Raw genomic sequence first — 71,124 nt, 5'->3', positions numbered from 1 at the left:
GGATGTGCTGCTGTCAGCGAGGCAGGGATGTGCTGCTGTCAGCGAGGCAGGGATGTGCTGCTGTCAGCGAGGCAGGGATGTGCTGCTGTCATTGAAGCAGGAATGTGCTGCTGCAGTGAGGCAGAGATATGCTGCCCACTATCTCCCTGTCACCCCTGCCTGAGTCACACACTTTCCCTGTCACCCCTGCCTCAGTTACCCACTATCTCCCACTCATACATGCTTCAGTCACCCACTATCTCCCAGTCATCCCTGCCTCAGTCACCTACTGACACCAGTGCAGACATTTCTGCTGCGGCCTCTCCACTCTCCAGCGTGAACGTCCTGACGACTGAGGAAATCCGCTTCCCAGTTGAGGACTCCGGGAATGAACACTGCCGATATTGCTGTCAGATGACATTCTACCCAACGGAGGATTTTTGATACTTCCAGCTTTGCCATGCAGTTTCGAGTGCCGCCTAGTTTCGAGTGCCGCCTTGATGATTTGTGTACACTACCGTGGTGGCGTTGTCAGATTGTACTTGAACAGGCCTGTTCTGTACTAGAGGCAGGGCCAGTGTCAATTAATTGAACACTGCCTGCAATTCCAGAATGTATATCAGGAGGAGAGATTCCTCCCTGGTTCACCGACCCTGGAGAAAGTGTTGCTCCAACACCGTGGCCCAGCCCAAAAGACTGGCATCCATTGTCAGGAGGACACAGTTGTAGATCCAGAAGGGATGGCTCCTGCTCAACTGTTGGTCCTGTAGCCACCAGCTCAGTGTCAGACGAACCTCCGGAGTCAAGGAGATCATTTGAGACATTATCCGATGAGGCAGGCCGTCCCACTTGGAGAGGATTAACCTCTGCAGAGGGCGGTAATGAAATTGAGCGTACTCTACCATATCGAAAGCCGACACCATGAGGTCTAGTACTTGCATCGCCGTGTGTATCAACACTCTTGGGCGAGAGAGAAAGATACTGTCCTGAATTTTCAGGACTTTCTCTGGAGACAGAAACAATTGTTGGCTGTGTGTGTCCAGCAGTGCCCCTAGGTGCACCATGTTCCGAGCAGGGACCAGCGAGGACTTTTTTCAGTTGATGAGCCACCCGTGGACTTGTAGGAATTGGACCGCCAGTTCCAGATAACTGTGGAGAACCTCTTGGGAGTTCACCGGGATCAGCAAGTCGTCCAGATTTGGCAGGATCCTGATTCTCTGATGGTGAAGGGTCGTCATCACGGCCATGACCTTGGTAAATATCCGAGGTGCCGTGGCCAAACCAGAAGGCAGGACTTGAAATCCAAAAACAAACCAGGCACAACACTGCTTAGCTTCCATCATCAGATGAGATTGGACATATCCAGTGTGATGCGGCTGTAGATGATTTTTGCTGTTTCTAACTTCAACATCAATGAATAAGTTTCAAAATAGAATGCATCAAGAGAACGGTGTTGGTAGTATAAAACTACCTACAGCACCTGGTATTCCCAGGTGGTCTCACATCCAAGAACAAACCAGGCCTAAAATCAGGTGATATTGGGCATATACAGTGTGGTGTGGCTGTAGATGAGCTTAGTGGTTTCTGTTAGAGTTCTTCTACTTCTAACTACTCGTACATAAATGAATAAGCGGACGATTTATTAAACCTGGTGAAATGATAATTTGCATGGTGATAAAGTACCAGCCAATCAGCTCCTAATTGCCATGTCACAGGCTGGGTTTGAAAAATGACAGTTAGGAGCAGACTGGCTTGTACTTTATCACCTTGCACTTTATCAGTTCACTGAACTAATCTCCTCTTGCGCTATAAATAGTATGATATGGCTCAAAGTTCAATAAAAACAAATAAATAATTTCATATATTCTATATTTTTTATTATATATATATATATATATATATATATATATATATATATATATATATATATATATATATATATATACTTTACAATAAACTATTAGACCGGTCAAATAAAATCACTAACAATATATTTGCATAGCTATAGGAGGTGGATCTTAGATAAACTCTGTGCACAGAGAAATTTTCAAAAATAAAAATCAGTCCATATATTGGATTAAAAAATCAATTTACCAGCTGTAATTCGCACCCATGTAGTAGATAACATATTTATAAGTGGTTATATATTGGAATTCCTCAATATGCTGCCACTTGGCAAAGGAGATGATATTGTGCAAAATAACCGCTCCACACTGGAGCCTTACGTGTAGCTTGCACCAGTTGTTATAACACGGGAGAGTCATTGGACCCTTATACCAGCCTTATTTGCAGCCCCAAAATATACCATCATCTAGCGGTAATATCCGTGGACTAAACGGAGATCGGGAGAACACAACCGTGACTGTGGTGTCTGCATACGGCACTTGGAGGCGTGGACTCATAAAGCTTGGAAGTCGGGTAATTATTCAGCACAGCAGGCGCCAGTGAAGCGCCGTTCCCGCAGCCCGAGACCGTCTCTTCTGTCATTGGACTCTCCCGTGTTATAACAACTGGTGCAAGCTACACTGGTACCCCAGCGCTATATAACCCAGGAATAACACCCTACCCATTGAGCTACTTGATCCTGCATAAAAATTGTGAACATTATATGAAGCTATTGGTACTTTGCAAAAAAATATTATTAGCATTGCAACTCAGCAGATCAATGCAGTGTGCAGCCACACACTCCATATATCTGCTCAGCCACAATGCTGATTATTTCTTCACAAAGTACAAGGTGAGCTCCAAATAGAATTCTCTAGCTTAGATTATACCTTTCTATGCAAGGGTAAATAGCTCAATTGTTTGACTGCAATGCCACAGGAAATGGTTTGGATCCAAGACAGTGTGACTGAATAATAAAGAAACCTTAAGATGAGTTCATGAATGTTGTATAAGTATTAGTGAGAGAAGGGGTCAGGAGCATGCTAGGCTGCAAAAAATAAGGCAGGCTGCAAGTGAAAGTAATGATCTCCTATATATTTTCTCAGATCTGTCACTCTGTGTGGCTAACTCTGGGGGAAGTCACAGCAATGGGCGGAGACGGCATCTGCAGGACGATACACCAGTGCCAGCAGCAGACCGTAACAAAGTGACAGATTAGGGAGAATATATAGGAGGTAGGGAGGTGGCCATGGTACATGGCTGACCAAGGGACACTAGCTCATGTACCCCTTTACCACTGAGGCTAGCCACCAAGGATGGACCTGTCACCAGTGCACATGCAATAACCTCTTCTGCTGCCCTCTTTGCAACTCAGATTGCCCAGTGCTCCCCTTCGCTAACAGTCCACAAAGTTTCCCCATCTCACGATCTGCCTCCTCACCGCCACTTTCATCTCTACAGCACACGCGCATATCATACAAGATCCCATCATGCGTACGTAGGTCTGAAATGCCAGAGGGAGGTTGGGGGGAGATTGGCATGCGCCAGCAACACCACACAGCTCACTGTGACCACAGTGGAGAGGCGCTGCAACAGGACAATACACCAACCTCGGAGCAAGGAACTGCGTCGGTCAGGAGGAGAACTATTTCAATAGCATAAAAAGGTTAGTGCGTCCCACCCTATGGACACCAGACTCATCAAGTCACTGTTGCCAGAGTCTCATACAATGACTCTGAACCTCTAAGCACACTATTTGACTGTCCACACCCTGCTGTGCCTATTACCCATCTCCTCCACCACCCTCAACACTGACCCACACATCATTCACCCACAAAGATACAATAAAGGTAGTTTGGATAAATTAGCTAAATGAAATGGATTTAACCAATTTATCTAAATGACCATTTTTGGATGTTTTCCAGTGTTTGTGAGCAAATGGTCAATTGTCATTTGCTGCCACATATTAGCATAATTTTGTTTCAACTAGAAAAAAAAAAAAATTGGACAGATAATCTAAGTGTGGATCCAGTTTAAAGGTCCGTATTCACGGCCCGATTTTGGGGAGAGATGTGTGCTGAGCGAACTGCTCAGCACACATCTCTCCCCCCGCTCAGCACAGCGTGATGTGTACTGAGCGTACGAGGGGTGGGGGGGGGGCGCTCATTTCACCCCCTGTGTAGGGCATTCTGTGTGTATCCAGCTTAACAGGTGTGAGCAGTGCCAGATTAAGGTCCACATGGGCCTGGAGCTGAAATTTACAAAGGGCCTAATTGTGCACCGCCACATGGGGTGTGGCTAGTGGTGTGGGGGGCATGATCAGTGGTGTGGGGGTGTGGCCTTCCTTCAGTCACCTTAATTGCCATCTCCACTTCACTTATATCAACAGTGTAATGTGAAAGTTAACAAACAAAAGGAAACCCCCTGTAAATAGCAGTGCCGCTTATACACATAATGATGCCCACGGTAGGAATGCCCCTTATACACATAATTCCCCGTGGCAGCAGTGCCTCTTATACACATAATAAATGTCCGTGGTAGCAGTGCCACTTACATACATGTTAACGTCCACAGTATCAATGCCGCTTATGCACATAATAAATGCCCATGGTAGCAGTGCCGCTTATTCCACATACAACTGACGGAAACGCAGTTCTGCCCCGTTCTGATACACTTTAACCCCTAACAAAAAAAAGGTATCAGGAATACCTAGGGAGCACAATAACAAATTTATAAAAAATTTATTTTACATACACATTATGCACACATAATAACAATATATCATAAAAAATATATTAACTGAACAATTGAACAAGACTCCTTTTATCTTCAAATAATTAAGGTTACCTAATAAGGGTTTATGGACAGAAATCCTTAATCGATGGTATCCAATCCTAAAAAGTGTCATATAGAATTTTAGTTTCAATAGTTGTATTCCATTAAAGTTAGTTGTGCTTATTTATTCCAGCAATGTCAGTCTCTGGAGAGAGGGCGTCTGACTGTACGGTTCAAAAAGAGCGCGGTGCTATGCTCCACCTCCTAGATGTTACTCTTATCCCCACAGCATCGTGGGTAAAGTACTTTAACAGCTGCTGGCCTTCTCCATTCCTAATGTTTGTTAATAGCATCTTGGATATACAGTAACTTTGTACAATAACTACAAACATCAAAGGTGGAGCATAGCGCTGGTACGTTACATACAGAGCCCCGGCGACCTCCTTTTGTCAGCGTAAAAGTTATTCCGTTACATCATTGCTGTGGGGATAAGTGTAACATCTAGGAGGTGGAGCATAGCGCCGTGCTCTTTTTTGGGTAAATGTATGATCTGGCAATATGGGGGAGAAGCGGTATCAGCGCACATGATGTGCGTTATACCTCTTCTCCCCCATGTATGATGGCTGCGGTGCGGCTATCTAAAACATAGCAGGCGGATATGCGCGGGCAATATATGAACGGTCAGCATCGCTGACCATTCCGACACCTGCAGCTGTCGATTTGGACAGCTGCAGGTGTCATACACCTGCACCATACACTACAGCAGGTACAGAGCTGTCGCTGCCTGTGGCGGGTGCCGGCACCGGACTGCGCTGAAGTTCTCACCTGAGTAACGAGTTCCTGCGCATGCACAGAGGAGCCGGCCGGGTAGGAGACGCAGCGCGTCAGCACTGAGCTGACGCGCTGTGTGCTCAGGGGTACATCACCGGAGGGGGGAGCGCTTCGGCAGACAAGATGTTAATACATCTTGTTGATGTCCCTTCCTGCTTCGCCTCAGTAATGAGGCGACGCAGGAAGTGTTATAGCGGCATGATGCGTGCGGCTATAATACATTTACCTATTTGTGCCGTACAGTCAGGCTCCCCCCCTCCAGAGACTGACATTGCTGGAATAAACAAGCACTAACTTTATCAGAATACAACTGTTGAAACTAAACTTCTATTTGGCACTTTTTAGGATTGGATACCATCGATTATTGGGTAACCTTAATGATTAGAAATAAGACAAGTCTTGTTCATTTAATATATTTTTAATGACTTACAGTATTGTTATTATGTATGCATAATGTGTATGTACAGTAATATTCATTTTTAATAAATATGTTATGGCACGCCCTAAGTATTCCTATTACCTTTTTTTGTTGTTACTTAACCCTGGCATCACAGTACTGCAGCATTACATGAGAATTCTACATACAATAATATAGCGATTGGCCAAACAGTTTTGATGCCTTGATAAGCGCTAGGTATTCATTTGTTGTTTCACTTTTATCCCTGCCTACCACCACATACACACACATAGTACACACAACAAACACGCACCACCACATATACACACACAGTACACACACTGCATATACACACGCACAGTATACACTACATACACATACAGTACACAAACACATCACTACACACACCAATATATATATATATATATATATATATATATATATATATATATATATACACACACGCCACTGCATATACACATGCATATACACATGCACAGTACACGCACACACACCACCACATATACACACAGACAGTACACACACATCACCACATAGTGCACACTACACACATACACTACACAGACATACAGTACACACAAACACACATACAATACACAACATCACATGTACATACATACACACCACTACATGCACACAAACACTACACACACAAAGCAGTCGATGCTACTTATCCAGAAGCCACTGTACAACTTACAATTACCAGGCTTCATGCAGCAGCAGCAGCTCCTCGTGTAGTCTGAGGGGGCGGAGCTTGTGAGTGACAGGATCAGTCAGGACCCCGGAGAAGGAGAGACTGGGGGAGAGATGCTGCCACCACACTGCCTGCACCGTCCTGTGGCTCTTGGTGAGAGTGCTGGCGTCGGGGCATGGGAGAGAGGACAGTCGCTGACAGTCTGTGACAGGAAAAAGTTATTTTCCTGTCATGGCTGTCAGTCTCCTGTGGGCCTGTTTGCAATGGGGGGCCTGGAGCTGCAGCTCCATCCGCCCCATTGTTAATCCGGCCCTGGGTGTGAGCATCATACAACTACTGACTTGCCAGTAACTATACAGCAGCTCCATACCTTGTGACTTGAAGAAACACCAGTTAACCCCGGGAATGCTGCAGTCAAAGCAACAATTCCTCTTCTTACATTCCGCTGCACTTATTGTGGGGTAGCCGCAATCCCTTCTGCTGTACGGTTCCACATTACATTGTTTCTTGTCACTTCCTGTTGATGCAGTAAGGAAACATCCAGGAATTACAGCAGCTTAGTTTTTTTTTTTTTTTTTTAACTGGTGCAATTTAGCTAAAACAGCTAACAGGAAATTTCCACATAAATGGTATTTTCTAATCTTATCTGACCATGACTAAGAATAAAGGATACACAAGATAAACTCTTATAGCTATGGACCTTATCCATGTTTAAGCTCCATCAAATCTGTAATCAATAGCACTACATGCTCCCACTCTACCACTGTACTGTATACTCTACCTGTGTTTTTAAGGTTAAAAACACCATTTAACCCCAGTGACACTTGAATTAAAGCAGCAGCCTCTATAATAGCATTCTTTAGCATTAATCCCAGGAAATCTGCAATCTTCACGCTCTTTGATAGCCACGCTACATTGCTGTTTACTTGGATGGAGCAGAGAGCACAACATCAGGACACAGGAAATATTACAATGCATGATAAGAAAGGTGTGAGCTCTACAGCAAGGCCTCTAACCCTTTGCCAGTGCCAAATACATAGGGCTTAACTCAGATCTGATCACAGCAGCACATTTATTAGCTAAAACCATGTACACTGCAGGGGGGGGGGGAGTGTATAATATGTGCAGAGAGAGTTAGATTTTGGTGCGGTGTGTTCAAACTGAAATCTAAATTGCAGTGTAAAAACAAAACAGCCAGTATTTACCCTGCACACAAACAATATAACCCACCTAAATCTCTCTGCAAATGTTATATCTGCCCCCCCCCCATCCATGCAGTGCACATGGTTTTGCCCACTAGCTAACAAATTTGCTGCATCTGGGAATTACAGCATCTTAATATTTCTTTTTACAGAAGGTTCAGCAAATTAAATTATTTAGTGAAATACTGTAATCATAACAGTTACAGGGATATTGTAGGTAGATTTATTGTCAGTGGATAAATGTAAAAATTAAACCCTTAGGCATAGTTCCCAAATGCTGTCATTGCAATCCAGATTTTAAGGATATCATGCTTGAGCACAGGTGACTTAATTAGAACTTCGGTCAATGTGAATTAACCATTGGACTCAACCATGGTTATCCTTAAAACCCAGGGGTCTATTTAAGATCGATCTTAATCGATGTTGGGCTTCCAGGTTGAAAAAAAAACACACATTTACTAACATTTTAAAATTTATATAAAAAATCATCTGTTCGTAAATGCAGTGCACATGGTTTTGCCCAACTGCTAACAAAAATCCTGCTGCGATCAACTCAGAATTACCCCCCATGGCCCTCATTCCGAGTTGTTCGCTCGCAAGCTGCTTTTAGCAGCATTGCACACGCTAAGCCGCCGCCTACTGGGAGTGAATCTTAGCATCTTAAAATTGCGAACGAAAGATTTGCAATATTGCGATAAGACATCTCTGTGCAGTTTCTGAGTAGCTCGAGACTTACTCTGCCAGTGCGATCAGTTCAGTGCTTGTCGTTCCTGGTTTGACGTCACAAACACACCCAGCGTTCGCCCAGACACTCCTCCGTTTCTCCAGCCATTACCGCGTTTTTCCCAGAAACGGTAGCATTTATTCCCACACGCCCCTAAAACGGTCTGTTTCCGCCCAGAAACACCCACTTCCTGTCAATCACATTACGATCACCAGAACGATGAAAAAAACGTGAGTAATATTCCTAACTGCATAGCAAATTTACTTGGCGCAGTCGCAGTGCGAACATTGCGCATGCGCATTAAGCTGAAAATCGCTGCGATGCGAAGAAAATTACCGAGCGAACAACTCGGAATGACCACCTATGTGCACTGCAGGGAAGGCAGATTTAACATGTGCAGAGAGAGTTAGATTTGGGTGTGGTGTGTTCAATCTGCAATCTAATTTGCAGTGTAAAAATAAAGCAGTCAGTATTTACCCTGCACAGAAACAAAATAACTCACCCAAATCTAACTCTTTCTGCACATGTTATATCTGCCTCCCCTGCAGTACACATGGTTTTGCCCAACTGCTAACAAAATTCCTGCTGCGATCAACTTGGAATTACCCCCATCGAATTACCCCCATTTTCACACTGCTCGTGTATATAAGACATAGGGCCTAATTCAGTTTGGATCGTAATACGCGTTCCAACCGCAAAAACTATGAAGAGGATGGGGGCATATACGCAGGGTCCATCCTGTGCGTGTGCCTACATTTTCTCCGGGTGCCCCGCAGAAAATGCGAATGCCTCTGCCTGTCAATCAGTAGAGGGCGTACCTTCGCAGGTATATCGCGATCATGAGCCATGTCTCCCATTTTTGTCATTATAGGTGCTCTGTGAGCTGCTGGCCATGCCCCAGCCCCTCTGTCTCCCGTGAATAGACATTGAGGCTTATTCAGACCAGATCGCTTCAATTTATTTTCACCCAGCGGGCAATCAGGTCTGCACTGCACATGCGTATGCGCCACAATGCGTAAGTGCGACGGTCCGGAGATCACAAGAAGATTGACAAGAAGAGGGTGTTTGTGTGGGTGGCAACTGAATGTTTCTAGGGAGTGTCCGGAAAAACCCTGGAGGGACCGGGCGTTTTGTGGGAGGATTTGTGACGTCACCTCAATGGCTGAGTAAGTGCTGAGCTGTGCAGCTCTTGTGCACATGTGATCACACACCTGCACAGCAAATTTTCCCTTCCGCTGTAGGCGGCAACTACCTGATTACAGGGATGCAAAAAACACACCCTAGCAATCAGGTCTGAATTACCCACAATGTGCATATTTGCAGAGCAACAAGCTACAGGGAGCCTTCCACCCCCCCCCCCCTTCCACATGACTATGGGACACTGCGGCCCCCACCGGGGGGGGGGGGGGGTTGTTTGGGTTAGCTGGACATTCCCCAAAAAAGTGACTGTCCTGCAAAAATTGGTATAGTTGGGAGGTATGTTCAAATACATTTATTGTTTTGCATGCAGGGTAAATACTGGCTTCTTTGACATTTAGCCACAAATGCTGCACAGCTGAATTACAGTATTACACTGCAATTAACAGTTATGCTAGGACATTCCCCCTCCCAAATCTACCTCTCTCTGCATGTTACATCTGTCCCACAGTGGCGTGCGGTGAGGTCAGTGGCTAGTGAGGCACTACAGCCATAATTTCCGCCGAATCCTGCCGATGACCCTTAGCCAATGCCCGCTACTGCCTCTGAGCCGATACCCGCTGCCACCGCCAATGGCTTACAAACTCTCCCACAATCAACTGACCCAGCCCTCCACCACTAATTTCTATCTCAGTCCGATGCCGCCAATGCCCGCTGCCTGCCTGCTCATTGTTCTTGTTATATATTATACATTTTTAAAGAAAAAAAAAATGAGTGTTTGGGACTGGGAAGGGTGAGGGAGGAGGACATGAATGCAATTTTGTTGTCCAGGGCTTCCATTAACTTAAAGGAGAAGGGTCTGCATGGGTTAAAAAAAAATGCGTGAGGTCCCCCCTCCTTAGTATAACCAGCCTCGGGCTCTTTGAGCCGGTCCTGGTTATTTAAATACTGGGGGGAAAAATGGACAGGGGTTCCCCGTATTTAGACAACCAGCACCGGGCTCTTAGAACGGTCCAGGTTCCAAAAATACGTGGGACAAAAGATGTAGGGGTCCCCCATATTTTTAAAACCAGCACCGGGCTCCACTAGCCAGAGAGATAATGCCACAGGCGGGGGACACTTTTATGTAGGTCCCTGCGGCCCTGGCATTACCCCTCCAACTAGTCACCCCTGGCCGGGGTTCCCTGGAGGAGTGGGGACCCCTTAAATCAAGAGGTTCCTCCCCTCGAGGCACCCAAGGGCCAGAGGTGAAGCCCGAGGCTGTCCCCAGCACCCCTGGGTGGTGGGTGCCGGGCTGATAGCCATGTGTGTAAAAAAAGAATATTGTTTTTTTTGTTGTGGAACTACAAGGCCCAGCAAGCCTCCCCCGCTTGCTGGTACTTGGAGAACCTCAAGTACCAGCAGGCGGGGAAATAACGGGCTTGCTGGTACCTGTAGTTCTACAACAACAAAAAATACCCAAATAAAAACACAAACACACACAGCGTGACAGTAAAATTATTAAGACAGGCTGTAGCATGTGGGTGCATGTAACCCTATAAAAGTGATGGATTGGGTGACTATTACAATACCCACTGTTGCTGTCTGAAAAATTATGGATTTATAGATTGCTCTGCCGAGACATGTTTTTTTCTAAAATGCACCACAGGTATGGATGGATAGTATACTTGACGACACAGAGGTAGGTAGAGCAGTAGCCTACTGTACCGTACTGCTATATATTATATTATTTATTATTATCCTTTATTTATATGGCGCCACAAGGGTTCCGCAGTGCCCAATTACAGAGTACATAAATAAATAATCAAACAGGAAAACAGCAACTTACAGTTGACGACAATATAGGACAAGTACAGGGTAAATAAACATAGCTACATCAGCAGATGACACTGGAATAAGTATCAGGTGGCAGAAGACTGCTGGATTTGGTGCAGCTGAAGATTATTAAAGTAAGAAAAGAGTAAGCACATGAGGGAAGAGGGCCCTGCTCGTGAGAGCTTACATTCTAAAAGGGAGGGGTAGACAGACAGGGGTGAGACAGATGGGGTACATAGAGAGCGTGGAACAGAGGTTTAGGATGAGATTTGGCTGGGTTTGGTGAAGTGGGTCTTGAGAACCCGTTTGAAGTTTTGTAGAGAGGTGGAGAGTCTGAGGGGGAGAGGTAGGGAATTCCAGAGAAGTGGTGCAGCACGTGAAAAATCTTGGAGGTAGGAGTGGGAGGAAGTAATCCGTAGGCAGGAGTCGGTGTGCATTAGCAGAGCGAAGAGGACGGGTGGGAGTGTAAAGCGAGATAAGATCAGAGATGTAGATGGGAGAGGAGTGGGTGAGGGCTTTGTAAGCAAGTGTGAAAAGCTTGAAATGGATTCTGAAAGGGAAGGGGAGCCAGTGAAGGACTAGTAAGAGAGGAGAGGTGGACGTAGTGCGTTTGGTGAGGAAAATGAGCCGGGAAGCAGCATTGAGGATAGATTGGAGTGGAGAGAGGTATTTGTCAGGAATGCCAGTCAGGAAGAGATTACAGCAGTCCAGTCTGGAGATGACCAGTGAGTGGATAAGAGTCTTACTTAGTAGCATCCTGGGTCAGAAAGGGTCTGATCCTGGAAATATTTTTTAGATGAAAACGGCAGGTTTGTGAGAGGTGCTGAATGTGTGGTTTGAAGGAGAGGGAGGAGTCAAGGATTACTCCAAGACAGCGCACTTGGGGGGTAGAGGAGATAGTAGTGCCATCAATAGATAATGAGATTGTAGGAGGTGAGGTTATGCGGGAGGGAGGGAAGATGATCAGCTCGGTCTTAGACATGTTAAGTTTAAGAAAGAGCTGGGACATCCAGGAAGAGATAGCAGAGAGACAGTTGGAGATACGAGTGAGGAGAGTAGGGGAGAGGTCTGGAGAGGAAAGATAGATTTGAGTGTCATCAGCATAGAGATGATATTGGAAACCAAAAGAACTAATGAGCTTACTTAGTGAGGACGTATAGAGAGAGAAGAGAAGAGGACCAAGGACAGAACCTTGGGGTACCCCTACAGTTAGTGGAAGTGAGGGGGAGGTGGAGTCATGAGAGGAGACAGAGAATGAACGGTCAGAAAGGTAGGACGACAACCAAGAGAGGGCTGTGTTACGCAGACCAATGGAGTGAAGGATTTGCAGTAGGAGAGGATGGTCCACAGTGTCAAAAGCAGCAGAGAGATCAAGTAGAATAAGTAGAGAGTAGTGTCCCTTAGATTTAGCAGAATGGAGGTCATTGCATACTTTTGTAAGGGCAGTTTCAGTGGAGTGGAGAGGACGGAAGCCAGACTGGAATGGGTCAAGCAGTGAGTGTGAGGAAAGAAAGGAAGTAAGGCGGTTGTAGACAATACGCTCAAGGAGTTTGGAGGCAAAAGGGAGGAGAGAGATGGGTCGGTAGTTGGAGAGAGTGTTTGGATCAAGGGTAGGTTTTTTAAGAATAGGAGAGATGAGAGCGTGCTTGAAGGCAGAGGGGACAGTGCCTGATGAGAGGGAGAGATTGAGAAGGTGGGAAAGATGGGAAAAAGCAGAAGAAGAGAGGTGGCAAAGGAGGCAGGAGGGGATTGGGTCAAGTGGGGAGGTGGTGAGGGGACAGGAACAAATGAGGGCCATGACTTCCTCTCCAGATGCATGGGAGAAAGATGACAGAGTTGGTGCGAGGGATGGGGAGGGTTCGTAAGGGTTGGGAGAAGGCTGGTTACTGATAGTCTGGTGTGATGTGATGTCCTGACGTATGGAGTCAATTTTGGATGTGAAGTAAGTGGCAAAGTCAAGAGCAGAGAGTGAGGAAGGGAGACGAGGTGGAGGTGGGCAGAGGAGTGAGTTGAGAGTGGCAAAGAGGCGCCGGGGGTTGGAAGACTGGGAGGAGATGAGGTTCTTGAAGTATGACTGTTTAGCAAGAGAAAGGGCAGCACTGAAGGATGAGAGCATAAGTTTGAAATGGAGGAAGTCTGCCTTAGAGCGTGATTTCCTCCAGTGTCGCTCAGCCGTACGTGAGCATTTTTGCAGATATCTGGTGCATTTGGTGTGCCAGGGTTGAGGTGTTAATTTGTGAGGGTGAATAGTGGTTGGTGGAGCAACAGAGTCAAGAGCAGAAGTAAGGGAAGCATTGTATGTGGAAGTGGCTTGTTCAGGGCATGAGAGAGAGAGAATAGGAGAGAGAAGTGAGTCAAACAGGGAGGAAAGGAATGTGGTGTCAATAGCTTCAATGTTACGCTTAGTGATGGTGGCCTTAGGAGGTAGAGATGGGGAAGTCGAGAGAGATAGGTTGAAGGAGAGCAGGTGGTGGTCAGAGAGGGGAAATGGGGAGTTGGAAAAATCAGAAATATCACAGCGGTGAGTGAAGACCAGATCCAGTGAGCTCCCATTCACATGGGAGGGTGAGGAGGTCCACTGGGAGAGACCAAGTGAAGAGGTGAGGTTAAGGAGTTTAGAGGCAGGGGATTGTGTGGGGATGTCAATAGGGATGTTGAAATCGCCTAGGATAATGGTGGGAATGTCAGAAGAGAGGAAGTGAGGAAGCCAGGAAGCAAAGTTGTCGATTAATTTGGAAGCAGTGCCAGGGGGGCGGTAAATGACAGCTACTCTAAGATGGACTGGTTGGAAGAGGCATATGGCGTGGACCTCAAATGTAGAGAATATAAGGGATGGTTCTGGTGGTATGAGTTGGTAGGAGTAACTAGAAGGTAAAAGGACCCCAACACCACCCCCATGGCGACCCCCAGGTCGGGGTGTGTGTGTGAATGTAAGGCCCCCAGCAGAGAGAGCAGCAGCAGAAGTAGTGTCAGAGGGCGTAATCCAAGTTTCAGTAATGGCTAGTAGGTGTAGGGAGTTGGAAATGAAAAGGTCATGAGTGGGGACCAGTTTGTTATAAACAGATCTGGCATTCCAGAGGGCACAGGATAGGGGGTATGAGTTTGTGGGAGAGATGTGAATTAGATTTTCAGGGTTGCTGTAGCGATGAGGTGGGATTAACTTTGAGGGCAGGGATGATGAGAGAGTAGTGATGGTACGGGTGCCTGAGCTAGGAGGGGAAACTGCAGGAGGTGGGCAGGGAGGGAGGTCAGTGTGATGTGGATGGGGGTGTGGGGAGGTGACAGGGAAGGGAGAGAGGGAGCAGGGCTGAGTTGTGGGGTAGCAGGACCATGGGGCAGAGGTGAATGAAAGTGGGGTAACAGGAAAGGTGGGGGAAGAAAACAGAGGGATGGAGGGGAGACAGAGGAGGGGAGAGAGGAGGAGGTGGAGGAGACTAGGGGGGAAGGCTAAAGATACATTATTAGGTAGACACTGAGTGATGTGGGGAGTATAAGAAAACCTTGACATAGTGTTAAGTAGGTAAATAGGTTGAGGGAAAGTGGAAGTAGGAGAGGAGACTGTAAGGCAATCTGAGCAGAAGAATTGCAGAAATGCAGGTGAGAAAAGCAGTGTAGGCTCAAGGGGTGTAGATTTAGTATGAAATGAGTCAAAAGCGTAGATAAAGTGGGTGCAGAAAAGAATTTGGAGTGTAAGAAATGAAAGGATTGTGAGAGGTTTAAGAAGCAATGGTAATTATGTTAGATGTTTTAAGTGTTTGCAGGTAAAATTGCATTGGTGCAGCTGTGCTTAAAAAACAAAATTACAATAATACAGATACAGGCATTTGTAGGTGAAATGGATGGTTTATGAAATGTCCAAGTAAGGTAGTTATGTGCTATGTAATCAGATGCAACAATCAGGAGGTGAGTGATCTGAGGAGTAAGTGACTCACATTTGTTATTAGTTCTTCAGTTTTCTTTGTTTTGTTAGATTGGTGTGCTTCTGTTTTCCTTCTTTTTCACTTCGATTGAACGCTGATTGAACACTGCTGTTATGTGTCAATTTTATCACGCTTTGATAAAAATGCACGCTTAGATCAATAAATGCACAGCCAAATGGCTTTGCACAGCCTACACCATTGGACTTAAGTAGAAGACTATTACAAGTGAAACCAATAATTGAAATCTGTAACCACACCCCACCCCCTCAAATGCCAGGCAATAAATTACCTTAAAAACAACAACCAGGCATTCCACAAAGATTAAACTGGGTCTATATCATTCAAAACTTTAAAAAAGTACTTCAAAATCACATACTATGCAATAATGTTTCAATTTGCATTACCCAGCAGAATTAGCTTTGCATATATAGATATAGTGCAGCAGAATATATTGGTGGTTGTAGTCAATTGTAATTACCTGTAGGTGACAAGAAGAGAAGAAACGTCAATTCACAATCGATATCAGCTGAAGATAAATTAATGCTGATTGAACACTGCTGTTATGTGTCAATTTTATCACGCTTTGATAAAAATGCACGCTTAGATCAATAAATGCACAGCCAAACGGCTTTGCACAGCCTACACCATTGGACTTAAGTAGAAGACTATTACAAGTGAAACCAATAATTGAAATCTGTAACCACACCCCACCCCCTCAAATGCCAGGCAATAAATTACCTTAAAAACAACAACCAGGCATTCCACAAAGATTAAACTGGGTCTATATCATTCAAAACTTTAAAAAAGTACTTCAAAATCACATACTATGCATTAATGTTTCAATTTGCATTACCCAGCAGAATTAGCTTTGCATATATAGATATAGTGCAGCAGAATATATTGGTGGTTGTAGTCAATTGTAATTACTCAGCAGAATTAGCTTTGCATATATAGATATAGTGCAGCAGAATATATTGGTGGATGTAGTCAATTGTAATTACCCAGCAGAATTAGCTTTGCAAATATAGATATAGTGCAGCAGAATATATTGGTGGTTGTAGTCAGTTGTAATTACCCAGCAGAATTAGCTTTGCATATATATAGTGCAGCAGAATATATTGGTGGTTGTAGTCAATTGTAATTACCCAGCAGCAGCTCTACTGCACTCAACATCACCAGTGCTCACAATATATATAATGATATATACTATGCCATAGTGGTGCTTACTATATAACACCTCCTACTGCGTTCCCCCTGGCAATGAGCATGACACCCAGAGAGTGAAACCCCTGGCAATGAGCATGACACCCAGCACGTGAAACTCTTGGCATTGAGCAGTTTTTGTAAAAGTAATTAGAAGCTTTACTGTAGGGCATAGTGTATCACAGATATTGTGGTGAGTGACATAATATGTTCCAAAGGGCATTAATGTGTGGGGCTTAACATGGTGGAAATTACTGTACTTTTTTCCCTGTGGTGGCCGAGGTCTGTTGGTGCAGGGTCAAGAACTGGGGTGTAAGGTAGTCTTTGCCTGCAAGGCTACGCCCATTTTATGGAGACCATACCCATTTTTGCGAGGTCACGCCCCCCCATCCCGTCCGGAGCGCTCACGCAAATATAGTTTTTTTTTATATATATATATATATATATGGGGGAGGGGCACAATTTTTAATGCCAATGGTGGCGGGGGGCACGCATTTGAAGCCAAATTGTTTAGAAACACCCCTGCAAGAAAATATCTGCAAATCCAATGTTACCATAAGTGTGGCATATACCTGCGCTTGCTCTTGGGGTGAGAACATCTCCCTAATTGAATTCAGCGATATGAATAGAGGTTGTGCAGCAGCCACAGAAAGGGTTAATCTCTGCAGCTTGTCACTAAATTACATTGTTGCAATTTTAGCTGGGAGCTGCAATAATTACTCTAATACATAACACAGCCAACACTTCTATATTCACACAATATACTGCATGGTGAATATAGAAGTGGTGCTTACTAAACAGCACCTCCTACTGCATTCCACATCACCGCTGGTCACACTCATATCAGGCCCATAATGCTGTATACTATGCCATAGTGGTGCTTACTATATAACACCAGGTGCTGTGCAGTGGTCAAAACACACTAACTGGTCCCATGCTGTTGTTGAACTAAAGGCCTATACACACGATGAGATTCGGTCTATGCTAATAGGTTTAAAAAGGTTACATAAAAGCTACTTTATGTATTTATTCATTAAAGTTTTTAAGTTGTATTTTACAACCATACAATGATATGATATATAATGTATCGTATAATCATTACATAATGTTGATGGCATTGAATTGTCTCTGCCTTGACTAGTGGCAGCAGCTTCAGCACTAGGTGGAAGTGGATCTTGATCTTTCCCTATTTTACCCTCCACCTTTTTGTTCTCCATTTTTTAATGTGTGGAATTATATGCCAGTAATATATCTGGAATTAGACGGTGGTAATGTCTGGAATTAGATACCACTAGATAGATACCAGATATCACTGCATACCCTCCAACATTTTACACACAAAAATCGGTACAAATTAGAAAAAGGGGCGTGGTCACATGTAAAGGGGGCGTTGTCACGCCCCTTTTCCTATACTTTCAATGGAAGTTTGGAGAGCCAAAAATAGGTACAGACCATGAAAAAATAAGATTTTACTTACCGATAAATCTATTTCTCGTAGTCCGTAGTGGATGCTGGGACTCCGTAAGGACCATGGGGAATAGCGGCTCCACAGGAGACAGGGCACAAGAATAAAAGCTTTAGGATCAGGTGGTGTGCACTGGCTCCTCCCCCTATGACCCTCCTCCAAGCCTCAGTTAGGATACTGTGCCCGGACGAGCGTACATAATAAGGAAGGATATTGAATCCCGGGTAAGACTCATACCAGCCACACCAATCACACTGTACAACCTGTGATCTGAACCCAGTTAACAGCATGATAACAGCGGAGCCTCTAAAAAGAAGGCTCACAACAATAATAACCCGATTTTTGTAACAATAACTATGTACAAGTATTGCAGACAATCCGCACTTGGGATGGGCGCCCAGCATCCACTACGGACTACGAGAAATAGATTTATCGGTAAGTAAAATCTTATTTTCTCTGACGTCCTAGTGGATGCTGGGACTCCGTAAGGACCATGGGGATTATACCAAAGCTCCCAAACGGGCGGGAGAGTGCGGATGACTCTGCAGCACCGAATGAGAGAACTCCAGGTCCTCCTCAGCCAGGGTATCAAATTTGTAGAATTTAGCAAACGTGTTTGCCCCTGACCAAGTAGCTGCTCGGCAAAGTTGTAAAGCCGAGACCCCTCGGGCAGCCGCCCAAGATGAGCCCACTTTCCTTGTGGAATGGGCTTTCACAGATTTTGGCTGTGGCAGGCCTGCCACAGAATGTGCAAGTTGAATTGTACTACAAATCCAACGAGCAATAGTCTGCTTAGAAGCAGGAGCACCCAGCTTGTTGGGTGCATACAGGATAAACAGCGAGTCAGACTTTCTGACTCCCGCCGTCCTGGAAACATATATTTTCAGGGCCCTGACAACGTCAAGTAACTTGGAGTCCTCCAAGTCCCTAGTAGCCGCAGGCACCACAATAGGTTGGTTCATGTGAAAAGCAGAAACCACCTTAGGGAGAAATTGAGGACGAGTCCTCAATTCTGCCCTGTCAGAATGAAAAATTAAGTAAGGTCTTTTATATGATAAAGCCGCCAATTCTGACACACGCCTGGCTGAAGCCAGGGCTAACAGCATCGTCACCTTCCATGTGAGATATTTTAAGTCCACAGTGGTGAGTGGTTCAAACCAATGTGACTTAAGGAACCTCAAAACAACATTGAGTTCCCAAGGTGCCACTGGAGGCACAAAAGGAGGTTGTATATGCAGTACCCCTTTTACAAATGTCTGAACTTCAGGTACTGAAGCCTGTTCTTTCTGGAAGAAAATCGACAGGGCCGAAATTTGAACCTTAATGGACCCTAATTTTAGGCCCATAGACAGTCCTGTTTGCAGGAAATGGAGGAAACGACCCAGTTGAAATTCCTCTGTAGGGGCCTTCTTGGCCTCACACCACGCAACATATTTTCGCCAAATGCGGTGATAATGTTTTGCGGTTACATCCTTCCTGGCTTTGACCAGGGTAGGGATGACTTCATCTGGAATGCCTTTTTCCTTCAGGATCCGGCGTTCAACCGCCATGCCGTCAAACGCAGCCGCGGTAAGTCTTGGAACAGACAAGGCCCCTGTTGGAGCAGGTCCTTTCTTAGAGGTAGAGGCCACGGGTCTTCCGTGAGCATCTCTTGAAGTTCCGGGTACCAAGTCCTTCTTGGCCAATCCGGAACCACGAGTATCGTTCTTACTCCTCTCCTTCTTATGATTCTCAGTACTTTTGGTATGAGAGGCAGAGGAGGGAACACATACACTGACTGGTACACCCACGGTGTCACCAGAGCGTCCACCGCTATTGCCTGAGGGTCCCTTGACCTGGCGCAATATCTGTCTAGTTTTTTGTTTAGACGTGACGCCATCATGTCCACCTTTGGTTTTTCCCAACGGTTTACAATCAGGTGGAAGACTTCTGGGTGAAGTCCCCACTCTCCCGGGTGAAGGTCGTGTCTGCTGAGGAAGTCTGCTTCCCAGTTGTCCACTCCCGGAATTAACACTGCTGACAGAGCTACCACATGATTTTCCGCCCAGCGAAGAATCCTTGCAGCTTCTGCCATTGCCCTCCTGCTTCTCGTGCCGCCCTGTCTGTTTACGTGGGCGACTGACGTGATGTTGTCCGATTGGATCAATACCGCCTGACCCTGAAGCAGGGGTTTCGCTTGACTTAGGGCATTGTAAATGGCCCTTAGTTCCAGAATGTTTATATGAAGAGATGTTTCCATGCTTGACCACAAGCCCTGGAAATTTTTTCCCTGTGTGACTGCCCCCCAGCCTCTCAGGCTGGCGTCCGTGGTCACCAGGACCCAATCCTGAATGCCAAATCTGCGGCCCTCTAGTAGATGAGCACTCTGCAGCCACCACAGAAGAGACACCCTTGTCCTTGTCGACAGGGTTATCCGCTGATGCATCTGAAGATGCGATCCGGACCATTTGTCCAGTAGATCCCACTGAAACGTTCTTGCATGGAATCTTCCGAATGGAATCGCTTCGTAAGAAGCCACCATTTTTCCCAGGACCCTCGTGCACTGATGCACTGACACCTGGTCTGGTTTTAGGAGGTTCCTGACTAGCTCGGATAACTCCCTGGCCTTCTCCTCCGGGAGAAACACCTTTTTCTGGACTGTGTCCAGAATCATTCCTAGGAACAGTAGACGTGTCGTTGGAATCAGCTGCGATTTTGGAATATTTAGGATCCACCCGTGCTGACGTAACACTACCTGAGATAGTGCTACTCCGATTTCTAACTGTTCCCTGGACCTTGCCCTTATCAGGAGATCGTCCAAGTAAGGGATAATTAAGATGCCTTTTCTTCGAAGAAGAATCATCATTTCGGCCATTACCTTGGTAAAGACCCGAGGTGCCGTGGACAACCCAAACGGCAGCGTCTGAAACTGATAATGACAGTTTTGTACTACAAACCTGAGGTACCCTTGGTGAGACGGGTAGATTGGGACGTGGAGATAAGCATCCTTGATGTCCAGAGACACCATATAGTCCCCTTCTTCCAGGTTTGCTATCACCGCTCTGAGTGATTCCATCTTGAATTTGAACCTCTTTATGTAAGTGTTCAGGGATTTTAGATTTAAAATTGGTCTCACCGAGCCGTCCGGCTTCGGTACCACAAACAGCGTGGAATAATACCCCTTTCCCTGTTGTAGGAGGGGTACCTTGATTATCACCTGCTGGGAATACAGCTTGTGAATGGCTTCCAAAACTGCCTCCCTGTCGGAGGGAGACTTTGGTAGAGCAGACTTCAGGAACCGGCGAGGGGGAAACGCCTCGAATTCCAGTTTGTACCCCTGCGATACCACCTGTAGAATCCAGGGGTCCACTTGCGAGTGAGCCCACTGCGCGTTGAAATTCTTGAGACGGGCCCCCACCATGTCTGAGTCTGCTTGTAAAGCCCCAGCGTCATGCTGAAGACTTGGCAGAAGCAGGGGATGGCTTCTGCTCCTGGGAAGCGGCTGCATGGTGCAGTCTTTTTCCCCTTCCTCTGCCCCGGGGCTGGAAGGAATGGCCTTTAGCTCGCTTGTACTTATGGGAACGAAAGGACTGAGTTTGAAAAGACGGTGTCTTTTTCTGCTGATGTGAAGTGACCTGGGGTAAAAAGGTGGATTTTCCAGCCGTTGCCGTGGCCACCAGGTCCGATAGACCAGCCCCAAATAACTCCTCCCCTTTATACGGCAATACTTCCATATGTCGTTTGGAATCCGCATCGCCTGACCACTGTCGCGTCCATAACGCTCTTCTGGCAGAAATGGACATAGCACTTACTCTTGATGCCAGGGTGCAAATATCCCTCTGTGCATCACGCATATATAGTAATGCATCCTTCAAATGCTCTATAGTTAACAGTATATTGTCCCTATCCAGGGTATCAATATTTTCAGTCAGGGAATCCGACCACGCGACGCCAGCACTGCACATCCAGGCTGAAGCGATTGCTGGTCGCAGTATAACACCAGTATGTGTGTATATACTTTTAAGAATATTTTCCAGCCTTCTATCTGCTGGTTCTTTGAGGGTGGCCGTATCAGGAGACGGTAACGCTACTTGTTTAGATAAACGTGTGAGCGCTTTATCTACCCTAGGGGGTGTTTCCCAACGTGTCCTAACCTCTAACGGGAAAGGATATAGTGCCAATAATTTTTTAGAAATTAGCAGTTTTTTGTCGGGGGAAACCCACGCTTTATCACACACCTCATTTAACTCATCTGACTCAGGGAAAACTATTGGTAGTTTTTTCACACCCCACATAATACCCTTCTTTGTGGTACTTGTAGTGTCAGAAATGTTCAATGCTTCCTTCATTGCCGTGATCATGTAACGTGTGGCCCTACTGGACATTACGTTTGTCTCCTCACCGTCGACACTAGACTCAGTATCTGTGTCTGGATCTGTGTCGACCCACTGAGGTAACGGGCGTTTTAGGGCCCCTGACGGTGTCTGAGACGCCTGGACAGGCACTAATTGATTTGCCGGCTGTCTCATGTCATCAACCGTTCTTTGCAAAGTGCTGACATTATCACTTAATTCTTTAAATACGATCATCCAGTCAGGTGTCGACTCCCTAGGGGGTGACATCACTAACCCAGGCAATTGCTCCGCCTCCACATCATTTTCCTCCTCATACATGTCGACACACACGTACCGACACACAGCACACACACCGGGAATGCTCTGATAGAGGACAGGACCCCACAAGCCCTTTGGAGAGACAGAGGGAGAGTCTGCCAGCACACACCAAGCGCTATATATATATACAGGGATAACCTTATATAAGTGTTAATCCCTTATAGCTGCTGTTTATATAGTTTTTAGCTGCCAATAGTGCCCCCCCTTCTCTTTTTTACCCTGATTCAGTAGCAAGTCTGCAGGGGAGAGTCAGGGAGCCGTCCTTCCAGCGGAGCTGTGAGGGAAAATGGCGCTTGTGTGCTGAGGAGATAGGCTCCGCCCCTTCACGACCACCTTATCTCCCGCTTTTTCTGTAAAAAATGGCAGGGGTTAAAATACATCCATATAGCCCCAGAGCTATATGTGATGTATTCTTTAGCCAATCTAAGGTATATCATGTTATATTGCGTCTCAGGGCGCTCCCCCCCAGCGCCCTGCACCCTCAGTGACCGGAGTGTGAAGTGTGCTGAGAGCAATGGCGCACAGCTGCGGTGCTGTGCGCTACCTTAGTCTGAAGACAGGATCGTCTTCTGCCGCCGATTTCACCGGACCTCTTCGCTCTTCTGGCTCTGTAAGGGGGCCGGCGGCGCGGCTCCGGGACCCATCCATGCTGAACCTGTGATCGTCCCTCTGGAGCTAATGTCCAGTAGCCTAAGAAACCCGATCCACTCTGCACGCAGGTGAGTCCGTTTCTTCTCCCCTTAGTCCCACGATGCAGTGAGCCTGTTGCCAGCAGGACTCACTGAAAATAAAAAACCTAAAATATACTTTTATTCTAAGCAGCTCAGGAGAGCCACCTAGCCTGCACCCTTCTCGTTCGGGCACAAAAATCTAACTGGGGCTTGGAGGAGGGTCATAGGGGGAGGAGCCAGTGCACACCACCTGATCCTACAGCTTTTATTCTTGTGCCCTGTCTCCTGCGGAGCCGCTATTCCCCATGGTCCTTACGGAGTCCCAGCATCCACTAGGACGTCAGAGAAAATACCTATTAAAAAGGTACAGTTGGAGGGTATGTCACTGTGACTGGAATGATGACATATGCACAGTGACAGGACACTACCACAGCACCCTACAGCAGCCATATGCGGCACAAGACACTGGAGTATTAGTAATGTACTGTAGTATACTGAGCACCACAAGACAATGAGCAGTGATACGGAGCACTGATGAGATTACTAGAACTGACACAGAGCAGCCAGATGCAGTACTGGACTATTAGTAATGTTCTGTAGTATACTGAGCACCACAATGCAGCACAAAACAATGAGCAGTGATACTGAGCACTGATGAGGATACTAGAACTGACACTGAGCAGCAAGATGCAGCACTGGACTATTAGTAATGTACTCTAGTATACTGAGCACCACAATGCAGCACAAGACAATGAGCAGTGATACTGAGCACTGATGAGGATACTACTGAGAACTGACACTGAGCAGGAGAGACACACTACAATTTCATCTTGCGCCTCTTTTTTTATTTATCTTTGCATCATGTGCTGTTTGGGGCTATTTTTTTAAGTGCCATCTTGTCTGACACTGCAGTGCCACTCCTAGATGGGCCAGGTGTTTGTGCTGCCCACTTGGGTCGCTTAGCTTAGTCATCCAGGGACCTTGGTGCAAATTTTAGGACTAAAAATAATATTGGGAGGTGTGAGGTGTTCAGAATAGACTGGAAAGAAGTAGAAATTGGTTATTGAGCTTAATACTATAGGATCAAAATTACCCCCAAATTCTATCTATGGGCTGGATTCAAATGTCCCTTTCCTCCCTCAATCGTGCCCGTCAGCAGCTATTCTAATGTTGCTGCCAACGGGTGCGACATGTTTATTTCAGCTCGCTACCCCCAGGGGAAACAAGCTGAAATGTGTGCAAAGAGACCCATTTGGGCAACCAAACGGTGTCTTTTCACGATCGCGCCCATTACTTTATTCAGGTTTAGGTGCTTTGTGCACCTAAACCAGAGTGTAATGGGCGCAATAATTGAATGCATTTGAATTTCCCTTATATGTGTGTGTGTGATATACAAACAGACACACATACTGTATTTCTTTATATAATGGACACCTCAGTTTCTATTCATTCATGTCCTGCCCCCTACTCTGTCAGACCCCTTCCCCTCTACTTTTCTGACCCCAAACGCCACTCATTCTTGTTGAGTGCTGGTGGGCCCATTCAGAATTTTGCTATGGGGCCCACAAAGGTCTAGTTACGCCACTGGGCAGGGTTATAGAGGAGGCGGTGCAAGGCATCCTGGGAACAGTCAAAGCTTTAGCCTGTTGGTGCCTTGGATCAACATCCAACTCTACACCCCGATGTTAGTGTAGTGCCTTTTGGGGTTAAGGTTTTACAGAAAGTTACAGTTTTTTTTAATTTAGTAAAATATGCCCCATTTTAAAGATAGGGCATTTAAATTTGTTGCACCTGTGCAGTACATAGCAGCCTGCAGGGCATGTACAGTGGCTTCATTTGGGTGCACATACATTGCCGACTCCTGGTCGCAAACTGAAATTATTGTGTGTAAGTGGAATTAGCGGTGTTTATGTCATACAGGGGGGTGGGGGAGGTTTGTGGTTGGCGGGGGGCACGCTGTGCGATTATTATCCTGCATCTATACATACATGCGCTAACACCTGGACATACACTGATGTACCCACACCTAATATCCATACATACACGCCCTGACACCTGGACATACACCAACATTCCCACACCTGCATCTATACATACACATGCTGACACCTGGACATACACCAACATACAAGCACCTGCATCTATATATACACGCGCTGACAAATGGACATACACCGACGTACCCACACTTGCATCTATACATACATGCACTGACATCTGGACATACAAGCACCTGCATCTATACATACACGCGCTGACACCTGAACCTACACTGACGTTCCCACACCTGCATCTATACATACACATTCTGACACCTGGACATACACAGACGTACCCACACCTGCATCTATACATACACGCGTTGACAAGCATTCCTGGGGGAAGGTCTGCAGCAGACGGATTTGCATTCAGTGATGTCATCCAAGCAGTGGGCCAAAGTTGGCTGGAACCCTCATCTGTATATGAAAAGAGAAAAGGGGCATGTGGGGCATGGCGGTCTTTTGCGGCGCTTGGATAACCCCAAGTTTGCATTAAACACCCCCACCCTCCTTCGGTGTGGGGCTCATGTTGGCCATGCCCAAGCCCCTGAAGCATTCAAGCTGATTTCTTGCAGCAGCTGGGCACTGTAACAGCTTCAGAGCTGATCTACAAGACAAGTAAAAGGGTGTGGGCCCTGCAGCACCACCGGTAGTTTGCATACACACATATATAGGACAGCATCTCTTATATGCCCCAGGGTCAATAAAATAGTATCCTTGTCTAGGCTATCCATCCCCTCAGATAAGGCATTTGTCCATGCCGCTACAGCACTACACACCCAGGTCGACGCAATTGCCGGTCTGAGTAAGGTACCTGAATGTGTATAAATGGACTTCAGGGTAATCTCCTGTTTGCGGTCAGCACACTCTTTGAGGGTAGCCGTATCCTGGGACGGGAGGGCTACCTTCTTGGATAAGCGTGTTAATGCTTTGTCCACCCTAGGGGAGGATTCCCATCGTAACCTATCCGTTGATGGGAAAGGATACGCCATAAGAATCCTTTTGGAAATCTGCAGTCTTTTATCTGGAGATTTCCAAGCTTTTTCACATAACTCGTTCAGCTCGTGTGAGGGGGGAAAGGTTACCTCAGGCTTCTTTCCCTTGTACATATGTACCCTCTTGTCAGCGACAGGGGGTTACTCTGTGATGTGCAAAACATTTTTTATTGCCATAATCATAAATCGAATGGATTTTGCCAATTTTGGCTGTAACTTTGCATCATCGTAATCGACACTGGAGTCAGAATCCGTGTCGGTATCTGTGTCAACAAACTGGGATAGTGGGCGCTTATGAGACCCTGACAGTCCCTGCAACATAGGATCAGGCATGGGTTGAGACCCTGACTGTCCCAAAGCTTCTGCCTTGTCTAATCTTTTGTGCAATGAGTTTACACTAGCATTTAAAACATTCCACATATCCATCCAATCAGCTGTCGGCGGAGACACCACATTCATTTGCTCCCGCTCCTCTCTAATATAGCCTTCTTCCTCAGACATGTCGACACACGTGTACCGACACACCACACACACAGGGAATGCTTTTTCTGAAGACAGTTTCCCCACAAGGCCCTTTGGAGAGACAGAGAGGGAGTATGCCAGCACACACCCCAGCGCTATATAACCCAGGAATAAAACAGTAACTTAATGTTTGCCCAGTAGTGCTGCTGTATGTAATTTGCGAATTATGTGCCCCCCCCCCTCTTTTCAACCCTCTTGTCTAACGTGGTATAAGCAGGGTAGAGTCCGGGGAGCTTCCTCTCAGCGGTGCTGTGGAGAAAAAATGGCGCTGGTGAGTGCTGAGGGAGAAGCCCCGCCCCCTCGGAGGCGGGCTTCTGTCCCGCTTAAACTGTAAAATTGGTGGGGGCTCATACATATATACAGTGCCCAGCTGTATATATGTTATATTTTTGCGAAAGAGGTTTATATTGCTGCCCAGGGCGCCCCCCCTGCGCCCTGCACCCTTACAGTGACCGGAGTATGTGAGGTGTATGGGAGCAAAGGCACACAGCTGCAGTGCTGTGCGTTACCTCAGTGAAGATCATGAAGTCTTCTGCCGCCTCTGAAGTCTTCTTTTCTTCTCATACTCACCCGGCTTCTATCTTCCGGCTCTGCGAGGGGGACGGAGGCGCGGCTCTGGGACGGACGGCGAGGGTGAGATCCTGCGTACCAATCCCTCTGGAGCTAATGGTGTCCAGTAGCCTAAGAAGCAGGACCTTGCAACTCAGAGAGTAGGGCTGCTTCTCTCCCCTCAGTCCCTCGATGAGGGAGTCTGTTGCCAGCAGTGCTCCCTGAAAATTAAAAACCTAACAAAATACTTTCTGTCAGAAAGCTCAGGAGAGCTCCTGAAAAGCACCCAGTCTCCACTGGGCACAGTATCAAACTGAGGTCTGGAGGAGGGGCATAGAGGGAGGAGCCAGTGCACACCCAGAACTAAAGTCTTTCTTAAAGTGCCCATGTCTCCTGCGGAGCCCGTCTATCCCCATGGTCCTTACGGAGTCCCCAGCATCCTCTAGGACTTTAGAGAAAATAGGATTTTAATACCTACTGGTAAATCCTTTTCTCTTAGTCCGTAGAGGATGCTGGGCACCCGTCCCAGTGCGTACTGTGTCTGCAGTTATTAAATGGCCCTTAACTCCAGAACATTTATGTGGAGACAACTTTCCTGACTTGACCATCTTCCTTGGATGTTTTCCCCCTGTGTGACCGCTCCCCAGCCTCGGAGGGTTGCATCCGTGGTCCCTAGGATCCCGTCCTGGATCCCAAACCATCGCCCCTCTAGGTGGTGAGAACTGTGCAGCCACCAATGGAGTGAGATTCTGGTCTTGGAAGACAGGATTATCCTCCGGTGCATGTGTAGGTGGGATCCGGACCACTTGTCCAACAGGTCCCACTGGAACACTCTGGCATGGAGCCTGCCAAACTGAATGGCCTCGTAGGCCGCAACCATCTTCCCCAGCAACCGAATGCATTGATGGATTAACACTCTTGCTGGTTTCAGAATTTGTTTGACCAGACTCTGGATCTCCAGAGCCATTCCACTAGAAGAAAACCTCTTCTGTGTCCAGTATCACTCCCAAAAACAACAACCGCGTCATTAGGACCAACTGCGATTTTGGCAAGTTTAGGAGCCAACCATGTTGTTAAAGAACTGTCAGGGAGAGTAGATGTTTTGCACCAACTGGTACCTGGATCTCGCCTTTATCAGGAGATCATCCAAGTACGGGATAATTGTGACTCCTTGCTTGCGAAGGAGAACCATCATTTCCGCCATCACCCTGGTGAAAATCCTCGGAGCCGTGGACAGACCAAACGGCAACGTCTGAAATTGATAATGACAATCCTGAATTGCAAACCTCAGGTAGCTTGATGCAGTGGCTAAATGGGAACATGTAAGTAGGCATCCTTTATGTCTACCAAAACCAGGAAATCTCCTTTATCCCCCGGACTGGAGATCACTACCCTGAGAGATTCCATCTTGAAATTGAATTTCTTTAGGTAGAAATTAAGGGATTTCAGATTTAAGATTGGTCTGACTGAGCCGTCCGGCTTCGGGACCACGAAGAGGCTTGAATAAAAACCTTCTCCCTGCTGACTAAGGCTGATTTGAACAATCGGTGAGGGGGAACTTCTTGAAACCCCAGTTTGTACCCTTGGGACACTATTTGTAAAACCCACGAGTCCAGGTCCGAATGAATCCAGAACTGACTGAAGAGTTTTAGACGTGCCCCCCAGTGGTGGAACTAGCGAGCAGTGGGCCCATGTGCGACAAAATGGCTTGGGCCCCCCCCCCATCCCTTCCCATCCAAGTCCACCCCCTCACCCCTGAAGAGGATCTGGTTAGGGGGGCCTGCTCAGGGAAGTGGATACTTAGCAACAGTGCCGTAACTAGACATTTTAGCAGTGTGTGCAAGAAACGGCATTGGAGCCCCACCCCTGCATGCAAAACAGGGGCAGTGCGCGCCGTAGGCGCGCGCAAAAAAACATAGTGGCGTGGCTTCGTGGTTAAGGGGTGTGGCCACAAAATAATACCAATTCATAAAACGGTGCACAGTAGTCTCCATTATTCAAATTACGCCGCACAGTAGCACCACTACACCAGGTAGAGACCCTTTTACACCTTACGGCGGACAGATTCCTCTTTTTACACATTACAGCAGACAGCGTCCTCTTTTTACACATTACAGCAGACAGCGTCCCCTTTTTACACATTACGGCAGACAGCATCCCCCTTTTTTACACAACGGCAGACAGCGTGCCCTTGTTACACATAGCGGCAGACAGCGTACATTTTTTTCACATAACGGCAGACAGCCTGCCCTTGTTAAACATAGCGGCAGACAGCGTACACTTTTTACACATAACGGCAGACAGCCTGCCCTTGTTAAACATAGCGGCAGACAGCGTACACTTTTTTCACATAACAGCAGTCAGCCTGCCCTTGTTACACATAATGGCAGACATCGTACACTTTTTACACATTACAGCAGACAGCTTGCCCTTGTTACACATTACAGCAGACAGCTTGCCCTTGTTACACATTATGGCAGACAGCGTGCCCTTGTTACACATTACGGCAGACAGCATCCCCCTTGTTACACATTACGGCAGGCAGATTCCCCCTTGTTACACATTGCGGCAAGCAGATTCCCCCTTTTTACACATTGCGGCAAGCAGCTTCCCCCTTTTTACACATTGCGGCAGGCAGATTCCCCCTTTTTACACATTGCGGCAGGCAGTCCCCCTTTTTACACATAGCTGCAGGCAGATTCCCCCTTTTTACACATAGCGGCAGGCAGATTCCCCCTTTTTACACATTGCGGAAGGTAGTCCCCCTTTTTACACATAGCTGCAGGCAGATTCCCCCTTTTAACACATAGCTGCAGGCAGATTCCCCCCTTTTACACATAGCTGCAGGCAGATTCCCCCTTTTTACACATAGCGGCAGGCAGTCCCAACAAAGAAAGAAAGAGACGAAAGAAAGAAAGAAAGAAAGAAAGAAAGAAAGAAAGAAAGAAAGAAAGAAAGAAAGAAAGAAAGAAAGAAAGAAGAATTATACTTACCCTCTCCGCTGGCTCAGGCTTCTCGTGCAGCTTGACGATTCCCGGGCAGTAGAGAAGGAGGAGGAGGGAGGTGGAGGAGGGAGCCGCAGCAGCGCTGTCTTATTGGTGGAGGCGCTGCTGCTGCTGCCCCTCTGCTTCACTATAGGCTGTTCTCGGAAGACAGCCTATAGTGAAGCAGAGGGGCAGCAGCAGCAGCGCCTCCACCAGTAACAAAGCGCTGCTGCGGCTCCTTCCTTCACCTCCCTCCTCCTCCTCCTCCCGCCCGTGCCGCTGCTCCTCTCATCTCCAAGCGACCCTCCTCCCTCTTCGTGTGTTACAGAGGCGGCAGCGTGTCTGGTGCTGCGGCTGCTGCCCGTAGTGCCCTGGCCTGATCTGTTCGTTACGACGGGCGGGCGGCGGGAGTCGCAGGACGCAGACCTGACGGGAGCGCTGGTGTGCGGCTGCGGCATAATACAATGAGTCATTGTGACTCATTGTAATGCCGGCGGCTGTGGGCCCTTGAGTGCGGTGGGGCACCAGTGCAATGCACTGCCTGCCCTGCCAGTAGTTCCGCCCCTGGTGCCCCCCACTGGTGTGGGCTCCTGCAAGAGAGCCCCAGCGTCATGCAGTGGATTTGGCAGAAGCAGAGGACTCTGCTCCTGCGATCTTGAAGAGGCTTCTTGGAGTCAGCATCAGCATTCCCTTGGTGAATCCACAATGCCCTTCTATCCGAGACTGCCATGAAATTGGCCCGTGAGCACTTGTGCCCGGTGTAGGATTTTTAAATATGTGTAGTTTACTGTATGCAAGGGTTTAAAACCTTTTAGGAACTGAGATCTAAGGTGTATTACATGTAGTTTAAAAAAAACAAAAAAGGTTTATTTTATGGCAGTAGTTTCCAAACTGGGGTTCTTGCACTGGTAGCATAGTTTGGTGGTCCAGGACCAATTAAAATTATTTATACTTTATTAAATTGGCAAAACCATTCCCTCACAACATAACTGAACCTGAGGATGACATGCTATAAACACAATTTACTTAATTTTATATTTTTTTCTGAATTTCTCAATAAAAAAAACTTTGGCCTAGGGGTGCCGTGAAACAAATTTTGATACTATTTATTTATATAGTGCTCTTTCTCCAACAGGACTTGAGATATGGCTTCTGGAACTGAACACAGGATTCTAAATGTGGCTGTACCAAGGACCTATACAGTGGCATTACAGGTTGAGTATCCCTTATCCAAAATGCTTGGGACCAGAGGAATTTTGGATATCGGATTTTTCTGTATTTTGGAATAATTGCATACCATAACGAGATATTATGGTGATGGGACCTAAATCTAAGCACAGAATGCATTTATGTTTCATATATACCATATATACACAGCCTGAAGGTAATTTTAGCCAATATTTTTTATAACTTTGTGCATTAAACAAAGTGTGTGTACATTCACAGAATTCATTTATGTGTCATATACACCTTATACACACAGTCTGAAGTTCATTTAATACAATATTTTTAATAACTTTGAGTATTAAACAAAGTTTGTGTACACTGAGCCATCAAAAAACAAAGGTTTCACTATCTCAGTCTCACTCAAAAAAGTCCGTATTTCGGAATATTCCGTATTTCGGAATATTTGGATATGGGATACTCAACCTGTATTACTTTTTTCTGCTACTGGTTCTTTACCTAAGCATCTGACTTGCCTTTCCTATTGCTTTGTTACATTGCTCACCTGAAATAGTAATACTTAGATAGCTTTCCTCTTGCCATTATAATGCCCTTAATATTATAGTTAGCCTTTGTATTTTTGAGACGTGTATGATTTTGCATTTTTTGGCATTAAATGTTGCCATGTTCTTGACCATTCCTCTAGTCCAGGGGCGGAACTGCCAGAGACAACGGAGTCAGTTGCCGCCGGGCTCCAGCCCTAAAGGGGCTTCCTCCATTGCCCTCCGGCTGTTACGTGCCCTTCCTACTAAATAGACAAAGGCGCTACCAGCAGGGTCTCGCAGTTTGTACATTCCATGCCGTAACACCCTTCTTTCCACCTTTTTCAAGACCCAGCCCAGCAGCCTCGCCGCTGCCACCACCGCTAGCTGCAGCACTGCCAGCGGTGGGGTGCCCCTGCTTCTTCTCACACCACAGATAGCTGGGCAGCACTGCAACTGCCTGCCTGATTGCTCCGCCCCCTTCCGGCTCCCAAGCACCTCTGCTGCCCAGTGATCCAGGAGCCTGCTGCTAGGAAGAAGTGGCCGAGCTTCAGCAAGCGAGTCTGGACACTGGCGGAGGAAGCCATGATAACCAGATAATGGGGAGTGGAGAGCCAGTTCCAAGGTAATACTTTATACAGCTGGTTGAGATCCTGGTCGGTGGATATGGATTCCAAGAAAACCCTGGAGGTGCTTCCTTTCAAGGGAGACACTCTCTTTGGAGAAGACCTCAATAAGATTGTAGCTGATCTGGCTACTGCTAAAACAGCTTGCCTACCTAGTATGACTCCTACCACGCAGAAGGCTAAAAGTACTTTCCCTTGGCCCTTTCATCCTCAAGGTAAAGCGTACCCAAGGTCAGGCATACCCAAAGCAAGCTCATGCTTCCAGACCTGCCAAGCCCAGACTGAAGCAAGCCTGGGCTGCCCATCAGCCTGCTTCCAAAACGGACAAGCCTGCCGCATGACGGTGCAGGCCTCCCTCTGGGGGATCCCAGGGTGGGGGGCCCGACTTCTAGGTTTGGCATAATTCTAAGCTAGAGAATTCTGTTTGGAGCTTACCTTGTACTTTGTGAAGAAATAATCAGCATTGTGGCTGAGCAGATACATGTAGTGTGTGGCTGCAAACTGCATGGATCTGCTGCGTTGTAATGCTGATACTTTTTTTTTCAAAGTACCAATAGCTTCATATAATGTTCACAATTTTTATGCAGGATCAAATAGCTCAATAGGTAGGGTGTTTGATTAGAATTCAACAGGTTATAGGTTTGAATCCTGGGTATGGTAGTTTGAGATGTGTTATTTAATAAAGTATGTTGTTCTGACTGCCGGCATCCTATCACCTGGGATATCATACTAAATAAATGGAGTTGATCAATTTTTTTTAATTTTTTTTATAAACTAGGGACAATTTCCAGATACTTTTCTTTATAACTGAGATTGCCCCCTGGAACTTCACATCAGTTGACAACTATGCATGAGTGGGCAGTGCTTGCTCTGGATCTGCCCACCCATTTATGTGCCGTCATAAAAGAAAGCACAACTGACAGTTATCCTGGGCGTACACTACACAATTATCTGTCAGGCTATCTATCCAGTCTGGATGGATGGAATGAAAATCTGGTAATGTATAGGAGCAAATGTCAATTAACCATTTGCTCCCAAACACTAGAAAAGTGGTCAAAAATGGTCATTACACAAATTGGTTAAACCCAAAATTTAACCAATTTGTTTAGGGGACCATTTTTGTCCATTTTCTAGTGTTTGAGAGTAAATCGTTGATGGTCATTTGCTCACATAGATAACCGGATTTCTATTCCAACCAGCCAGTGTTGGAGATATGGTCTGCCAGATTACATAATGCATACCAGAGCCATAACTAGACTTTTTGGTGCCCTGTGACAGATAATTATATGCCCCCCCCCTCCCCATTTTTGCAATATGGACAAAAGGCGCATGCCTTGTGGGGAAGGGGCATAACAAGATTGGTCTCAGAGAAAGCACATGAGATATGAAGATATATCTAGTATACTTGACACTCAATGGTTTGTGGTATTGCCGGGGTGCCCTCCTTAAATGCATATACAGTCACACATGGCGTGTTTGTGCAAATGGCATATCAGCAGTCAGCACTAACTGGTGACATGCCATTTGTACAAGTAAGCCATGTGTGACTAATATATAAACATACTTTATTAAATAACACCTCAAACTATCATACCCAGGATTCAAACCTATAACCTGTTGAATTCTAATCAAATACCTTACCCATTGAGCTACTTGATCCTGCATCTATTCAAACCTCCAAAAACAGATTCAGTTGCATTTTCCAGCGTGTTTTGTTTGCGCCTTTGCAAATGTCTTACATCGACAAACTTATTTAGTACTATTTTGCAAATAGGGTTACATTGTCGCAACATTGTGTTCCCTAATTGCTTGATTTTTTTAAATGCAACAATTGATAAAGACACCTGATAATTGCTCTGTGGAGTCTTATTTTGTGTCTACTTCTTATCTACATTTAATTCCCTACCTCTAATCAAGGCATTTTTAAATGCTGGGGGCTGCCAGGACGTGAGGCCTACCTAGACTTTAGATCTGAATTTGAATGTACTTGTGAACTAACTTAATTTTCTACTTCTAAATTCATTCCTAAATTCACTACTTACATTAATCCTGTAGTTGGGCATTTTGAGCCTTCAATTGTGGGCATTGTTTTGTGTCCAGACCAGCAGCTGGTGGTGTGCATTTGCTGGAAAGGCATCGAAGACCTCCGATATGCTGCATCTCCTGATGTGTGTCTCCCTCAAGTGGCTGTCAGCAAATGCATGATAGACACCCCATTCCAAGCTGATTGTGACATCACGGAACATGCATCATAGAACAGGCATGCTAGAATATGGGTCTTCAACCTGCGACCCTCCAGCTGCTGTGGAACTACATATACCAGCATGCCCTGCCTCAGTTTTAGCATACCTTAATAGCAAAACTGTGGCAGGGCATGCTGGGATGTGTAGTTTCACAGCAGCTGGAGAGCCACAGGATGAAGACCCATGTGCTAGAGCCAAGCCGCAGGTACATTGAATGCTAGCAAGCTGAATGTTTAAATCATTTTTGTTCCGCAGCATTCCAATGCGGAAGATTCCATGGAACCAGAGATTATTCCATTGAGAAGGACATGCTGCCTTGATGACTGCACTGTGCAAATTAAATCACGGAGCCAGTTGGCTTGTGGGTGGCTCTGGTGACTGGGTGGTTGGGTGGGCTGTGTGTCGGAGGTGGAGCACATGCAAATGAATGTGTATCATCCAGCTAGTGAGAGTGAAAACTCATGCAGGAGTGTGCCTGCTTGTCAGTGGGTTATGCACCTTGCCAGGCGTCAAATCTACATGGAGCAGCTGGAGGGGACAAGAGCAGGTTTGCAAAATATAGATAGAAGAGCATATATGCTGGCGCATTCTCCATGATTGTGTCAGCTTATGTTTTGGTGCACTGCACTTTCCTTCACTAAGTTTTAGCCATTTTGGTTAAACGCAAGTGTAGTTGCTTCTCGCCCTTTTGGCTGTGATCTTGTATCGTGGTTGAAGAGTCTGCTGGAGGGATTGTTTTCTTCATTGGCGAGAGACTGAAGATATTCCAGGATGGAAGGCTTGGGAACACTATCCGTTTTTCAGTTGTGGAAGAGTTGAAAGACCGGATTGGACTACATTCTATAGTAAAGGATATCTTTGTATTTATTAATCCTCCATTTATATGTGTCTGTCTTTCAATAAAGCTTCGGGCTTGTGATTCCTTCACCCTCTTACACTCCACACCCATAGCCTTATTAACTGTTGTATTATTGTATTGTTTAAATGTATAGTGCAGTTCATGATTTATAGTGTAGGCTGGCTTGTGCTGTAGTTCTTGAACTGTACTATACCGACAGCATTTGTATTGTGTTTTGGCTGTGCTGCAACACGGTACTTATGTGTGTAATGTTTATGTATGTTTTTTTGCTTCTTTATGTCAATAAAGACTGCTTTTTCAATCCAATATCTGAAAACAATCAATGTTTATCTTTGATGGCAATAGAAGTGGTATGATATTTGCTGCTTTTTAAAGGCAATATCTGATATGTCCCCTATCTGGGAACCATATATTAAATGGCTTTTCAGAAAAGGGAGATGGGAGAAGAGCTTTCAGTACTTGTAGGACCGATGCTCATTTCCTATTCTAGCCTCCAAAAACAGATTCAGTTGCATTTTCCAGCGTGTTTTGGATGCGCCTTTGCAAATGTCTTACATCGACAAACTTATTTAGTACTATTTTGCAAATAGGGTTACATTGTTGCAACATTGTGTTCCCTAATTGCTTGATTTTTTAAATGCAACAATTGATAAAGACAGCTGATAACTGCTCTGTGGAGTCTTATTTTGTGTCTACTTCTTATCTACATTTAATTCTCTACCTCTAATCAAGGCATTTTTAAATGCTGGGGGCTGCCAGGACGTGAGGCCTACCTAGACTTTAGATCTGAATTTGAATGTACTTGTGAACTAACTTAATTTCCTACTTCTAAATTCATTCCTAAATCCACTACTTACATGAATCCTGTAGTTGGGCATTTTGGGACTTCGATTGTGGGCATTGTTTTGTGTCCAGACCAGCAGCAGGTGGTGTGCATTTGCTGGAAAGGCATCGAAGACCTCCGATATGCTGCATCTCCTGATGTGTGTCTCCCTCAAGTGTCTGTCAGCAAATGCCTGCTAGACACCCCATTCCAAGCTGATTGTGACATCACGGTACATGCATCATAGAACAGGCATGCTAGAACATGGGTCTTCAACCTGCGACCCTCCAGCTGCTGTGGAACTACACATCCCAGCATGCCCTGCCTCAGTTTTAGCATACCTTAATAGCAAAACTGTGGCAGGGCATGCTGGGATGTGTAGTTTCACAGCAGCTGGAGGGCCACAGGATGAAGACCCATGTGCTAGAGCCAAGCCGCAGGTACATTGAATGCTAGCAAGCTGAATATTTAAATCCTTTTTGTTCCGCAGCATTCCAATGTGGAAGATTCCATGGAACCAGAGATCCTTCCATTGAGAAGGACATGCTGCCTGGATGACTACACTGTGCAAATTAAATCACGGAGCCAGTTGGTTTGTGGGTGGCTCTGGTGACTGGGTGGTTGGGTGGGTGGTGTGTCGGAGGTGGAGCACATGCAAATGATTGTGTATCATCCAGCTAGTGAGAGAGAAAACTCATGCAGGAGTGTGCCTGCTTGTCAGTGGGTTATGCACCTTGCCAGACGTCAAATCTACATAGAGCAGCTGGAGGGGACAAGAGCAGGTTTGCAAAATATAGATAGAAGAGCATATCTGCTGGCACATTCTCCATGATTGTGTCAGCTTATGTTTTGGTGCACTGCACTTTCCTCCACTAAGTTTTAGCCATTTTTGTTAAGCTCAAGTGTAGTTGCTTCTCGGCCTTTTGGCTGTGATCTTGTATCGTGGTTGAAGGGTCTGCTGGAGGGAGGGATTGTTTTCTTCATTGGCGAAAGACCAAAGATATTCCAGGATGGAAGGCTTGGGAACACTATCCGTTTTTCAGTTGTGGAAGAGCACAGAGGTCGGATTGGACTACATTCTATAGTAAAGGATACCTTTCTATTTATTGCCCCTCCCCTTATATGTGTCTGTGTTACAATAAAGCTTCGGTCTTGTGATTCCCTCACCCTCTTACACTCCACACACATAGCCTTATTAACTGTTGTATTATTGTATAGTTTAAATGTATAGTGCAGTTCATGATTTATAGTGTAGGCTGGCCTGTGCTGTAGTTCTTGAACTGTACTATACCGACAGCATTTGTATTGTGTTTTGGCTGTGCTGCAACACAGTACTTATGTGTGTAATGTTTATGTATGTTTTTTTGCTTCTTTATGTCAATAAAGACTGCTTTTTCAATCCAATATCTGAAAACAATCAATGTTTATCTTTGATGGCAATAGAAGTGGTATGATATTTGCTGCTTTTGAAAGGCAATATCTGATATGTCCCCTATCTGGGAACCATATATTAAATGGCTTTTCAGAAAAGGAAGATGGTAGAAGAGCTTTCAGTACTTGTTGGACCGATGCACATTTCCTATTCTAGCCTCCAAAAACAGATTCAGTTGCATTTTCCAGTGTGTTTTAAATGCGCCTTTGCAAATGTCTTACATCGACAAACTTATTTAGTACTATTTTGCAAATAGGGTTACATTGTTGCAACATTGTGTTCCCTAATTGCTTGATTTTTTAAATGCAACAATTGATAAAGACACCTGATAACTGCTCTGTGGAGTCTTATTTTGCGTCTACTTCTTATCTACATTTAATTCCCTACCTCTAATCAAGGCATTTTTAAATGCTGGGGGCTGCCAGGACGTGAGGCCTACCTAGACTTTAGATCTGAATTTGAATGTACTTGTGAACTAACTTAATTTCCTACTTCTAAATTCATTCCTAAATTCACTACTTACATGAATCCTGTAGTTGGGCATTTTGGGACTTCGATTGTGGGCATTGTTTTGTGTCCAGACCAGCAGCAGGTGGTGTGCATTTGCTGGAAAGGCATCGAAGACCTCCGATATGCTGCATCTCCTGATGTGTGTCTACCTCAAGTGGCTGTCAGCAAATGCCTGCTAGATACCCCATTCCAAGCTGATTGTGACATCACGGAACATGCATCATAGAACAGGCATGCTAGAACATGGGTCTTCAACCTGCGACCCTCCAGCTGCTGTGGAACTACACATCCCAGCATGCCCTGCCTCAGTTTTAGCATACCTTAATAGCAAAACTGTGGCAGGGCATGCTGGGATGTGTAGTTTCACAGCAGCTGGAGGGCCACAGGATGAAGACCCATGTGCTAGAGCCAAGCCGCAGGTACATTGAATGCTAGCAAGCTGAATGTTTAAATCCTTTTTGTTCCGCAGCATTCCAATGCGGAAGATTCCATGGAACCAGAGATTATTCCATTGAGAAGGACATGCTGCCTGGATGACTGCACTGTGCAAATTAAGTCACGGAGCCAGTTGGCTTGTGGGTGGCTCTGGTGACTGGGTGGTTGGGTGGGTGGTGTGTCGGAGGTGGAGCACATGCAAATGAATGTGTATCATCCAGCTAGTGAGAGTGAAAACTCATGCAGGAGTGTGCCTGCTTGTCAGTGGGTTATGCACCTTGCCAGACGTCAAATCTACATGGAGCAGCTGGAGGGGACAAGAGCAGGTTTGCAAAATATAGATAGAAGAGCATATATGCTGGCGCATTCTCCATGATTGTGTCAGCTTATGTTTTGGTGCACTGCACTTTCCTCCACTAAGTTTTAGCTATTTTGGTTAAACAAAAGTGTAGTTGCTTCTCGCCCTTTTGGCTGTGATCTTGTATCGTGGTTGAAGAGTCTGCTGGAGGGATTGTTTTCTTCATTGGCGAGAGACTGAAGATATTCCAGGATGGAAGGCTTGGGAACACTATCCGTTTTTAAGTTGTGGAAGAGTTGAAAGACCGGATTGGACTACATTCTATAGTAAAGGATATCTTTGTATTTATTAATCCTCCTTTTATATGTGTCTGTCTTTCAATAAAGCTTCGGGCTTGTGATTCCCTCACCCTCTTACACTCCACACCCATAGCCTTATTAACTGTTGTATTATTGTATTGTTTAAATGTATAGTGCAGTTCATGATTTATAGTGTAGGCTGGCCTGTGCTGTAGTTCTTGAACTGTACTATACCGACAGCATTTGTATTGTGTTTTATCTGTGCTGCAACACAGTACTTATGTGTGTAATGTTTATGTATGTTTTTTTGCTTCTTTATGTCAATAAAGACTGCTTTTTCAATCCAATATCTGAAAACAATCAATGTTTATCTTTGATGGCAATAGAAGTGGTATGATATTTGCTGCTTTTGAAAGGCAATATCTGATATGTCCCCTATCTGGGAACCATATATTAAATGGCTTTTCAGAAAAGGGAGATGGTAGAAGAGCTTTCAGTACTTGTAGGACCGATGCACATTTCCTATTCTAGCCTCCAAAAACAGATTCAGTTGCATTTTCCAGCGTGTTTTGGATGCGCCTTTGCAAATGTCTTACATCGACAAACTTATTCAGTACTATTTTGCAAATAGGGTTACATTGTTGCAACATTGTGTTCCCTAATTGCTTGATTTTTTAAATGCAACAATTGATAAAGACACCTGATAACTGCTCTGTGGAGTCTTATTTTGTGTCTACTTTTTATCTACATTTAATTCTCTACCTCTAATCAAGGCATTTTTAAGTGCTGGGGGCTGCCAGGACGTGAGGCCTACCTAGACTTTAGATCTGAATTTGAATGTACTTGTGAACTAACTTAATTTCCTACTTCTAAATTCATTCCTAAATCCACTACTTACATGAATCCTGTAGTTGGGCATTTTGGGACTTCGATTGTGGGCATTGTTTTGTGTCCAGACCAGCAGCAGGTGGTGTGCATTTGCTGGAAAGGCATCGAAGACCTCCGATATGCTGCATCTCCTGATGTGTGTCTCCCTCAAGTGGCTGTCAGCAAATGCCTGCTAGACACCCCATTCCAAGCTGATTGTGACATCACGGTACATGCATCATAGAACAGGCATGCTAGAACATGGGTCTTCAACCTGCGACCCTCCAGCTGCTGTGGAACTACACATCCCAGCATGCCCTGCCTCAGTTTTAGCATACCTTAATAGCAAAACTGTGGCAGGGCATGCTGGGATGTGTAGTTTCACAGCAGCTGGAGGGCCACAGGATGAAGACCCATGTGCTAAAGCCAAGCCGCAGGTACATTGAATGCTAGCAAGCTGAATATTTAAATCCTTTTTATTCCGCAGCATTCCAATGTGGAAGATTCCATGGAACCAGAGATCCTTCCATTGAGAAGGACATGCTGCCTGGATGACTACACTGTGCAAATTAAATCACGGAGCCAGTTGGCTTGTGGGTGGCTCTGGTCACTGGGTGGTTGGGTGGGTGGTGTGTCGGAGGTGGAGCACATGCAAATGATTGTGTATCATCCAGCTAGTGAGAGAGAAAACTCATGCAGGAGTGTGCCTGCTTGTCAGTGGGTTATGCACCTTTCCAGACGTCAAATCTACATGGAGCAGCTGGAGAGGACAAGAGCAGGTTTGCAAAATATAGACAGAAGAGCTCTCCAGCCTAGTTTGCTGTCTGTTTCCACTTCTCTTTTCTTGAGCCGCTCCCTTCTATGCCCTTGCGCACTATCCTGACTTCTCCCATCTGCTTACTTTGTGCCTTCCAACGCACAATGCGAACTACAGGTAGTGCTGCAGGGCCCACACCCTTTTACTTGCCATACAGAGCATCTCTGGAGCTGTTACAGTGCCCAGCTTCTGCAAGAAATCAGCTTGAATGCTTCAGGGGCTGGGGCATAGCCAACATGAGCCCCACACCGAAGGAGGGTGGAGGTGTTTAATGCAAACTATAGGTCATCCAAGCGCCGCAAAAGGCCGCCATGCCCTGCACGCCCCTTTTCTCTTTTCATATGCAGACGAGGGTTGAAGCCAACTTTGACCCACTGCTTGGATGACATCACCATATGCAAATCCATCTGCTGCAGGCCTTCCCGCAGGAATGCTTGCACTAGTTGTTGCATTTGGTTTGTTGTTTGGGGGTGCTTCAGTATTAGGCAGCCTTCTGCCCTCCCATGTTCATCTGAAAATATGTGTTCTCCCTGCAGTTGTTGTCCCCAGATGAGAGTTCCCTTGTGCTGCCTCAGTTGAATCTTCTTTACTTGACAGAGATGTGCCTGAGCAGCGGCCCTCCCCAGCCCTATCCCAAATCATACTTATTTTGCATAGGAGATACCATGGTCATGAAGATTGTTCTCCCAGGGTGAGGTTCATTCATTGCATTCTGGGTATGCTGACCCCTGTGATTTCCCCAAATTTGGGAAACTTGACTGCATTATTTGTGGTAGTGGGGGACTGTGTTTGTGCTTTCCTCTGGTCAGCTCTGGTAAAAGTCAGATTTCTTTGTCTCAGATCTTCCTCTAGCCTTGTTCTTCTTTCGAGAGTTCCCTTGTGCTGCCTCAGTTGGATCTCCTTTACTTGACAGGGGGGTGCCCAAGCAGCGACCCTCCCCAGCTCTAGCCCAACTCCTACTTACCTGCCAGGTGAGATACTATGATCATGAAGGTGCTTCTCCCAGGGCAAGGGTCACTCATTGCACTCTGGGTGTGCTGCCCCTGTGATTTCCCCAAATGTGGGAAACTTGACTGCATAATTTGTGTTTCTACTGGTCGGCTTTCATATAATTCAGATCTCTTTGTCTCAGGTCTCTCTCCAGCCTAGTTTGCAGTCTGTTTCCACTTCTTCTTTTTTGAGCCCCTCCCTTCTATACCCTTGTGCACTATCCTGACTTCTCCTCCTGTCTGCTTACTTTGTGCCTTCCAATGCACAATGCAAACTACAGGTAGTGCTGCAGGGCCCACAAACTTTTACTTGCATTACAGAGCAGCTCTGGAGCTGTTACAGTGCCAAGCTGCTGCAAGAAATCAGCTTGAATGCTTCAGGGGCTGGGGCATTGCCAACATGAGCCCCACACCGAAGGAGGGTGGGGGTGTTTAATGCGAACTAAGGGTCATCCAAGCGCCGCAAAAGGCCGCCATTCCCTGCATACCCCTTTTCTCTTTTCATATGCAGATGAGGGTTCCAGCCAACTTTGGCCCACTGCTTGGATGACATCACTGTATGCAAATCCGGCTTCTGCAGACCTTCCCCCAGGAATGCTTGTACTAGTTGTTGCATTTGGTTTGTTGTTTGGGGGTGCTTCAGTATTAGGCAGCCTTCTGCCCTCCCATGTTCATCTGAAAATATGTGTTCTCCCTGCAGTTGTTGTTCCCAGATGAGAGTTCCCTTGTGCTGCCTCAGTTGAATCTCCTTTACTTGACAGAGATGTGCCTGAGCAGCGGCCCTCCCCAGCCCTATCCCAAATCATACTTATTTTGCATAGGAGATATCATGGTAATGAAGACTGTTATCCCAGGGTGAGGTTCATTCATTGCATTCTGGGTATGCTGACCCCTGTGATTTCCCCAAATGTGGGAAACTTGACTGCATTATTTGTGGTAGTGGGGGACTGTGTTTGTGCTTTCCTCTGGTCAGCTCTGGTAGAAGTCAGATTTCTTTGTCTCAGATCTTCCTCTAGCCTTGTTCTTCTTTCGAGAGTTCCCTTGTGCTGCCTCAGTTGGATCTCCTTTACTTGACAGGGGGGTGCCCAAGCAGCGACCCTCCCCAGCTCTAGCCCAACTCCTACTTACCTGCCAGGTGAGATACTATGATCATGAAGGTGCTTCTCCCAGGGCAAGGCTCACCCATTGCACTCTGGGTGTGCTGCCCCTGTGATTTCCCCAAATGTGGGAAACTTGACTGCATAATTTGTGTTTCCACTGGTCGGCTTTCATATAATTCAGATCTCTTTGTCTCAGGTCTCTCTCCAGCCTAGTTTGCAGTCTGTTTCCACTTCTTTTTTTTTTGAGCCCCTCCCTTCTATACCCTTGTGCACTATCCTGACTTCTCCTCCTGTCTGCTTACTTTGTGCCTTCCAATGCACAATGCAAACTACAGGTAGTGCTGCAGGGCCCACAAACTTTTACTTGCATTACAGAGCAGCTCTGGAGCTGTTACAGTGCCAAGCTGCTGCAAGAAATCAGCTTGAATGCTTCAGGGGCTGGGGCATTGCCAACATGAGCCCCACACCGAAGGAGGGTGGGGGTGTTTAATGCGAACTAAGGGTCATCTAAGCGCCGCAAAAGGCCGCCATTCCCTGCATACCCCTTTTCTCTTTTCATATGCAGATGAGGGTTCCAGCCAACTTTGGCCCACTGCTTGGATGACATCGCTGTATGCAAATCCGTCTTCTGCAGACCTTCCCCCAGGAATGCTTGTACTAGTTGTTGCATTTGGTTTGTTGTTTGGGGGTGCTTCAGTATTAGGCAGCCTTCTGCCCTCCCATGTTCATCTGAAAATATGTGTTCTCCCTGCAGTTGTTGTCCCCAGATGAGAGTTCCCTTGTGCTGCCTCAGTTGAATCTCCTTTACTTGACAGAGATGTGCCTGAGCAGCGGCCCTCCCCAGCCCTATCCCAAATCATACTTATTTTGCATAGGAGATATCATGGTAATGAAGATTGTTATCCCAGGGTGAGGTTCATTCATTGCATTCTGGGTATGCTGACCCCTGTGATTTCCCCAAATGTGGGAAACTTGACTTCATTATTTGTGGTAGTGGGGGACTGTGTTTGTGCTTTCCTCTGGTCAGCTCTGGTAAAAGTCAGATTTCTTTGTCTCAGATCTTCCTCTAGCCTTGTTCTTCTTTCGAGAGTACCCTTGTGCTGACTCAGTTGGATCTCCTTCACTTGACAGGGAAGTGCCCGAGCAGCGACCCTACCCAGCTCTAGCCCAACTCCTACTTACCTGCCAGGTGAGATACTATGATCATGAAGGTGCTTCTCCCAGGGCAAGGCTCACCCATTGCACTCTGGGTGTGCTGCTCTTGCGATTTCCCCAAATGTGGGAAACTTGACTGCATAATTTGTGTTTCCCCTGGTCGGCTCTCGTATAATTCAGATCTCTTTGTCTCAGGTCTCTCTCCAGCCTAGTTTGCTGTCTGTTTCCACTTCTCTTTTCTTGAGCCGCTCCCTTCTATGCCCTTGCGCACTATTATGACCTCTCCTGTCTGCTTACTTTGTGCCTTCCAACGTCAATGCAAACTACAGGTAGTGCTGCAGGGCCCACACCCTTTTACATGCTTTACAGAGCAGCTCTGGAGCTGTTACAGTGCCCAGCTGCTGCAAGAAATCAGCTTGAATGCTTCAGGGGCTGGGGCATAGCCAACATGAGCACCACACCGAAGGAGGGTGGAGGTGTTTAATGTGAATTAGGGGTCATCCAAGCGCCGCAAAAGGCCGCCATGCCCTGCACATCCCTTTTTTCTTTTCATATGCAGACGAGGGTTGAAGCCAACTTTGACCCACTGCTTGGATGACATCACCATATGCAAATCCATCTGCTGCAGGCCTTCCCCCAGGAATGCTTGCACTAGTTGTTGCATTTGGTTTGTTGTTTGGGGGTGCTTCAGTATTAGGCAGCCTTCTGCCCTCCCATGTTCATCTGAAAATATGTGTTCTCCCTGCAGTTGTTGTCCCCAGATGAGAGTTCCCTTGTGCTGCCTCAGTTGAATCTCCTTTACTTGACAGAGATGTGCCTGAGCAGCGGCCCTCCCCAGCTCTATCCCAAATCATACTTATTTTGCATAGGAGATACCATGGTCATGAAGATTGTTCTCCCAGATTGAGGTTCATTCTTTGCATTCTGGGTATGCTGACCCCTGTGATTTCCCCAAATGTGGGAAACTTGACTGCATTATTTGTGGTAGTGGGGGACTGTGTTTGTGCTTTCCTCTGGTCAGCTCTGGTAAAAGTCAGATTTCTTTGTCTCAGATCTTCCTCTAGCCTTGTTCTTCTTTCGAGAGTTCCCTTGTGCTGCCTCAGTTGGATCTCCTTCACTTGACAGGGGGGTGCCCGAGCAGCGACCCTCCCCAGCTCTAGCCCAACTCCTACTTACTTGCCAGGTGAGATACTATGATCATGTAGGTGCTTCTCCCAGGGCAAGGCTCACCCATCGCACTCTGGGTGTGCTGCCCCTGTGATTTCCCCAAATGTGGGAAACTTGACTGCATAATTTGTGTTTCCCCTGGTCGGCTCTCGTATAATTCAGATGTCTTTGTCTCAGGTCTCTCTCCAGCCTAGTTTGCTGTCTGTTTCCACTTCTCTTTTCTTGAGCCGCTCCCTTCTATGCCCTTGCGCACTATCCTGACTTCTCCCGTCTGCTTACTTTGTGCCTTCCAACGCACAATGCGAACTACAGGTAGTGCTGCATGGCCCACACCCTTTTACTTGCCTTACAGAGCAGCTCTGGAGCTGTTACAGTGCCCAGCTGCTGCAAGAAATCAGCTTGAATGCTTCAGGGGCTGGGGCATAGCCAACATGAGCCCCACACCGAAGGAGGGTGGAGGTGTTTAATGCTTACTAGGGGTCATCCAAGCGCCGCAAAAGGCCGCCATGCCCTGCACGCCCCTCTTCTCTATTCATATGCAGATGAGGGTTGAAGCCAACTTTGACCCACTGCTTGGATGACATCACCATATGCAAATCCATCTGCTGCAGGCCTTCCCCCAGGAATGCTTGCACTAGTTGTTGCATTTGGTTTGTTGTTTGGGGGTGCTTCAGTATTAGGCAGCCTTCTGCCCTCCCATGTTCATCTGAAAATATGTGTTCTCCCTGCAGTTGTTGTCCCCAGATGAGAGTTCCCTTGTGCTGCCTCAGTTGAATCTCCTTTACTTGACAGAGATGTGCCTGAGCAGCGGCCCTCCCCAGCTCTATCCCAAATCATACTTATTTTGCATAGGAGATACCATGGTCATGAAGATTGTTTTCCCAGGGTGAGGTTCATTCATTGCATTCTGGGTATGCTGACCCCTGTGATTTCCCCAAATGTGGGAAACTGGACTGCATTATTTGTGGTAGTGAGGGACTGTGTTTGTGCTTTCCTCTGGTCAGCTCTGGTAAAAGTCAGATTTCTTTGTCTCAGATCTTCCTCTAGCCTTGTTCTTCTTTCGAGAGTTCCCTTGTGCTGCCTCAGTTGGATCTCCTTCACTTGACAGGGGGGTGCCCGAGCAGCGACCCTCCCCAGCTCTAGCCCAGCTCCTACTTACCTGCCAGGTGAGATACTATGATCATGAAGGTGCTTCTCCCAGGGCAAGGCTCACCCATTGCACTCTGGGTGTGCTGCTCCTGCGGTTTCCCCAAATGTTGGACACATGACTGCATAATTTGTGTTTCACCTGGTCGGCTCTCGTATAATTCAGATCTCTTTGTCTCAGGTCTCTCTCCAGCCTAATTTGCAGTCTGTTTCCACTTCTCTTTTCTTGAGTTGCTCCCTTCTATGCCCTTGCGCACTATCCTGACTTCTCCTGTCTGCTTACTTTGTGCCTTCCAACGCACAATGCAAACTACAGGTAGTGCTGCAGGGCCCACACCCTTTTACTTGCCTTACAGAGCAGCTTTGGAGCTGTTACAGTGCCCAGCTGCTGCAAGAAATCAGCTTGAATGCTTCAGGGGCTGGGGCATAGCCATCATGAGCCCCACACCGAGGGAGCAACTCGAAAGAAGAACAAGGCTAGAGGAAGATCTGAGACAAAGAAATCTGACTTTTACCAGAGCTGACCAGAGGAAAGCACAAACACAGTCCCTCACTACCACAAATAATGCAGTCCAGTTTCCCACATTTGGGGAAATCACAGGGGTCAGCATACCCAGAATGCAATGAATGAACCTCACCCTGGGAGAACAATCTTCATGACCATGGTATCTCCTATGCAAAATAAGTATGATTTGGGGATAGAGCTGGGGAGGGCCGCTGCTCAGGCACATCTCTGTCAAGTAAAGGAGATTCAACTGAGGCAGCACAAGGGAACTCTCATCTGGGGACAACAACTGCAGGGAGAACACATATTTTCAGATGAACATGGGAGGGCAGAAGGCTGCCTAATACTGAAGCACCCCCAAACAACAAACCAAATGCAACAACTAGTGCAAGCATTCCTGGGGGAAGGCCTGCAGCAGATGGATTTGCATATGGTGATGTCATCCAAGCAGTGGGTCAAAGTTGGCTTCAACCCTCGTCTGCATATGAAAAGAAAAAAGGGATGTGCAGGGCATGGCGGCCTTTTGCGGCGCTTGGATGACCCCTAATTCACATTAAACACCTCCACCCTCCTTCGGTGTGGGGCTCATGTTGGCTATGCCCCAGCCCCTGAAGCATTCAAGCTGATTTCTTGCAGCAGCTGGGCACTGTAACAGCTCCAGAGCTGCTCTGTAAAGCATGTAAAAGGGTGTGGGCCCTGCAGCACTACCTGTAGTTTGCATTGTGCATTGGAAGGCACAAAGTAAGCAGACAGGAGGAGAAGTCAGGATAGTGCACAAGGGTATAGAAGGGAGGGGCTCAAAAAAAAAGAAGTGGAAACAGACTGCAAACTAGGCTGGAGAGAGACCTGAGACAAAGAGATCTGAATTATATGAAAGCCGACCAGTGGAAACACAAATTATGCAGTCAAGTTTCCCACATTTGGGGAAATCGCAAGAGCAGCACACCCAGAGTGCAATGGGTGAGCCTTGCCCTGGGAGAAGCACCTTCATGATCATAGTATCTCACCTGGCAGGTAAGTAGGAGTTGGGCTAGAGCTGGGTAGGGTCGCTGCTCGGGCACTTCCCTGTCAAGTGAAGGAGATCCAACTGAGTCAGCACAAGGGAACTCTCGAAAGAAGAACAAGGCTAGAGGAAGATCTGAGACAAAGAAATCTGACTTTTACCAGAGCTGACCAGAGGAAAGCACAAACACAGTCCCCCACTACCACAAATAATGCAGTCAAGTTTCCCACATTTGGGGAAATCACAGGGGTCAGCATACCCAGAATGCAATGAATGAACCTCACCCTGGGATAACAGTCTTCATTACCATGATATCTCCTATGCAAAATAAGTATGATTTGGGATAGGGCTGGGGAGGGCCGCTGCTCAGGCACATCTCTGTCAAGTAAAGGAGATTCAACTGAGGCAGCACAAGGGAACTCTCATCTGGGGACAACAACTGCAGGGAGAACACATATTTTCAGATGAACATGGGAGGGCAGAAGGCTGCCTAATACTGAAGCACCCCCAAACAACAAACCAAATGCAACAACTAGTACAAGCATTCCTGGGGGAAGGTCTGCAGAAGCCGGATTTGCATACAGTGATGTCATCCAAGCAGTGGGCCAAAGTTGGCTGGAACCCTCATCTGCATATGAAAAGAGCAAAAGGGGTATGCAGGGAATGGCGGCCTTTTGCGGCGCTTGGATGACCCTTAGTTCGCATTAAACACCCCCACCCTCCTTCGGTGTGGGGCTCATGTTGGCAATGCCCCAGCCCCTGAAGCATTCAAGCTGATTTCTTGCAGCAGCTTGGCACTGTAACAGCTCCAGAGCTGCTCTGTAATGCAAGTAAAAGTTTGTGGGCCCTGCAGCACTACCTGTAGTTTGCATTGTGCATTGGAAGGCACAAAGTAAGCAGACAGGAGGAGAAGTCAGGATAGTGCACAAGGGTATAGAAGGGAGGGGCTCAAAAAAAAAGAAGTGGAAACAGACTGCAAACTAGGCTGGAGAGAGACCTGAGACAAAGAGATCTGAATTATATGAAAGCCGACCAGTGGAAACACAAATTATGCAGTCAAGTTTCCCACATTTGGGGAAATCGCAAGAGCAGCACACCCAGAGTGCAATGGGTGAGCCTTGCCCTGGGAGAAGCACCTTCATGATCATAGTATCTCACCTGGCAGGTAAGTAGGAGTTGGGCTAGAGCTGGGTAGGGTCGCTGCTCGGGCACTTCCCTGTCAAGTGAAGGAGATCCAACTGAGTCAGCACAAGGGAACTCTCGAAAGAAGAACAAGGCTAGAGGAAGATCTGAGACAAAGAAATCTGACTTCTACCAGAGCTGACCAGAGGAAAGCACAAACACAGTCCCCCACTACCACAAATAATGCAGTCAAGTTTCCCACATTTGGGGAAATCACAGGGGTCAGCATACCCAGAATGCAATGAATGAACCTCACCCTGGGATAACAGTCTTCATTACCATGATATCTCCTATGCAAAATAAGTATGATTTGGGATAGGGCTGGGGAGGGCCGCTGCTCAGGCACATCTCTGTCAAGTAAAGGAGATTCAACTGAGGCAGCACAAGGGAACTCTCATCTGGGAACAACAACTGCAGGGAGAACACATATTTTCAGATGAACATGGGAGGGCAGAAGGCTGCCTAATACTGAAGCACCCCCAAACAACAAACCAAATGCAACAACTAGTACAAGCATTCCTGGGGGAAGGTCTGCAGAAGCCGGATTTGCATACAGTGATGTCATCCAAGCAGTGGGCCAAAGTTGGCTGGAACCCTCATCTGCATATGAAAAGAGAAAAGGGGTATGCAGGGAATGGCGGCCTTTTGCGGCGCTTGGATGACCCTTAGTTCGCATTAAACACCCCCACCCTCCTTCGGTGTGGGGCTCATGTTGGCAATGCCCCAGCCCCTGAAGCATTCAAGCTGATTTCTTGCAGCAGCTTGGCACTGTAACAGCTCCAGAGCTGCTCTGTAATGCAAGTAAAAGTTTGTGGGCCCTGCAGCACTACCTGTAGTTTGCATTGTGCATTGGAAGGCACAAAGTAAGCAGACAGGAGGAGAAGTCAGGATAGTGCACAAGGGTATAGAAGGGAGGGGCTCAAAAAAGAAGAAGTGGAAACAGACTGCAAACTAGGCTGGAGAGAGACCTGAGACAAAGAGATCTGAATTATATGAAAGCCGACCAGTAGAAACACAAATTATGCAGTCAAGTTTCCCACATTTGGGGAAATCACAGGGGCAGCACACCCAGAGTGCAATGAGTGACCCTTGCCCTGGGAGAAGCACCTTCATGATCATAGTATCTCACCTGGCAGGTAAATAGGAGTTGGGCTAGAGCTGGGGAGGGTCGCTGCTTGGGCACCCCCCTGTCAAGTAAAGGAGATCCAACTGAGGCAGCACAAGGGAACTCTCGAAAGAAGAACAAGGCTAGAGGAAGATCTGAGACAAAGAAATCTGACTTTTACCAGAGCTGACCAGAGGAAAGCACAAACACAGTCCCCCACTACCACAAATAATGCAGTCAAGTTTCCCAAATTTGGGGAAATCACAGGGGTCAGCATACCCAGAATGCAATGAATGAACCTCACCCTGGGAGAACAATCTTCATGACCATGGTATCTCCTATGCAAAATAAGTATGATTTGGGATAGGGCTGGGGAGGGCCGCTGCTCAGGCACATCTCTGTCAAGTAAAGAAGATTCAACTGAGGCAGCACAAGGGAACTCTCATCTGGGGACAACAACTGCAGGGAGAACACATATTTTCAGATGAACATGGGAGGGCAGAAGGCTGCCTAATACTGAAGCACCCCCAAACAACAAACCAAATGCAACAACTAGTGCAAGCATTCCTGCGGGAAGGCCTGCAGCAGATGGATTTGCATATGGTGATGTCATCCAAGCAGTGGGTCAAAGTTGGCTTCAACCCTCGTCTGCATATGAAAAGAGAAAAGGGGCGTGCAGGGCATGGCGGCCTTTTGCGGCGCTTGGATGACCTATAGTTTGCATTAAACACCTCCACCCTCCTTCGGTGTGGGGCTCATGTTGGCTATGCCCCAGCCCCTGAAGCATTCAAGCTGATTTCTTGCAGAAGCTGGGCACTGTAACAGCTCCAGAGATGCTCTGTATGGCAAGTAAAAGGGTGTGGGCCCTGCAGCACTACCTGTAGTTCGCATTGTGCGTTGGAAGGCACAAAGTAAGCAGATGGGAGAAGTCAGGATAGTGCGCAAGGGCATAGAAGGGAGCGGCTCAAGAAAAGAGAAGTGGAAACAGACAGCAAACTAGGCTGGAGAGCTCTTCTGTCTATATTTTGCAAACCTGCTCTTGTCCTCTCCAGCTGCTCCATGTAGATTTGACGTCTGGAAAGGTGCATAACCCACTGACAAGCAGGCACACTCCTGCATGAGTTTTCTCTCTCACTAGCTGGATGATACACAATCATTTGCATGTGCTCCACCTCCGACACACCACCCACCCAACCACCCAGTGACCAGAGCCACCCACAAGCCAACTGGCTCCGTGATTTAATTTGCACAGTGTAGTCATCCAGGCAGCATGTCCTTCTCAATGGAAGGATCTCTGGTTCCATGGAATCTTCCACATTGGAATGCTGCGGAATAAAAAGGATTTAAATATTCAGCTTGCTAGCATTCAATGTACCTGCGGCTTGGCTTTAGCACATGGGTCTTCATCCTGTGGCCCTCCAGCTGCTGTGAAACTACACATCCCAGCATGCCCTGCCACAGTTTTGCTATTAAGGTATGCTAAAACTGAGGCAGGGCATGCTGGGATGTGTAGTTCCACAGCAGCTGGAGGGTCGCAGGTTGAAGACCCATGTTCTAGCATGCCTGTTCTATGATGCATGTACCGTGATGTCACAATCAGCTTGGAATGGGGTGTCTAGCAGGCATTTGCTGACAGCCACTTGAGGGAGACACACATCAGGAGATGCAGCATATCGGAGGTCTTCGATGCCTTTCCAGCAAATGCACACCACCTGCTGCTGGTCTGGACACAAAACAATGCCCACAATCGAAGTCCCAAAATGCCCAACTACAGGATTCATGTAAGTAGTGAATTTAGGAATGAATTTAGAAGTAGGAAATTAAGTTAGTTCACAAGTACATTCAAATTCAGATCTAAAGTCTAGGTAGGCCTCACGTCCTGGCAGCCCCCAGCACTTAAAAATGCCTTGATTAGAGGTAGAGAATTAAATGTAGATAAAAAGTAGACACAAAATAAGACTCCACAGAGCAGTTATCAGGTGTCTTTATCAATTGTTGCATTTAAAAAATCAAGCAATTAGGGAACACAATGTTGCAACAATGTAACCCTATTTGCAAAATAGTACTAAATAAGTTTGTCGATGTAAGACATTTGCAAAGGCGCATCCAAAACACGCTGGAAAATGCAACTGAATCTGTTTTTGGAGGCTAGAATAGGAAATGTGCATCGGTCCTACAAGTACTGAAAGCTCTTCTACCATCTCCCTTTTCTGAAAAGCCATTTAATATATGGTTCCCAGATAGGGGACATATCAGATATTGCCTTTCAAAAGCAGCAAATATCATACCACTTCTATTGCCATCAAAGATAAACATTGATTGTTTTCAGATATTGGATTGAAAAAGCAGTCTTTATTGACATAAAGAAGCAAAAAAACATACATAAACATTACACACATAAGTACTGTGTTGCAGCACAGCCAAAACACAATACAAATGCTGTCGGTATAGTACAGTTCAAGAACTACAGCACAGGCCAGCCTACACTATAAATCATGAACTGCACTATACATTTAAACTATACAATAATACAACAGTTAATAAGGCTATGTGTGTGGAGTGTAAGAGGGTGAGGGAATCACAAGACCGAAGCTTTATTGTAACACAGACACATATAAGGGGAGGGGCAATAAATAGAAAGGTATCCTTTACTATAGAATGTAGTCTAATCCGACCTCTGTGCTCTTCCACAACTGAAAAACGGATAGTGTTCCCAAGCCTTCCATCCTGGAATATCTGTGGTCTTTCGCCAATGAAGAAAACAATCCCTCCCTCCAGCAGACCCTTCAACCACGATACAAGATCACAGCCAAAAGGCCGAGATGCAACTACACTTGAGCTTAACAAAAATGGCTAAAACTTAGTGGAGGAAAGTGCAGTGCACCAAAACATAAGCTGACACAATCATGGAGAATGTGCCAGCATATATGCTCTTCTATCTATATTTTGCAAACCTGCTCTTGTCCCCTCCAGCTGCTCTATGTAGATTTGACGTCTGGCAAGGTGCATAACCCACTGACAAGCAGGCACACTCCTGCATGTGTTTTCGCTCTCACTAGCTGGATGATACACAATCATTTGCATGTGCTCCACCTCCGACACACCACCCACCCAACCACCCAGTCACCAGAGCCACCCACAAACCAACTGGCTCCGTGATTTAATTTGCACAGTGTAGTCATCCAGGCAGCATGTCCTTCTCAATGGAAGGATCTCTGGTTCCATGGAATCTTCCACATTGGAATGCTGCGGAACAAAAAGGATTTAAATATTCAGCTTGCTAGCATTCAATGTACCTGCGGCTTGGCTCTAGCACATGGGTCTTCATCCTGTGGCCCTCCAGCTGCTGTGAAACTACACATCCCAGCATGCCCTGCCACAGTTTTGCTATTAAGGTATGCTAAAACTGAGGCAGGGCATGCTGGGATGTGTAGTTCCACAGCAGCTGGAGGGTCGCAGGTTGAAGACCCATGTTCTAGCATGCCTGTTCTATGATGCATGTACCGTGATGTCACAATCAGCTTGGAATGGGGTGTCTAGCAGGCATTTGCTGACAGCCACTTGAGGGAGACACACATCAGGAGATGCAGCATATCGGAGGTCTTCGATGCCTTTCCAGCAAATGCACACCACCTGCTGCTGGTCTGGACACAAAACAATGCCCACAATCGAAGTCCCAAAATGCCCAACTACAGGATTCATGTAAGTAGTGAATTTAGGAATGAATTTAGAAGTAGGAAATTAAGTTAGTTCACAAGTACATTCAAATTCAGATCTAAAGTCTAGGTAGGCCTCACGTCCTGGCAGCCCCCAGCACTTAAAAATGCCTTGATTAGAGGTAGAGAATTAAATGTAGATAAAAAGTAGACACAAAATAAGACTCCACAGAGCAGTTATCAGGTGTCTTTATCAATTGTTGCATTTAAAAAATCAAGCAATTAGGGAACACAATGTTGCAACAATGTAACCCTATTTGCAAAATAGTACTAAATAAGTTTGTCGATGTAAGACATTTGCAAAGGCGCATCCAAAACACGCTGGAAAATGCAACTGAATCTGTTTTTGGAGGCTAGAATAGGAAATGTGCATCGGTCCTACAAGTACTGAAAGCTCTTCTACCATCTCCCTTTTCTGAAAAGCCATTTAATATATGGTTCCCAGATAGGGGACATATCAGATATTGCCTTTCAAAAGCAGCAAATATCATACCACTTCTATTGCCATCAAAGATAAACATTGATTGTTTTCAGATATTGGATTGAAAAAGCAGTCTTTATTGACATAAAGAAGCAAAAAAACATACATAAACATTACACACATAAGTACTGTGTTGCAGCACAGCCAAAACACAATACAAATGCTGTCGGTATAGTACAGTTCAAGAACTACAGCACAGGCCAGCCTACACTATAAATCATGAACTGCACTATACATTTAAACTATACAATAATACAACAGTTAATAAGGCTATGTGTGTGGAGTGTAAGAGGGTGAGGGAATCACAAGACCGAAGCTTTATTGTAACACAGACACATATAAGGGGAGGGGCAATAAATAGAAAGGTATCCTTTACTATAGAATGTAGTCTAATCCGACCTCTGTGCTCTTCCACAACTGAAAAACGGATAGTGTTCCCAAGCCTTCCATCCTGGAATATCTGTGGTCTTTCGCCAATGAAGAAAACAATCCCTCCCTCCAGCAGACCCTTCAACCACGATACAAGATCACAGCCAAAAGGCCGAGATGCAACTACACTTGAGCTTAACAAAAATGGCTAAAACTTAGTGGAGGAAAGTGCAGTGCACCAAAACATAAGCTGACACAATCATGGAGAATGTGCCAGCATATATGCTCTTCTATCTATATTTTGCAAACCTGCTCTTGTCCCCTCCAGCTGCTCTATGTAGATTTGACGTCTGGCAAGGTGCATAACCCACTGACAAGCAGGCACACTCCTGCATGTGTTTTCGCTCTCACTAGCTGGATGATACACAATCATTTGCATGTGCTCCACCTCCGACACACCACCCACCCAACCACCCAGTCACCAGAGCCACCCACAAACCAACTGGCTCCGTGATTTAATTTGCACAGTGTAGTCATCCAGGCAGCATGTCCTTCTCAATGGAAGGATCTCTGGTTCCATGGAATCTTCCACATTGGAATGCTGCGGAACAAAAAGGATTTAAATATTCAGCTTGCTAGCATTCAATGTACCTGCGGCTTGGCTCTAGCACATGGGTCTTCATCCTGTGGCCCTCCAGCTGCTGTGAAACTACACATCCCAGCATGCCCTGCCACAGTTTTGCTATTAAGGTATGCTAAAACTGAGGCAGGGCATGCTGGGATGTGTAGTTCCACAGCAGCTGGAGGGTCGCAGGTTGAAGACCCATGTTCTAGCATGCCTGTTCTATGATGCATGTACCGTGATGTCACAATCAGCTTGGAATGGGGTGTCTAGCAGGCATTTGCTGACAGCCACTTGAGGGAGACACACATCAGGAGATGCAGCATATCGGAGGTCTTCGATGCCTTTCCAGCAAATGCACACCACCTGCTGCTGGTCTGGACACAAAACATTGCCCACAATCGAAGTCCCAAAATGCCCAACTACAGGATTCATGTAAGTAGTGAATTTAGGAATGAATTTAGAAGTAGGAAATTAAGTTAGTTCACAAGTACATTCAAATTCAGATCTAAAGTCTAGGTAGGCCTCACGTCCAGGCAGCCCCCGGCATTTAAAAATGCCTTGATTAGAGGTAGAGAATTAAATGTAGATAAGAAGTAGACACAAAATAAGACTCCACAGAGCAGTTATCAGGTGTCTTTATCAATTGTTGCATTTAAAAAATCAAGCAATTAGGGAACACAATGTTGCAACAATGTAACCCTATTTGCAAAATAGTACTAAATAAGTTTGTCGATGTAAGACATTTGCAAAGGCGCATCCAAAACACGCTGGAAAATGCAACTGAATCTGTTTTTGGAGGCTAGAATAGGAAATGAGCATCGGTCCTACAAGTACTGAAAGCTCTTCTCCCATCTCCCTTTTCTGAAAAGCCATTTAATATATGGTTCCCAGATAGGGGACATATCAGATATTGCCATTCAAAAGCATCAAATATCATACCACTTCTATTGCCATCAAAGATAAACATTGATTGTTTTCAGATATTGGATTGAAAAAGCAGTCTTTATTGACATAAAGAAGCAAAAAAACATACATAAACATTACGCACATAAGTACTGTGTTGCAGCACAGCCAAAACACAATACAAATGCTGTCGGTATAGTACAGTTCAAGAACTACAGCACAGGCCAGCCTACACTATAAATCATGAACTGCACTATACATTTAAACAATACAATAATACAACAGTTAATAAGGCTATGGGTGTGGAGTGTAAGAGGGTGAAGGAATCACAAGCCCGAAGCTTTATTGAAAGACAGACACATATAAAGAGAGGATTAATAAATACAAAGATATCCTTTACTATAGAATGTAGTCCAATCCGGTCTTTCAACTCTTCCACAACTGAAAAACGGATAGTGTTCCCAAGCCTTCCATCCTGGAATATCTTCAGTCTCTCGCCAATGAAGAAAACAATCCCTCCAGCAGACTCTTCAACCACGATACAAGATCACAGCCAAAAGGGCGAGAAGCAACTACACTTGCGTTTAACCAAAATGGCTAAAACTTAGTGAAGGAAAGTGCAGTGCACCAAAACATAAGCTGACACAATCATGGAGAATGCGCCAGCATATATGCTCTTCTATCTATATTTTGCAAACCTGCTCTTGTCCCCTCCAGCTGCTCCATGTAGATTTGACGCCTGGCAAGGTGCATAACCCACTGACAAGCAGGCACACTCCTGCATGAGTTTTCACTCTCACTAGCTGGATGATACACATTCATTTGCATGTGCTCCACCTCCGACACACCGCCCACCCAACCACCCAGTCACCAGAGCCACCCACAAGCCAACTGGCTCCGTGATTTAATTTGCACAGTGCAGTCATCCAGGCAGCATGTCCTTCTCAATGGAATAATCTCTGGTTCCATGGAATCTTCCGCATTGGAATGCTGCGGAACAAAAATGATTTAAACATCAGCTTGCTAGCATTCAATGTACCTGCGGCTTGGCTCTAGCACATGGGTCTTCATCCTGTGGCTCTCCAGCTGCTGTGAAACTACACATCCCAGCATGCCCTGCCACAGTTTTGCTATTAAGGTATGCTAAAACTGAGGCAGGGCATGCTGGTATATGTAGTTCCACAGCAGCTGGAGGGTCGCAGGTTGAAGACCCATATTCTAGCATGCCTGTTCTATGATGCATGTTCCGTGATGTCACAATCAGCTTGGAATGGGGTGTCTAGCATGCATTTGCTGACAGCCACTTGAGGGAGACACACATCAGGAGATGCAGCATATCGGAGGTCTTCGATGCCTTTCCAGCAAATGCACACCACCAGCTGCTGGTCTGGACACAAAACAATGCCCACAATTGAAGGCTCAAAATGCCCAACTACAGGATTAATGTAAGTAGTGAATTTAGGAATGAATTTAGAAGTAGGAAATTAAGTTAGTTCACAAGTACATTCAAATTCAGATCTAAAGTCTAGGTAGGCCTCACGTCCTGGCAGCCCCCAGCATTTAAAAATGCCTTGATTAGAGGTAGGGAATTAAATGTAGATAAGAAGTAGACACAAAATAAGACTCCACAGAGCAATTATCAGGTGTCTTTATCAATTGTTGCATTTAAAAAAATCAAGCAATTAGGGAACACAATGTTGCGACAATGTAACCCTATTTGCAAAATAGTACTAAATAAGTTTGTCGATGTAAGACATTTGCAAAGGCGCAAACAAAACACGCTGGAAAATGCAACTGAATCTGTTTTTGGAGGTTAGAATAGATGCAGGATCAAGTAGCTCAATGGGTAGGGTATTTGATTAGAATTCAACAGGTTATAGGTTTGAATCCTAAGTATGATAGTTTGAGGTGTTATTTAATAAAGTATGTTTATATATTAGTCACACATGGCTTACTTGTACAAATGGCATGTCACCAGTTAGTGCTGACTGCTGATATGCCATTTGCACAAACACGCCATGTGTGACTGTATATGCATTTAAGGAGGGCACCCCGGCAATACCACAAACCATTGAGTGTCAAGTATACTAGATATATCTTCATATCTCATGTGCTTTCTCTGAGACCAATCTTGTTATGCCCCTTCCCCACAAGGCATGCGCCTTTTGTCCATATTGCAAAAATGGGGGGGGGGGGGGGGCATATAATTATCTGTCACAGGGCACCAAAAAGTCTAGTTATGGCTCTGGTATGCATTATGTAATCTGGCAGACCATATCTCCAACACTGGCTGGTTGGAATAGAAATCCGGTTATCTATGTGAGCAAATGACCATCAACGATTTACTCTCAAACACTAGAAAATGGACAAAAATGGTCCCCTAAACAAATTGGTTAAATTTTGGGTTTAACCAATTTGTGTAATGACCATTTTTGACCACTTTTCTAGTGTTTGGGAGCAAATGGTTAATTGACATTTGCTCCTATACATTACCAGATTTTCATTCCATCCATCCAGACTTGATAGATAGCCTGACAGATAATTGTGTAGTGTACGCCCAGGATAACTGTCAGTTGTGCTTTCTTTTATGACGGCACATAAATGGGTGGGCAGATCCAGAGCAAGCACTGCCCACTCATGCATAGTTGTCAACTGATGTGAAGTTCCAGGGGGCAATCTCAGTTATAAAGAAAAGTATCTGGAAATTGTCCCTAGTTTAAAAAAAAAATAAAAAAAAATTGATCAACTCCATTTATTTAGTATGATATCCCAGGTGATAGGATGCCGGCAGTCAGAACAACATACTTTATTAAATAACACATCTCAAACTACCATACCCAGGATTCAAACCTATAACCTGTTGAATTCTAATCAAACACCCTACCTATTGAGCTATTTGATCCTGCATAAAAATTGTGAACATTATATGAAGCTATTGGTACTTTGAAAAAAAAAGTATCAGCATTACAACGCAGGAGATCCATGCAGTTTGCAGCCACACACTACATGTATCTGCTCAGCCACAATGCTGATTATTTCTTCACAAAGTACAAGGTGAGCTCCAAACAGAATTCTCTAGCTTAGAATTATGCCAAACCTAGAAGTCGGGCCCCCCACCCTGGGATCCCCCAGAGGGAGGCCTGCACCGTCATGCGGCAGGCTTGTCCGTTTTGGAAGCAGGCTGATGGGCAGCCCAGGCTTGCTTCAGTCTGGGCTTGGCAGGTCTGGAAGCATGAGCTTGCTTTGGGTATGCCTGACCTTGGGTACGCTTTACCTTGAGGATGAAAGGGCCAAGGGAAAGTACTTTTAGCCTTCTGCGTGGTAGGAGTCATACTAGGTAGGCAAGCTGTTTTAGCAGTAGCCAGATCAGCTACAATCTTATTGAGGTCTTCTCCAAAGAGAGTGTCTCCCTTGAAAGGAAGCACCTCCAGGGTTTTCTTGGAATCCATATCCACCGACCAGGATCTCAACCAGCTGTATAAAGTATTACCTTGGAACTGGCTCTCCACTCCCCATTATCTGGTTATCATGGCTTCCTCCGCCAGTGTCCAGACTCGCTTGCTGAAGCTCGGCCACTTCTTCCTAGCAGCAGGCTCCTGGATCACTGGGCAGCAGAGGTGCTTGGGAGCCGGAAGGGGGCGGAGCAATCAGGCAGGCAGTTGCAGTGCTGCCCAGCTATCTGTGGTGTGAGAAGAAGCAGGGGCACCCCACCGCTGGCAGTGCTGCAGCTAGCGGTGGTGGCAGCGGCGAGGCTGCTGGGCTGGGTCTTGAAAAAGGTGGAAAGAAGGGTGTTACGGCATGGAATGTACAAACTGCGAGACCCTGCTGGTAGCGCCTTTGTCTATTTAGTAGGAAGGGCACGTAACAGCCGGAGGGCAATGGAGGAAGCCCCTTTAGGGCTGGAGCCCGGCGGCAACTGACTCCGTTGTCTCTGGCAGTTCCGCCCCTGGACTAGAGGAATGGTCAAGAACATGGCAACATTTAATGCCAAAAAATGCAAAATCATACACGTCTCAAAAATACAAAGGCTAACTATAATATTAAGGGCATTATAATGGCAAGAGGAAAGCTATCTAAGTATTACTATTTCAGGTGAGCAATGTAACAAAGCAATAGGAAAGGCAAGTCAGATGCTTGTTTGCATAGGTAAAGAACCAGTAGCAGAAAAAAGTAATACAGGTTGAGTATCCCATATCCAAATATTCCGAAATACGGAATATTTCGAAATACGGACTTTTTTGAGTGAGACTGAGATAGTGAAACCTTTGTTTTTTGATGGCTCAGTGTACACAAACTTTGTTTAATACTCAAAGTTATTAAAAATATTGTATTAAATGAACTTCAGACTGTGTGTATAAGGTGTATATGACACATAAATGAATTCTGTGAATGTACACACACTTTGTTTAATGCACAAAGTTATAAAAAATATTGGCTAAAATGACCTTCAGGCTGTGTGTATATGGTATATATGAAACATAAATGCATTCTGTGCTTAGATTTAGGTCCCATCACCATAATATCTCGTTATGGTATGCAATTATTCCAAAATACAGAAAAATCCGATATCCAAAATTCCTCTGGTCCCAAGCATTTTGGATAAGGGATACTCAACCTGTAATGCCACTGTATAGGTCCTTGGTACAGCCACATTTAGAATCCTGTGTTCAGTTCCAGAAGCCATATATCAAGTCCTGTTGGAGAAAGAGCACTATATAAATAAATAGTATCAAAATTTGTTTCACGGCACCCCTAGGCCAAAGTTTTTTTTTTTGAGAAATTCAGAAAAAAATATAAAATTAAGTAAATTGTGTTTATAGCATGTCATCCTCAGGTTCAGTTATGTTGTGAGGGAATGGTTTTGCCAATTTAATAAAGTATAAATAATTTTAATTGGTCCTGGACCACCAAACTATGCTACCAGTGCAAGAACCCCAGTTTGGAAACTACTGCCATAAAATAAACCTTTTTTGTTTTTTTTAAACTACATGTAATACACCTTAGATCTCAGTTCCTAAAAGGTTTTAAACCCTTGCATACAGTAAACTACACATATTTAAAAATCCTACACCGGGCACAAGTGCTCACGGGCCAATTTCATGGCAGTCTCGGATAGGAGGGCATTGTGGATTCACCAAGGGAATGCTGATGCTGACTCTTCAAGATCGCAGGAGCAGAGTCCTCTGCTTCTGCCAAATCCACTGCATGACGCTGGGGCTCTCTTGCAGGAGCCCACACCAGTGGGGGGCACCAGGGGCGAAACTACTGGCAGGGCAGGCAGTGCATTGCACTGGGGCCCCGCCGCACTCAAGGGCCCACAGCCGCCGGCATTACAATGAGTCACAATGACTCATTGTATCATGCCGCAGCCGCACACCAGCGCTCCCGTCAGGTCTGCGTCCTGCGACTCCCGCCGCCCGCCCGTCGTAACGAACAGATCAGGCCAGGGCACTACGGGCAGCAGCCGCAGCACCAGACACGCTGCCGCCTCTGTAACACACGAAGAGGGAGGAGGGTCGCTTGGAGATGAGAGGAGCAGCGGCACGGGGGGGAGGAGGAGGAGGAGGGAGGTGAAGGAATGAGCTGCAGCAGCGCTTTGTTACTGGTGGAGGCGCTGCTGCCCCTCTGCTTCACTATAGGCTGTCTTCCGAGAACAGCCTATAGTGAAGCAGAGGGGCAGCAGCAGCAGCGCCTCCACCAATAAGACAGCGCTGCTGCGGCTCCCTCCTCCACCTCCCTCCTCCTCCTTCTCTACTGCCCGGGAATCGTCAAGCTGCACGAGGAGCCTGAGCCAGCGGAGAGGGTAAGTATAATTCTTCTTTCTTTCTTTCTTTCTTTCTTTCTTTCTTTCTTTCTTTCTTTCTTTCTTTCTTTCTTTCTTTCTTTCTTCTCTTTCTTTCTTTGTTGGGACTGCCTGCCGCTATGTGTAAAAAGGGGGAATCTGCCTGCCGCTATGTGTAAAAAGGGGGAATCTGCCTGCCGCTATGTGTAAAAAGGGGGAATCTGCCTGCAGCTATGTGTAAAAGGGGGGAATCTGCCTGCAGCTATGTGTTAAAAGGGGGAATCTGCCTGCAGCTATGTGTAAAAAGGGGGACTGCCTGCCGCAATGTGTAAAAAGGGGGAATCTGCCTGCCGCTATGTGTAAAAAGGGGGAATCTGCCTGCAGCTATGTGTAAAAAGGGGGACTGCCTGCCGCAATGTGTAAAAAGGGGGAATCTGCCTGCCGCAATGTGTAAAAAGGGGGAAGCTGCTTGCCGCAATGTGTAAAAAGGGGGAATCTGCTTGCCGCAATGTGTAACAAGGGGGAATCTGCCTGCCGTAATGTGTAACAAGGGGGATGCTGTCTGCCGTAATGTGTAACAAGGGCACGCTGTCTGCCATAATGTGTAACAAGGGCAAGCTGTCTGCTGTAATGTGTAACAAGGGCAAGCTGTCTGCTGTAATGTGTAAAAAGTGTACGATGTCTGCCATTATGTGTAACAAGGGCAGGCTGACTGCTGTTATGTGAAAAAAGTGTACGCTGTCTGCCGCTATGTTTAACAAGGGCAGGCTGTCTGCCGTTATGTGTAAAAAGTGTACGCTGTCTGCCGCTATGTTTAACAAGGGCAGGCTGTCTGCCGTTATGTGAAAAAAATGTACGCTGTCTGCCGCTATGTGTAACAAGGGCACGCTGTCTGCCGTTTTGTAAAAAAGGGGGATGCTGTCTGCCGTAATGTGTAAAAAGGGGACGCTGTCTGCTGTAATGTGTAAAAAGAGGACGCTGTCTGCTGTAATGTGTAAAAAGAGGAATCTGTCCGCCGTAAGGTGTAAAAGGGTCTCTACCTGGTGTAGTGGTGCTACTGTGCGGCGTAATTCGAATAATGGAGACTACTGTGCACCGTTTTATGAATTGGTATTATTTTGTGGCCACACCCCTTAACCACGAAGCCACGCCACTATGTTTTTTTGCGCGCGCCTACAGCGCGCACTGCCCCTGTTTTGCATGCAGGGGTGGGGCTCCAATGCCGTTTCTTGCACACACTGCTAAAATGTCTAGTTACGGCACTGTTGCTAGGTATCCACTTCCCTGAGCAGGCCCCCCTCACCAGATCCTCTCCAGGGGTGAGGGGGTGGACTTGGATGGGAAGGGATGGGGGGGGGGGGGCCAAGCCATTTTGTCGCACATGGGCCCACTGCTCGCTAGTTCCACCACTGGGGGGCACGTCTAAAACTCTTCAGTCAGTTCTGGATTCATTCGGACCTGGACTCGTGGGTTTTACAAATAGTGTCCCAAGGGTACAAACTGGGGTTTCAAGAAGTTCCCCCTCACCGATTGTTCAAATCAGCCTTAGTCAGCAGGGAGAAGGTTTTTATTCAAGCCTCTTCGTGGTCCCGAAGCCGGACGGCTCAGTCAGACCAATCTTAAATCTGAAATCCCTTAATTTCTACCTAAAGAAATTCAATTTCAAGATGGAATCTCTCAGGGTAGTGATCTCCAGTCCGGGGGATAAAGGAGATTTCCTGGTTTTGGTAGACATAAAGGATGCCTACTTACATGTTCCCATTTAGCCACTGCATCAAGCTACCTGAGGTTTGCAATTCAGGATTGTCATTACCAATTTCAGACGTTGCCGTTTGGTCTGTCCACGGCTCCGAGGATTTTCACCAGGGTGATGGCGGAAATGATGGTTCTCCTTCGCAAGCAAGGAGTCACAATTATCCCGTACTTGGATGATCTCCTGATAAAGGCGAGATCCAGGTACCAGTTGGTGCAAAACATCTACTCTCCCTGACAGTTCTTTAACAACATGGTTGGCTCCTAAACTTGCCAAAATCGCAGTTGGTCCTAATGACGCGGTTATTGTTTTTGGGAGTGATACTGGACACAGAAGAGGTTTTCTTCTAGTGGAATGGCTCTGGAGATCCAGAGTCTGGTCAAACTAATTCTGAAACCAGCAAGAGTGTTAATCCATCAATGCATTTGGTTGCTGGGGAAGATGGTTGCGGCCTACGAGGCCATTCAGTTTGGCAGGCTCCATGCCAGAGTGTTCCAGTGGGACCTGTTGGACAAGTGGTCCGGATCCCACCTACACATGCACCGGAGGATAATACTGTCTTCCAAGACCAGAATCTCACTCCATTGGTGGCTGCACAGTTCTCACCACCTAGAGGGGCGATGGTTTGGGATCCAGGACGGGATCCTAGGGACCACGGATGCAACCCTCCGAGGCTGGGGAGCGGTCACACAGGGGGAAAACATCCAAGGAAGATGGTCAAGTCAGGAAAGTTGTCTCCACATAAATGTTCTGGAGTTAAGGGCCATTTAATAACTGCAGACACAGTACGCACTGGGACGGGTGCCCAGCATCCTCTACGGACTAAGAGAAAAGGATTTACCAGTAGGTATTAAAATCCTATTTTCTCTAAAGTCCTAGAGGATGCTGGGGACTCCGTAAGGACCATGGGGATAGACAGGCTCCGCAGGAGACATGGGCACTTTAAGAAAGACTTTAGTTCTGGGTGTGCACTGGCTCCTCCCTCTATGCCCCTCCTCCAGACCTCAGTTTGATACTGTGCCCAGTGGAGACTGGGTGCTTTTCAGGAGCTCTCCTGAGCTTTCTGACAGAAAGTATTTTGTTAGGTTTTTAATTTTCAGGGAGCACTGCTGGCAACAGACTCCCTCATCGAGGGACTGAGGGGAGAGAAGCAGCCCTACTCTCTGAGTTGCAAGGTCCTGCTTCTTAGGCTACTGGACACCATTAGCTCCAGAGGGATTGGTTCGCAGGATCTCACCCTCGCCGTCCGTCCCAGAGCCGCGCCTCCGTCCCCCTCGCAGAGCCGGAAGATAGAAGCCGGGTGAGTATGAGAAGAAAAGAAGACTTCAGAGGCGGCAGAAGACTTCATGATCTTCACTGAGGTAACGCACAGCACTGCAGCTGTGTGCCTTTGCTCCCATACACCTCACATACTCCGGTCACTGTAAGGGTGCAGGGCGCAGGGGGGGCGCCCTGGGCAGCAATATAAACCTCTTTCGCAAAAATATAACATATATACAGCTGGGCACTGTATATATGTAGGAGCCCCCACCAATTTTACAGTTTAAGCGGGACAGAAGCCCGCCTCCGAGGGGGCGGGGCTTCTCCCTCAGCACTCACCAGCGCCATTTTTTCTCCACAGCACCGCTGAGAGGAAGCTCCCCGGACTCTACCCTGCTTATACCACGTTAGACAAGAGGGTTGAAAAGAGGGGGGGGGAGGCACATAATTCGCAAATTACATACAGCAGCACTACTGGGCAAACATTAAGTTACTGTTTTATTCCTGGGTTATATAGCGCTGGGGTGTGTGCTGGCATACTCCCTCTCTGTCTCTCCAAAGGGCCTTGTGGGGAAACTGTCTTCAGAAAAAGCATTCCCTGTGTGTGTGGTGTGTCGGTACACGCGTGTCGACATGTCTGAGGAAGAAGGCTATATTAGAGAGGAGCGGGAGCAAATGAATGTGGTGTCTCCGCCGACAGCTGATTGGATGGATATGTGGAATGTTTTAAATGCTAGTGTAAACTCATTGCACAAAAGATTAGACAAGGCAGAAGCTTTGGGACAGTCAGGGTCTCAACCCATGCCTGATCCTATGTTGCAGGGACTGTCAGGGTCTCATAAGCGCCCACTATCCCAGTTTGTTGACACAGATACCGACACGGATTCTGACTCCAGTGTCGATTACGATGATGCAAAGTTACAGCCAAAATTGGCAAAATCCATTCGATTTATGATTATGGCAATAAAAAATGTTTTGCACATCACAGAGTAACCCCCTGTCGCTGACAAGAGGGTACATTTGTACAAGGGAAAGAAGCCTGAGGTAACCTTTCCCCCCTCACACGAGCTGAACGAGTTATGTGAAAAAGCTTGGAAATCTCCAGATAAAAGACTGCAGATTTCCAAAAGGATTCTTATGGCGTATCCTTTCCCATCAACGGATAGGTTACGATGGGAATCCTCCCCTAGGGTGGACAAAGCATTAACACGCTTATCCAAGAAGGTAGCCCTTCCGTCCCAGGATACGGCTACCCTCAAAGAGTGTGCTGACTGCAAACAGGAGATTACCCTGAAGTCCATTTATACACATTCAGGTACCTTACTCAGACCGGCAATTGCGTCGACCTGGGTGTGTAGTGCTGTAGCGGCATGGACAAATGCCTTATCTGAGGGGATGGATAGCCTAGACAAGGATACTATTTTATTGACCCTGGGGCATATAAGAGATGCTGTCCTATATATGTGTGTATGCAAACTACCGGTGGTGCTGCAGGGCCCACACCCTTTTACTTGTCTTGTAGAGCAGCTCTGAAGCTGTTACAGTGCCCAGCTGCTGCAAGAAATCAGCTTGAATGCTTCAGGGGCTTGGGCATGGCCAACATGAGCCCCACACCGAAGGAGGGTGGGGGTGTTTAATGCAAACTTGGGGTTATCCAAGCGCCGCAAAAGACCGCCATGCCCCGCATGCCCCTTTTCTCTTTTCATATACAGATGAGGGTTCCAGCCAACTTTGGCCCACTGCTTGGATGACATCACCGAATGCAAATCCGTCTGCTGCAGACCTTCCCCCAGGAATGCTTGCAATAGTTGTTGCATATGGTTTAATGTCTGAGGGTGCTTCAGTATTAGGCAGCCTTCCGCCCTCCCATGTTCATCTGAAAAGATGTGGTCTCCCTGCAGTTGTTGTCCCCAGACGAGAGTTCCCTTGTGCTTCCTCAGTTAAGTCTCCTTAACTTGACGAGGGTGTGCCCGAGCAGCCGCCCTCCCCAGCCCTTTCCCAACACATACTTATCTTGCATATGAGATCTCTTGATCATGAAGATAGTTCTCACAGGTTGAGGTTCATCCTGGCCCCGCTCCCCGCTGGAGAGCGCTGATGGGGACAGCAGCGGGGCTTCAGCAGCAGGGTGAGTATGTGTGGCCAGAGACCTCCCTTCCCATGTGCAGGCCTGCAGAGTGTGCCGCGCAGGATGGGGCATGTGACACTCTCCCTCCCTGGGGCTCTTCCAGATGTAGCTCCTCAGCAGTATTTTTCCCGGGCTGCGCGGCGCTCTCCCCGACTGGCATCCGCCCTGGAACACTGCCTTCCTCAACGCAACATCAGCAGGGGGCCCGGGCCTCATCACCATCCCAGGTCTTTCTCATGTATGTATCATGTATGTGTGTGTGATATATGTATGAATCATATATGTTTGTGATATATATATATATATATATATATATATATATGTATCTATCTATCTATCTATCTATCTATCTATCTATCGTATGTGTGTGTATATATGTATCTATCATGTATGTATGTATGTATCTATCTTGTATGTATGTGTTCTATCTATCTATCTATCTATCTATCTATCTATCTATCTATCTATCTATCTATCGTGTGTGTGATATATGTATGTATCTATCATGTATGTGTTATATGTATGTATCACACCTTCCTCTATACATATACATACATACATACATACATACACACACCTATATCTGTACGTACACTGACATACACACACCAACATCTATACATAAACACGCTGACCCCTAAACGTACACCAACGTACCCACATGTGAATCTATACATACATGTGCTGACACCTGGACATACACTGATGTACCCACACCTAACATCTATACATACACATGCTAACAACTGGACGTATACAGACGTACCCACATTTGCATCCATGCATATATAGATGTAGGTGTGTGTACGTCAGTGTACGTCCAGGTGTCAACGCGTGTATGTATAGATGCAGGTGTGGGTACGTCTGTGTATGTCCAGGTGTCAGAATGTGTATGTATAGATGCAGGTGTGGGAACGTCAGTGTAGGTTCAGGTGTCAGCGCGTGTATGTATAGATGCAGGTGCTTGTATGTCCAGATGTCAGTGCATGTATGTATAGATGCAAGTGTGGGTACGTCGGTGTATGTCCATTTGTCAGCGCGTGTATATATAGATGCAGGTGCTTGTATGTTGGTGTATGTCCAGGTGTCAGCATGTGTATGTATAGATGCAGGTGTGGGAATGTTGGTGTATGTCCAGGTGTCAGGGCGTGTATGTATGGATATTAGGTGTGGGTACATCAGTGTATGTCCAGGTGTTAGCGCATGTATGTATAGATGCAGGATAATAATCGCACAGCGTGCCCCCCGCCAACCACAAACCTCCCCCACCCCCCTGTATGACATAAACACCGCTAATTCCACTTACACACAATAATTTCAGTTTGCAACCAGGAGCCGGCAATGTATGTGCACCCAAATGAAGCCACTGTACATGCCCTGCAGGCTGCTATGTACTGCACAGGTGCAACAAATTGAAATGCCCTATCTTTAAAATGGGGCATATTTTACTAAATTAAAAAAACCTGTAACTTTCTGTAAAACCTTAACCCCAAAAGGCACTACACTAACATCGGGGTGTAGAGTTGGATGTTGATCCAAGGCACCAACAGGCTAAAGCTTTGACTGTTCCCAGGATGCCTTGCACCGCCTCCTCTATAACCCTGCCCAGTGGCGTAACTAGACCTTTGTGGGCCCCATAGCAAAATTCTGAATGGGCCCACCAGCACTCAACAAGAATGAGTGGCGTTTGGGGTCAGAAAAGTAGAGGGGAAGGGGTCTGACAGAGTAGGGGGCAGGACATGAATGAATAGAAACTGAGGTGTCCATTATATAAAGAAATACAGTATGTGTGTCTATGTGTATATCACACACACACATATAAGGGAAATTCAAATGCCCTCAATTATTGCGCCCATTACACTCTGGTTTAGGTGCACAAAGCACCTAAACCTGAATAAAGTAATGGGCGCGATCGTGAAAAGACACCGTTTGGTTGCCCAAATGGGTCTCTTTGCACACATTTCAGCTTGTTTCCCCTGGGGGTAGCGAGCTGAAATAAACATGTCGCACCCGTTGGCAGCAACATTAGAATAGCTGCTGACGGGCACGATTGAGGGAGGAAAGGGACATTTGAATCCAGCCCATAGATGCAATGTGAATATGTAATTTGTACCTTCCTATCTTAAAATGTATATAGTAGTGTATACACTAGAGGTCTTTCCGAACCCCCTAATCCTAACATTGTAATTTGCTTTAGGGCGCACCTCCAATTAGTCTAGTGTTTCGTATTTTCACATTAAATACTTTCTTGCATTGGTTGGTTAAAGATTAGATCGTATATTTTTCTAGATATAGCTGTGCATAGTCTACAAGGCTACATGCTTCTCCCCTAACTAGAGATGTGCAGCGGGCATTTTTCGTGTTTCATGTTTTGGTTTTGGTTTCGGATCCGCAGTTGTGTTTTGGATACGGACGCGTTTTGGCAAAACCACCCTTTCGGGTTTTGGATTCGGGTGATTTTTTTTTAAAACCTCAAACAGCTAAAATCATAGAATTTGGGGGTAATTTTGATCCTATAGTATTAAGCTCAATAACCAATTTCTACTCCTTTCCAGTCTATTCTGAACACCTCACACCTCCCAATATTATTTTTAGTCCTAAAATTTGCACCAAGGTCCCTGGATGACTAAGCTAAGCGACCCAAGTGGGCAGCACAAACACCTGGCCCATCTAGGAGTGGCACTGCAGTGTCAGACAAGATGGCACTTAAAAAAATAGCCCCAAACAGCACATGATGCAAAGATAAATAAAAAAAGAGGCGCAAGATGAAATTGTAGTGTGTCTCTCCTGCTCAGTGTCAGTTCTCAGTAGTATCCTCATCAGTGCTCAGTATCACTGCTCATTGTCTTGTGCTGCATTGTGGTGCTCAGTATACTAGAGTACATTACTAATAGTCCAGTGCTGCATCTTGCTGCTCAGTGTCAGTTCTAGTATCCTCATCAGTGCTCAGTATCACTGCTCATTGTTTTGTGCTGCATTGTGGTGCTCAGTATACTACAGAACATTACTAATAGTCCAGTGCTGCATCTGGCTGCTCTGTGTCAGTTCTAGTAATCTCATCAGTGCTCCGTATCACTGCTCATTGTCTTGTGGTGCTCAGTATACTACAGTACATTACTAATACTCCAGTGTCTTGTGCCGCATATGGCTGCTGTAGGGTGCTGTGGTAGTGTCCTGTCACTGTGCATATGTCATCATTCCAGTCACAGTGACATACCCTCCAACTGTACCTTTTTAATAGGTACAGTACCTTTTTTTCATGGTCTGTACCTATTTTTGGCTCTCCAAACTTCCATTGAAAGTATAGGAAAAGGGGCGTGACCACGCCCCTTTACCTGTGACCACGCCCCTTTTTCTAATTTGTACCGATTTTTGTGTGTA

The 71,124-nt window shown here is 46.2% G+C and overlaps 17 non-coding genes across 17 annotated transcripts; 10 read left to right on the top strand and 7 right to left on the bottom strand.

Moving 5' to 3' along the window:
* Positions 1-42,014: 42,014 nt before the first annotated feature.
* LOC134898855 (U1 spliceosomal RNA) lies at positions 42,015-42,178 on the top strand. The gene has a single exon (XR_010172544.1). It is a non-coding gene; the product is annotated as a U1 spliceosomal RNA (small nuclear RNA).
* A 152-nt stretch (positions 42,179-42,330) lies between these two features.
* Positions 42,331-42,493, top strand: LOC134899418 (U1 spliceosomal RNA). The gene has a single exon (XR_010173095.1). It is a non-coding gene; the product is annotated as a U1 spliceosomal RNA (small nuclear RNA).
* A 674-nt stretch (positions 42,494-43,167) lies between these two features.
* LOC134899131 (U1 spliceosomal RNA) lies at positions 43,168-43,331 on the top strand. The gene has a single exon (XR_010172813.1). It is a non-coding gene; the product is annotated as a U1 spliceosomal RNA (small nuclear RNA).
* Positions 43,332-43,483: 152 nt separating this feature from the next.
* LOC134899269 (U1 spliceosomal RNA) lies at positions 43,484-43,646 on the top strand. The gene has a single exon (XR_010172949.1). It is a non-coding gene; the product is annotated as a U1 spliceosomal RNA (small nuclear RNA).
* Positions 43,647-44,321: 675 nt separating this feature from the next.
* Positions 44,322-44,485, top strand: LOC134899151 (U1 spliceosomal RNA). Its single transcript, XR_010172833.1, has one exon. It is a non-coding gene; the product is annotated as a U1 spliceosomal RNA (small nuclear RNA).
* A 152-nt stretch (positions 44,486-44,637) lies between these two features.
* LOC134899304 (U1 spliceosomal RNA) lies at positions 44,638-44,800 on the top strand. Its single transcript, XR_010172983.1, has one exon. It is a non-coding gene; the product is annotated as a U1 spliceosomal RNA (small nuclear RNA).
* Positions 44,801-45,470: 670 nt separating this feature from the next.
* On the top strand, positions 45,471-45,634 carry LOC134899145 (U1 spliceosomal RNA). Its single transcript, XR_010172827.1, has one exon. It is a non-coding gene; the product is annotated as a U1 spliceosomal RNA (small nuclear RNA).
* Positions 45,635-45,786: 152 nt separating this feature from the next.
* On the top strand, positions 45,787-45,949 carry LOC134899551 (U1 spliceosomal RNA). Its single transcript, XR_010173220.1, has one exon. It is a non-coding gene; the product is annotated as a U1 spliceosomal RNA (small nuclear RNA).
* A 671-nt stretch (positions 45,950-46,620) lies between these two features.
* LOC134898987 (U1 spliceosomal RNA) lies at positions 46,621-46,784 on the top strand. Its single transcript, XR_010172675.1, has one exon. It is a non-coding gene; the product is annotated as a U1 spliceosomal RNA (small nuclear RNA).
* A 152-nt stretch (positions 46,785-46,936) lies between these two features.
* On the top strand, positions 46,937-47,099 carry LOC134899613 (U1 spliceosomal RNA). Its single transcript, XR_010173266.1, has one exon. It is a non-coding gene; the product is annotated as a U1 spliceosomal RNA (small nuclear RNA).
* Positions 47,100-47,456: 357 nt separating this feature from the next.
* LOC134898944 (U1 spliceosomal RNA) lies at positions 47,457-47,620 on the bottom strand. Its single transcript, XR_010172632.1, has one exon. It is a non-coding gene; the product is annotated as a U1 spliceosomal RNA (small nuclear RNA).
* A 675-nt stretch (positions 47,621-48,295) lies between these two features.
* On the bottom strand, positions 48,296-48,458 carry LOC134899338 (U1 spliceosomal RNA). The gene has a single exon (XR_010173017.1). It is a non-coding gene; the product is annotated as a U1 spliceosomal RNA (small nuclear RNA).
* A 152-nt stretch (positions 48,459-48,610) lies between these two features.
* On the bottom strand, positions 48,611-48,774 carry LOC134899130 (U1 spliceosomal RNA). The gene has a single exon (XR_010172812.1). It is a non-coding gene; the product is annotated as a U1 spliceosomal RNA (small nuclear RNA).
* Positions 48,775-49,449: 675 nt separating this feature from the next.
* Positions 49,450-49,612, bottom strand: LOC134899337 (U1 spliceosomal RNA). The gene has a single exon (XR_010173016.1). It is a non-coding gene; the product is annotated as a U1 spliceosomal RNA (small nuclear RNA).
* Positions 49,613-49,764: 152 nt separating this feature from the next.
* On the bottom strand, positions 49,765-49,928 carry LOC134899128 (U1 spliceosomal RNA). Its single transcript, XR_010172811.1, has one exon. It is a non-coding gene; the product is annotated as a U1 spliceosomal RNA (small nuclear RNA).
* Positions 49,929-50,602: 674 nt separating this feature from the next.
* Positions 50,603-50,765, bottom strand: LOC134899467 (U1 spliceosomal RNA). The gene has a single exon (XR_010173144.1). It is a non-coding gene; the product is annotated as a U1 spliceosomal RNA (small nuclear RNA).
* A 152-nt stretch (positions 50,766-50,917) lies between these two features.
* On the bottom strand, positions 50,918-51,081 carry LOC134898854 (U1 spliceosomal RNA). The gene has a single exon (XR_010172543.1). It is a non-coding gene; the product is annotated as a U1 spliceosomal RNA (small nuclear RNA).
* Between the last annotated feature and the right edge of the window lie 20,043 nt (positions 51,082-71,124).

Source organism: Pseudophryne corroboree, chromosome 3 (assembly GCF_028390025.1).
Source record: "Pseudophryne corroboree isolate aPseCor3 chromosome 3, aPseCor3.hap2, whole genome shotgun sequence".
In the NCBI taxonomy this organism is placed as follows: Eukaryota; Metazoa; Chordata; class Amphibia; order Anura; family Myobatrachidae; genus Pseudophryne; species Pseudophryne corroboree.
This window is presented reverse-complemented; position numbering and strand designations above follow the sequence as displayed.